Below are 51,417 nucleotides of genomic sequence, written 5' to 3'. Positions count from 1 at the left end.
CAAAATTTTTAGGTGCGCCTTACTTTGATTGTTTTTGGTTGCAACCTTATGCAAACTAAACCCATATAATTTAGGTAGAGTATATTAATTTAGATAATATATGTCCATGATAAGATTAACTATCGTCCATCCAAACATGCCCTAATAGTATGTGTTTGATTGAATTCAAGTGCAGCTCCTATGATGATATCCTAAGTTTTGTATATTCCATTGAAGAGGTAGGGAGTAGTTTTCTTGTGATTTTGATTGTGACTCGGCCCGAGTTTTGGGCGAGTGGGTGCCCAAATCGTCCCCTACAAAAAGCCCCTAAAAATTAAAATAGAAATAATGACGAATTTATTGCTTAGATTTAGATGATTTTGATAGTTTTTAGGATGATATAGAATCTTTCATATATTTCTTCCTAACTTTTAAAAAACATTCAATATATAAATAAAAATTTTAATAGTCCATATTATATATTTTTTAATCTTTTTAAACCTTTTAATGGTTTCTATTAACACTAAACATTTTTCCTAATTTGTTACAAAAAAATTTATGGTAAAAAAAAGGTGTGCATAACTTGGCCGAATTCAGGAAGAGTGTCATTGCTCCTCCCCGTCTCTCTCTTTACATGTCAGTTGGCTGTCTCTCTATTTCCATGTAAGTCTCTCTCTCCATTCATTACCACTCCCTCTCTACATTTTTGTTGCCCTCTCTCACTCTCTCCACATGTTGGTGCCTATATAACTCTCTCATTTCCTGTTCTCTCTCCATTGCACTTTCTTCATTCTCTAATCTCTAATCTCTCATCTTTTCTCTCTATTTATTTTGCTTCCCCTCCGTTCTGTTCGCCTCTCTTCCCCTACTAACATGTACTCTCTCTCTCTCGTCTCAAGTAAAGAAATAAACCAGTGAGGTCTCTACTCTCTACTCTCTCTCTTTTGTGGAAAAATTTGTTGCGTGCTTCTTATTGAATTTAATAATAGAAGCTTGGAGACAGAAAGCAAATGTTTTGAAGCTATGTTCTCACCTGATTTCTCAGGCGATAATTACTGTTTTATAAATCTTTTGTTATTTTAATATGTAAGATATACATGTGCTTCTATTTTTCTATCATCGTTATGTTACTGATTGGAAGACTAATTTTTAATGAGAGAAGATGATCTTAACGATGTTGTATTATAATATACCAATTGAATAATAAATTTTGTAATGAGACAAATTTATATTGAATTGTAAATATCATACCGATTGGAAAGGCATATTTGTATTGTGCAACTTAGGGACTCAGATTTGTATTTCAATATGACTGTATGCTTGGAGTGCACTTGTCGGGGGCCGCTTTCTCCTCGAAACATTATCGAGATGGGGCGTTTAAAACTTCAAAGAAAGCGAGAGCATCTCGTTCTTCCAAATCCCTTGTTTTAGTCATAATAAAAAAAGGAGTTCATATCCACCGTGATGTTTAGTTAATCGCAGTGAGACTCCAAACAACCTGTGAATAACAAGCTTGATGATATATTTTTATAATTTTGCCCATATTTCTTGTCCTTTTCTTGCTCTTTTGCTTAGTTTACCTCTTTTCTCTCTACAAAATTTAGGTCTCTCTCTCTCTCTTGATTGAAGTCTATGGATCTGAATTCCATGATTGGGTCATATATCAATTGTTTTTTAACTTCTTTGAGGTCTATTTTTATTCCTATTTGCGATATGCAATTAAGTTTCTCATGTTTTGGATTCTATGATTTTGTAGAGGTAGTCACATCGTGCCAAGTGTTCTTTTTCTATTCACCAATTTTATATATAGGTTAATAGCAAAATCACCTCTTTTTTTCTTTTTCTTTTCTTATGGAGGAAGTTACATATTACAATCTCAATCTGTTTATTGTTGCTTTTTATTATTTCTGATTTACTTGCTTATATCCTTATGTGAGTATCTCATGAAACATCTCACTACCATTTTGTTGTGTTTATTACTTGTAAAGTACAAAAAGTTGGGGTAAAAAATATGCAATTTTAATTATTTAAAAGAAAAATCCATTAAAAATTGCATAAACCAGCAAACTGTAGGCCCCTTTAATGATGCGTTGGGTTTTGTAAGCTCAGCTTAATGATTTCTCTTTGATTGTTAGTGATCTTCGTTTTTTACCGACTTCGCATACAAATTTCGTGTCTCTTTATTATGATCTATACTGGATATTTATGACCGTTGTGCTTAATTTTACATAGCAAATTTTATTCCTTTTTTATAGTTTTTAAAATTGAATTTTCCGATATTCTTTAAATTGATTCATGTTACAAATTTGGCTGAACACAATGGTGATAGAACGATAAATTTGTGCCCTCGAAAACCTTGGTCTAATTGCCGAATTCCTATCTTGTATATCAAAAACAATGGCCTTTAGTTGATTGAAACATGCACATAAAGCTGTTGGTGTTTAAACAAAGTGAAGCCCATGCTAAATTTAGATAGATGTTCAGCAAAAAATGGGCATGTATCAGCCATTTACTTTTACTGCACATTGTCTATTGGTTCATCCATGATCCTTACTAATATTTTATTTTGGATGTCTACAAAATGATCCATAACTTTTTGAGAAAGTATATGAAGATACTATTTACTTTTGGTACAAGGTAGTCATAATTAATCTAGACCATTGAATGTGAAATTGAGTGGCTGCATTTGTTTCATTGACCAAGCTCAAAGTTCAAAATAAATTTTTTCGAACTTTACGATATACTCAAGTTATCATATTTCACATCAAATAGTTGTAAGTAATTGTGACCTCCTTGTACAAAAGGTAAATGATCTCATTGTATACAAGCCCTAACTTTTTTACCAGATCCAAAAGTCAACTCAATTTTTTTAAATAGTAAATATTTATTTTATATATAATTCTTTTTAAATAGCATATGTAATCAGGATCCAGATCCAAATCTGATGTATACTATTGAGATCCAGATATATATCCGATGCATACTATTCGGATTCATAAAAATACATAAAATTTTTTAAACTTTACGACACACTCGAACTATCATATTTCACATCAAATATAATATGAGAGATATCTTGGTTTAGGAGGGAAGAAAAAAGCTAAAGCTTCTGTTAGTACGAACATGCGTTTGATAGAGAAGAGACTTGTCGGCGTGGTCCCACGAGCGCATGTGAGAGGAAGAGAGGGAGCAACGGTTTAAGTGTTTTTCTAGATATATTTATTACATTCTTTTTTAAAGAGATGATAAGAAAGTATACAGAAAAGGAGGACCCTATTTACAGGGTCAGGTGAGAACAAGTAAGATAATTATTTGAGGTAAATTTATAAGCAGTTTTACATGTAAGTTAATTTTTTTAAAAAAAACTTGTGTTTTTATTTTATTTAAAATAATTTGCTAAAAATCACAAGTTTTTATCCAAAAATAAATAAAAATAACTGACAAAAATTAAAAAATCAATAATTAAACAATATTACATAATACTATGTAGTTTTTGAAATAATCTAGTGATTTTGACTGTAACCTAGAATAATTTTATGATGTAACAGGGAAGAGAGATTTTGTTTCCGAACTTGACTCAATGTGTTTAGAATCACAAGTAATGGACGTTTATGCTTGTGAGATAGAAACGAGTAGATGGTCATATGATGCAATGGCATTGGCGGTGTCGGAAACAAGTAATTTGGTTCTTTATATTCATTAACATTATAAATTATATTGTGTTATGTATGATGGCCTATAATTAAAAATTATATAAACTGGTTAACTGTTGCTTCGATAAATCGTCGTCATTAGTTATATTTTATTAAAGGAAAATTGTTTCATGCGGACTGGACTGCATGACTATATATACGGTCCAAAAAGTGTAAAGCATCTATTTTTAAGATGGATGCAAGTAGTCGTTCCATCTAAAAATAATGGAAACTAACGGTTCAAATGTTTTTTTATTAGAACTATTATTTCTAACTTTTAAAATTTACTTATTTTTTGATATTCATGTCTCCATGTTAGAGATTACAAATCCTTAAAAATTAAATGTAAAAATTCATCTCAAAAATAGATTTATTAATAGGTCCGCATTTCTACATATGCGGGCTTAGCCGCATAAAAACCGGGTTCTTTAATAAATTATGTTATTAGTAATATACTCGTGGATTCACGTGAAGACGAACCGTTCTCCGTACAGGCCCAGGCTCAGCTCGGGGCTGAGATGACGTGGCCCATAAGCCGAAATCTGGCTCACCTCAGCCCTTTGGGCTGGACATGTATATATATACATATGTGGCGTTACAATACAAAATGGAATTCTAAACCCAAGTGCCTTGCAAATTTTACATATGGGTTTCTAAAACCACATTACCTAGTGAAATAATTGCCAATTTTATTTATTGCCCAATTATGTTTTGCAACAATGCTTAATTGATTAAAATATTAATTTATCATATAAGGTGGAGCTTAGTGGAGGTTAAGAAACAAAAAATATTGCCTGGTGGTAATATATTATTTTATGGAGGAATTATTCCACATGGAATTACATATATTACACTATCCATATAAAAGTTGTGGTGCTATCCATAAAATGATTATGAAAATTGAAGCCAAAAAAGGTACAAATTTGACATATCTATGAATGGAAATGGTTCAGATAATACATTATTAGATACACTATTTTTAGGACTTGAAATCTTTTTTTGTAGATTTATAATTGTCTTTAATCTATCAAGGTTTTTTTCATGCCGAAACAACTTTTTCCGGTGAGATTTGAGATACAACCCCAAAAACGACAGCTTGAGGATGTACATTAATCCTTTTTTAAGTTCCTCTACGAGTGCAACGAAAGCAAACTTTAAACCATATGAATTCCTATATAAGTGTGACCTAAACAAACTTTACTCCATTTAAATATCCTATTTAAGTGCAAACAAAACAAACTTTTGTAATTGAAGCATGCAATTCTCTTTCACAAATCTCCCTCACCACTCTCTCTCAACCCTCTGCATCCTCTCTTACAGACTTATAAGCAGATCCATTTGCAAGCCTCGTAAGAGATACCTCATTTTTTTCAAATGAGGATCCATTTGCTTCATCTTCCTTAACAAGAACATGGCTATTTCACTATTCTTGCAGAGCTAGAGAAAGTTAGAGAGAGGATGAACATGAAGTATGTGTGAGTGGACCTTTACGCTTTATTGCTCGATGGCTCGTCAAGGTCCTTTTACTGAGGGGTTACACCGTTCAAGCCACTGCTCGTGATATCAGCCAAAATCGACAACCAAATGTATAGCCCAAGCTTGCCCTCTACCCCTTCTACTGTCAGTTTATTAATCTTGTTTGCCCCCTCCCCATCTCTGGCTCCAACAAGCTTGCCTCGGAAGTCTCTAACTCCAAAAAATATTCTATAGATATTGTGGTAATTAATATTGCCCAATCTTCATCCTCTTCTCCAAGCATCACCACCCATCTTGCATCCTCTTCTATAGCCAACATCCCTGCATGTTCAATTAAGGTTCACATCTCCCCCTTCACCCTAATTTCTTTATCCAATGGGGTGCCTCATATTTGGCTCCCCAAAACCAGCAAGACTTTGTTGCATATTTTTTCCTTAAAAAACTTCTTAATAGATTCTTTCTTAGCTCAGAGAAACGATATCAGAGGAATCATTGAATGGTTCCAGTCTATCTTCAAAAAACGACCACATTTTCTACAGGCCTTTACACAATGAAACTTATCTCTTTGCCGAACGGAGCTCTCATCCCTTCCAACATTCGCCTTAGTCGTCATTTTTTCAGAGACTCTCAGAAAATGGAATGAGTCCATTGACGTCGAATGAAAAACTAAGGTATGACTTCTTTTCTGGGGTATTCCAATCCATCTTTGGTCTGATTTCGTCTTTAAAGCCATTGGGGACTCCTACGGTGGCTTCATTTCAATTCACTGGAAATCCTTAAGTTCTCACCCCTTAAGCCGCCTTATAATCCTTGTTGAATCCCTTAACCCCGACTCCATTCCCTACTCTTGTCCCCTGAATTTTAATGGTTTTGCATACCACAAAATCTTTATCCAGGGGCTACAAACCCTGGTCCCAATGAAAGGGCCTCTACGAACCATGAAAGTTGTATGAAAGGAAAGTATATATTGCGTATCAAGTTAATATGGAAAGCATATATTTGCAAATAGTAGAGTATATGTACATTATGATAAGTCTAGGTATAGTTTAGGTATCTGTGATTTAGTTTCTATTATTGTCATCTGTCTATAAAAGGCAAGTCTGTAGATTGATATGATTAATGGACATTGAGTCTCTTCAGAGAAACCTGAGGCTATTCACATGGTATCCGAGCAAGGTTCATCTTAGTTGTGTCAATTCCTCATCCTTGAAGCATTATCGCCAATTTTCAGGATGAGTTTGTTGCTCACCCAGTCGGTGCAACTTATGTCGAGTCATGTTTCGACTCTCTGTTGAGTCGTGTTTCAACTCTCTGATCTGTCCTCTCTGTCGAGTCGTGTTTCGACTCTCTGTCGAGTTGTGTTTTGACTCTCTGATATGTCTCTTTTGCCGAGTCGTTTTCGACTCTCTGATCTGTTTTATTTTTGGGATTTTTTCTTAGTAATTTCTCCGATCCACTATCTCTCTAGGATTGTCCGACTGATTTGTAAGAGATAAGTGGTGTATGTTCTTTTGTCTCCAACTCAAAGCTCGGCGTACTATTGAAGATCCACTGCATGTTTCCGCAACTTAGTGTTCAAACGTGGCATCTTGAGTTTGAGGGGGAGTGTGAAAGGAAAGTATATAATGTGTATCAGGTTAATGTGGAAAGTATATATTGTGGGAAGGATTAGTAGAGTATATGTACATTATGGTAAGTCTGGGTATAGTTTAGGTATCTGTGATTTAGTTTCTATTAGTGTCATCAATAATTGTCTATAAATAATAAGTCTGTATATTCATATGATTAATAGCCATTGAGTCTCTTTAAAGAAACCTGAGACTCTTCACAAGCTGGACACAAGAATCGTTCCCAACCGAGTATATCCCTCCTCGAGATCATTATAATCCAGAGCAACCTCAGCCCCAATAGACTGTGTATGGTCCCTCCTCGAGACCCTTCTCTTTTTTTATGTTCCCTCTCCCCCTTTTTCAATCCCGTCTTCCTACTCTATTCTCTCCCCTATTCTCTAACCTCCGACTGACTCTCTAGCTTCCCTCATTCTGCTTGTACTGGCTCCTCCACTTCCCACCTCACCATCCCCTCTCATGTCTAGAAGATATAAACAACATCCAGTCTTCCCGTGAGGGGACTGCCAAAGGTAATGGTCCCTCTTATCTTAAACCATCCTCTGTTTCCAAGACTCATGTGAAAGCCATCGGTAGTTTTAAGAAGATGAAGGCTACTATTAAAGCTTTTGTGAAGGGTTCTCGCTCTTCGGCAAGGCTCCAAGCTAGGGATGTCTTCAAAGGTGGTTCGTTGGCTGCGATTGTGTTTCGTGATAACTCGGTGGTGGAGGTGGACTCGGCTTCAAGTTCATCTTTCAGTGATGAAGAACGGGATGCTGCTATGATGATGGAGGACATGTTCTTTGGCTTTGGTTCTGATGGACCGGGTTCTTCCTCAAACCCCCTCCTCTCTTATGAATTTCATTTCCTGGAATGTTAGGGGATGGATAACCCCTGTAGGAAAAGGGATGTTTTCTTTTTGTTATCTAAATTCAAACCTGTGATTTTGGTTTTGCAAGAAACAAAGCTCCCTAGCCCCAATGTCTCAGGGGTGCGGGAGATTTGGGGTTCTGGTGCCATTGGCTTTTTTTGTATTGATGCTTGTGGGGCTTCTGGTGGCCTGTGGGTCTTATGGGATCCCACGGTTATTCAGAATTTTGACACCATTATCAAGGATAATTTTTTGCTGCTGGGCTTCCATGGTCTGAAAGTGGGGTTGAATTGGGGTTTTGTGAATGTGTATGGACTCTCTATTTTGGCTTTGAAATAAGTTTTTCTCTCTGAATTGAGCTATATCAATCAATCCTTCGCAAATCATGTGGTAGTTGGTGGGGATTTTAATTTAATTCGTTGGCCGGATGAATGTCTAGTTGATAATCTTATTAACACCTCTGTGAGATTGTTTAATAGGTTTATTAAGAATAATTCCATCATGGATCCCCCTATTATTGGTTCTAAATTTACTCGGTTTAATAATAGTATTTCTAATCTAGTCATGACTAAGTTGGATAGATTTCTTATTTCGATGGAATGATTGGAAGAGTCTCCCTTATCTTGTGTTAGGGTTCTTCCAAGACTTTCGTCGGACCGCTGTCCTATATTGCTTAACACAGGAATGTTAAAAGGGGGCCCAAAATCATTCAGGCTAGATTTCGGATGGCTGGAGGAGAAATAGGTCGTTGACCTAATTAGAGGTACATAGGTGAATACTGTGGTGGAAGGCACTTTGGACTTTCAACTGCACAGTAAGTTGCTAAACATCAAACATAAATTGATTGCCTAGAAACGAGATAACAAATTTGACATTAAAGCCAAAATTGATAGAGTGCTATTTGATATTGAAACATTAGATCTGACCACCCAAGAAGCTGGTGTTCTATCCGAATAGTGTGTCTTGGAGCGTAACTTCAAATGTATGGAAGAGTTGCGAATATCAGAAGAGATTTATTGGAGGCAAAGGTTCATAACTAAATAGCTAAAAGAATGAGATCTTAATACAAAATTTTTTCACGCAATTGCCAGTACGAGAAGAAGACAAAATGACCTATCTGGATTATCGATTCCTGGTATTAACTCTGAGAATGATGTTGATTATTAATCATTTCAAAAAGGCATTTACGAAAGAAGTAAATGTCCCTTCTTTAAATAGAGTCCCTTTCAAAATTCTGTCATTGGAGATGAAAAATCAGTTGGAAAGTGAGGTTACTAGTGAGGAGTTACAAAAGGTAGTCTTTGCATTACTTGGAGATAAGGTGTCAGGACCTGATGATTTCCCTCTTGCCCTTTTTCATAAATTTTGGAACGTGGTTAAAGGGGAATTATTAGAGTTCGCGAAAAGTTTTATGACTAGGGGGGCATATTTTTAAATGAGTGAATTCCACTTTCCTGACTCTTATATCTAAGAAGTCTATGATTTTTAGCCTCTCAAACATCAGACCGATTAGCCTATTGACTAATCTATACAAGATTATCGCAAACGTTTTGGCATAAATGCTGAAAATTGTCGTCCCTTTTCTCATTTCTAATACTCAGTCAGCCTTTATCCAGAATTACCAAATTACCGACCGTATACTTGTTGCTCAAGAATGTATTCACTCTAAAGTTTTGAGTAAGAAGTCGGGCATTCTAATTAAGTTGGATATGGAGAAAGCTTATGACCTGGTGGAATGGGGTATTCTACTACAAATTCTAAAGGCTATGGGCTTTGGTGAAAAATGAAGTTGGAGTTTTGGGTGTCTCTTCTCTACGCATTTTCAGTTTTATTTAAGGGTAGTCCCATTGGCTTCTTCAATGCCTCTAGAGGATTGCGTCAAGGTGATCCTCTCTCCATTTTTATTTACAATCTATGCTGAATGTTTCAATTTGATGTTAAGTAGGGTGGAAATTTTGGGTCATTTTACATGGTTTGAAATTCCTAACTCTTATATTCTTATCTCCCATTTACAATATGCTGATGACACCCTAATTTTTTTGTAAGGCGGGGCCTGTCCAAGTGTCAAATATTGCAAAATTCTTGGAAATTTGTAAAGTTACTTTTGGCCTTAAAGTTAGTTTTCATAAATCTTCCATGGTTGGTATTAACTGCTCTGAGGAAGTGATAGTGGAGTTGCCAAACTTGATGGGCTGTAAGGTAGGTTCATTCCCTCTTTACTTATCTTGGTCTTCCCATTTCTGATTCGAAACTTTCTATTGCAGTTTGGGATATTGTGCTTGAAAAAGTTCAAGTCAAATTGGATCTTTGGAAGCACAAATATTTGTCGCTGGGTGGGAGGGTGACTATTGAGATCGTGCTTAACTAATCTCCCGGTTTATCAAATGTCTCTAATTAATATGCCTGCTTCGGTTGCAAATAAATTAGAAAACATGATGCGGGATTTTCTTTGGGGTTTCCAGTATCGATAAGAGAAAATTTCAGTTGCTAAGATAGGATAGAGTTTGTACTCCAACGAAATAAGGGGGTTTGGGTATAAGAAGGATAAGAATGTTTAACCATGCGCTTATGTGCAAATGGTGGTGGCACAGTTTGCATTTGAAAAATAACATTTGGTTCAAAATTCTTTTGGCAAAGTACGGGATTGACAGATTTAATGTTTGGCTTCGAACTAGACGAGGAAAAGAGGTGTCTCAGGTTTGGAAGGCAATTTATAGTTGTATGTCGATTATATTGGACTACTTTAGATGGAATATAGGCTGTGATAGCCAAGTTTCTTTTTGGCATCATAAATGGTTGGGGGATTACCCATTGAAATTGGTTTTTCTTGAGTTATATAGGATAGTAACCCAACCTAATATAAAAGTTAGTGAAGCTTTAGAATGAATGGGCCATCTTAAGTCATGGAACATTTCTCTGGCACATGGTCGTTTTAAGCAATATCCTTTTATCCCAATGGTGTGCTTTAATGGAGCTATTGGATAGATCCTATATCTTAGTAAATGCAGAGGACGAAATTATTTGGGAGATCTAGAGCGATGGGGTATTCTCTGTTAAATCGTGTTACAAGCTCCTCTTTCAATATCGGTGGAGACGGCCATGTCCTCAGAATGCCCAAATTTGGAGATAGCCCATTCCGCATAAAGTTCAAGCCTTTATTTGGTTGGCATCATTGAATAAAATATTGACCATTGATAACCTGATCAAAATGGGGAAATTTTTACCGAATGTTTGTTTACTATGTAAAGCTGATGAGGAATCTGGTGCGCACCTTCTCATTCATTGCTCTTTCACTATAAGAATTTGGTACTGACTTTTTGAGATTCTTGGGATTAATTTGGTGCTTCCTCAATCTATTGAAGGGCTACTCTCACAATTCCCGCGATTGGCAAAACTATTTGGAAAATATCAAAAGGTGTCATTCTATGGGAAATTTGGAAGGAAGGAAATAAAAAGGCTTTTGAGGGTAGTTCATTGCCTTTCGAGGGACTATTAGTTATCATCAAACATTCGATCTGGTCTTGGTTGTCCTTGACAAAAAAGAGATGGGGTATCTCCAAGGTTGATGTTATGGCAAATCTCAACAGTCTTTTTTTTCTCAGGTGTGTTGAAAGTAGACCACGAAGTTTTTTAACTACTCTTTTTAATGGATGCGTGAAGATTAACTTTGATGGTAGTTCCTTAAGTAACTTGGGTATTTGTTGAGATTGGTGGTGTGTTAAGAGATTGTTTAGGTAACATTATCTTTTCCTATGCCGATCTTATAGGGGTTAAAACTGCAAATTTTGCTTAATTAAGTGCTCTTCAGAGTGGGATGAAAATTATGATTGATAGGAATCTTGCTAGAACTTGCTAAATTGAAGGGGACTCTTTAAATATTATTAAATGATGCAAAAAAGAACAACGAGTCATGGATTTGGTAAAACCTCTGACAATTTTTTTCTCTCATGTTTATCGTGAATCTAATTCTTTATCGTGAAACTAATTCTTTGGCTAACTCTTTAGCTAAAAAGGGTGTTTCCCTGCCTTTTGTTATCTCCTCTAATATAATTTCTTTTCTTTAGACATTAATAAAAAAACTTGGAATATTTGACAAAAACAAAAAAGGCGTCGGCTTAGCTCTTTCTTTATGCCCTATTTTCATTCTTTTGTGGGCATTTTATTTTTGTTTTCGTTGTATTTGTATTTGTACTTGTAATTCCTCATTATCTCAATGAAATTCTCGTAATAATTCAAAAAAAAAAATAGAGAGCGAGCCTGATTCCGTAGGCAAGGCATATAGGGCTTGCTTGCCTGGGCGTCATGCCAAGTGCTGCAAACAAAAATGACAAAAAAAACAAAAGAAAAAAAGTTCAAAAAAAGTTTAGATAAAGTGCATCTCAAAAATTCATTCGAAGTTGTTTCAATGATCAAAAATCCTCAAATAGATCATCTCGACCTCAAGATGCATAGACATGAAAAAAAACAGATTTCAAGTCTGAAAATAGTACATATTGTTATATATTTTCTAGACTGTCAATTTTCAAGATTTTTAAGTGGTGTACTCGATTTATACTATTTTTAAGCTTTTTATAATTAGATATGAAAATAAATTTTCAGGCTACCACTAGTGCCGGAACAAATTTCAACCCCATTTGAAAGTGTGCTTTACTTTATTTATTTAGAGCCTAAGCCTTGTACAAACCACACCCAAAACAGAGAGAAAGAGAGAAAACAATAGAGAGAGAGAGAGAGAGAGAGAGATTTGTTGGGGTTGGTGGGGCTTAAATGTGTGTGAGAGAGCAAGAGAGAGAGACAGAGAGACAAAGAGAGAGAGATTTGTAGGGGTTGGTGGGGCTTACATGTGTGTGAGAGCAAGAGAGAGAGATTTGCCCCGATATACATTCACTCGCACATTTAAGCCCACCTTAACCCACCCACTATACATTCACTCGCACATTTAAGCCCACCTCAACCCACCCACTATACATTCACTCGCACATTTGGTAGATTTCGATTTCCACCATACCTTACAAGGAAGATGTCAGATCAATAAACCAGGGTAGAACATTATAGCTACTACATCCTTTCCTAGTGGGTACATGAGCATATTTATGGTTCAATATCAAAGAATCCAACCTGTGATAAACTAAGGTTCCTTAAAAGTTGATCAGAGATTACTAAATTCTTGAGAGAGAAACACAGGAGTTAGGAAACTACACAGTTGAGGTATCTATCATCCTCCCATAGCTCCACATAAAAAGGCGCAATTAGACCTAGAACCTGATCACAAAGTGAACTCTATACAATTATATATTTTTCTGATCACAAAGTGAAATCTATAGAAGTATATATTTTTCAATAAGGAAGTATCATTTACTCAATATGAAAGTATGCAAATATAATGCTCATAGAAGACAATTTTGAAAAACAGGAACTGTGCCTCTCACTCTCCTGATATCAGCTCAAGTTCTCGACTTCAAGAACTAACTTCTATAGCATTATTCCAACAGTGAATACAAGTCACTTGAGGCTCAAGAGATGGAAAATCACCAAATAAAGTCCCAAAAGCAATACTTGGCTAGAGAACAATTATCACATCCAAGGATATGTGGGGCAGTATGCAAGTATGAGTACATTAAATAACTCAGTTTGCAGAATCAAAACATTTCCTACAATTGTGTTGCTTTCTTTTGTAAAAATAATGCATTAGTGCAAAATATGGAATACGAAAAATCCACAACTTTGCATACCAGAAGGAAAACAGCAAACAGCAGGAAAGACCACTTGTTTAAAAACAATGTGATGCATTATGCCAAGAGTACTCACTCCAAGATATCATATACTATCAACTCAATAAAGTTGAGCCGACCCACAAGACACTATGCTCGAGTCCTCCTAGAGCTGCCAATTTCTTTGTAAATTGTAGCTGGAAAATGGAATTAGCTCCAAAGCAGCTATGCACCATACTGTCAACATTTGGACATTGAGGAAGGATGAACCTGTAACATACAGAACAAATGGATAAAGATAAGCAGTCTAATGAAGAAAATGGCTAAGTTGTTTCATATCCTACAATTCCTAATACACTTTTGACCTTTCCAAAGAATCATAAATGTGTCTAACTACAAGCTTATCCTCACAATGAGAAGAAAAAATATCATTCAACAAATCAAGAACCTTGAATACTTCTCCCTGGCAAGCTGCATAACACATAGTTCTATAGGAACGTCCGAATTGTGTACAAGCTTCTAAATGGACCACCCCCAGATGCTAACCAAAATTTCAAATTTTGTTTTTTATGATTGGATCCTTATAATTTCAATTATCCTTTTTTTTTTTGGGGAGGTATATTAGAATTTCAATACCACACCTACATCTCTTCGTTGTGTTCCTATACTCCAAGGAATCAGAATCCAATGCAATGAGACTGCAAAGAGGGCCCACCACAAATACTCCCCCCCCAATCAACATTTTAGAAGCCACAACACAGTTTTCTCAGTAAAGGCACCTATGGTATTTAACTTCCCAATATCACCTGTCACATAAAAAATAAAAACACACAATTGTATTTGCAACCTGATAAGATGCATAAACAAATCTGACAGAGGATTATTAACCGAGAATAAAAAATCCATCGAAAATACCAGGGAACAACTTACATTAATCCTAGGAAGCTTTATATTTAAAACACATCATCAAAAACTTGTGTCACAAAAATTATACAGATCTCATAAAGCATTCAAGCCTGAGTCAAGCCCATCATATCCAAGCCTAAATCTTGAATACCATTAAAACAGGGAAATTACGAGGTAGTTTAAAAATATTATGTAGGAATTTCGAAACTCAAAATCATACTATATACATGTCTAGTACAGGTTCCTTGCTTTGTTTTCAAATATCGTTCAGTCTATCAAAGTTTTAAGAACAGCAATCACCTGATAGAGCCCCTGATTCTACCTGTTTGTCTAGCCTCCAACCCAAGAGTAAATCTGCTCAACTTTTCTGGCTTTTTCCCTTTTTACACTTCTCAAAACCGTCATTTCATCTTCTTTCAGAAGCCATTTTACCTTGCATTAGTCTAACTTCATTCCTTGTCAAGCATCTCAAAGGCTGCCATGTGAGGGCAACATCCTAGAACATTTATACCTGACTTGAAAGTCAAAAAAAAACATTTGTACCTGACAATGTTCACTGCCATTTCTCACCCAATAGACTAAATTTCCAGTTTATAATTTACTTGATTAAGAAACCATAGTTCCCCCTGATAATTTGCTTTTTTCAAGTTGATCATCTCAAACAAAACAATCTATAGCTAGGACAAAAAAACTTTTATAGAAATACATCTCTGTCACCAATATAAATATTAACAGACCAAACTTGACAAAAACATTGGGGCTGAACCATTCTTGTGCAAGAGAAGTACTAGGATGGGAAACTTCATGGAAAGTCTTTGTCATAACACCTACTCCATAGAAAAATAGATCCAATATATAAAAGCAAAAAGAAAAGTTAGAGCCCAAAAGGACAGAAAAAAGTAATTAGCCGGCGTGTTGTGCTCCAACTCCAGCACTGCTCCTGAAGATCAACAAAGTCAACACAGGTACCAAGACATGGAAAATGGATCTCTAAGACTGCATATCCCAAAGACTCGGAACATGATTGTAACAAAAACCAGACTAGTAAAAGAAAAGGAGAATTCACCAAATCCGTTTCTCGCAATTAGATTGGCCAAGACAAAATTATATATACATATGTGTGTGCGTGTGGCCCTTTCTTAATCTTATTTCTGTAAAAAGAATAAGGGTATTCTTGTCATTCAAAAGGGCAATGATGATATTTGTACTAAATGACAAATGGTATGTTTGTCATCTCGAGAAGGGCATATTTGAAATATTAACTAAAAGACTAGGGCATTTGTATAATAAAGTACTTGGAACTTCATTCTTGTCTTTTAGTGAAAATATCAACAATACCCTCTATAATGACAAAACTGCCCTTATTCATTTTAAAGACATTGAATAATTAAAAAAAAACGACTATAATAATTTTTACGGTTCACACCCCTTTCTAAGTGTAACCTATAGGATTTAATAGGGTGTTATCATTAGAAAAACCCTATATATAACTTCAGGGAAACACAAGAGAAACAAAAAGTGGTAAGGAATAAGAATAAACAAGAAAAATAGAAAACACCTCCAAAAACACAAATTTAGGATACAATCCCAGAAAAGGGGATTAGCTTTTTTTTCGTTTTTCCTTTTTCCTTTTTGATCATGAGTTTAGAGCTATTAATCACAAACAATAAGTGAATCTGTCATAGACAAAGAACTTTAATGCTATGCATATCCTTGAGTCCAATTTGAAGATGAGGTAACATCTAGGAGAAAAATATCTAGGCTCCTCTAATATTGATAGAAAAAGAATGAGGGAGGATTCAAAACATGTGTTTAAGGAAAACAAAATTTGCCAAATTGGCGGAAAAAGTCAAAAAGGAAGAAACGAGTTTTCTACTGGATCTGAACTACCAGACAGCACTCATAGACTATAAAGTAATGAAACAGTGCAGAACACCAGCCATACAAATGCACTTGGCTATTCATCAGTTTTCTCCACTATATTTTCTTTTTTGGGTTACACCACTTCCAATAGAACTTACCAATTGGTATTCTGCAATATTTTCTTTTGAATGGACCACTTCCAACGAAACTCAATCTGATTCCCACCAGCCGCTCCAATATATAACTATCAAAGAATAGGTCCCTATAATGAAAGAAAACGTGCATCCACAAGATAGACTTGATCAACAAGAAGTTACAAAAGATTGTAAGAGTAAATAGACAACATTGGAATACCAAAGGGACTTTTTTATTGTTCATGAAACTATTTGTACTTTTTAAATGAAAATAATTACCTTATTATGGCTATAAATTAAAACTTATTATCGACTTTTTATACACAGCTTTTATCCATTCTCAAATTAAAAAATGCAAATTGTGTAATAAAAAAATTCAAGTTTTGTATTGGTGAACAAATCCACTAATGGCACATATCAAAGAAGTAAAAAGGACGTTCTAATAGAAAAATCTAATTTGGGGACCTCATCCTTGGCCAAGGAAATCTAATTTGGTGAGCCCATCGTTGGCCAAGGCACAATGCCATCGGTTTGGTACCCATAGGAAGATGGAAGAAGGAAGTATTAACAACTCTTGTATCTCAACAATTTATCATAAAACAGAGGCTAATCTCCATAACATCACCAAGCTCATCTTAGCTCATCCAACCAATACTCTTCAGCAAGTTGTCCACCAATTCAGGGCCCCAAAATTGCTAACGAGACTCATAACGCCAGTTAGAATATTTTACCAGCACTATATGGTGCATTGGTGTCTAAGATGTGCCTAAGGTGTCTAGTACTTTATCCTATATTGCTGAATGGAAAAGGCATGTCCATAAAATTATTATTTAAAAAAATAAATGCAAATCATAATAGGAAAAATAAAATTCTTTAACGTCTATAGTGACTTAACCGACCCCAAATAGTTGGGAAAACTTTAACGCCTAGAGTGACTTAGCCGACCCCAAATCGTTGGGAAAGGGCTCTAATGATGATCGACGTCTATAGTGACTATTGCATGATTACATGACTACTGCAGGATTACACACAACCGTCCAGCAAATGACCTACTTAGAAAGATTTTTCATCTTAACACTTGGGATCCACTTAATAATCACCAAATAGGAACAAAAAGGGATTTTGGATTCCTATAAAGGTCTCTATTCAACCTATTATATTGTTTCTTATCAGGCAGATATAAAGTGAATACCCAATCCGCTTGTTTGGTTGATTGTTAGGTTTAGTAAGTTCATCATCATCATCATAGCCTTTTTCCAATTAATTGGGGTCAGCTACATGAATCTTGGTCCGCCATTCTACTCTATTTAAGGCCATAAGCTCAGTGAGTCCATAAGTCAACATATCTTTCGGACTACTTCCAACCACGTCCTTTTGGGCCTTACCCCTTGCCCTTTTCAATCCTTCTACTTGAACTACCTAACAAGTATTGTACTTGGTCAACGTAAGACATGGCCAGCCCATCAAAGTCTATCATCTCTCATCTTATCGCCTATTGGTGCCTTTCCTGAATGGATTCATTCGGATTCTATCCCTTCTTGTCTTGCCACTCATCCATCTCACCATCCTCATCTCCGTTACACTCATTTGGTAAGTTACATCCCAAAAAATTGGTGTCCTAAAATACTCCTAGCTAGGGTTTTTATTGTGGAAGAAAATATACATTTTGCTCCGACAAATGCATGTAATATCTTCACAAATGTCCCTTATCATTACAGATGAGAATGCTTGGCAAGGTGATAGACCACACAACTTTCTATAGTTCAAACCTCAAGGCAACTTTATTATTTTACTATTTTATATCATAACTCGTGTGTAAGGGTGTCGATGCGTCAAAGCATCAACATGAGACACCATCCCTAGGTTGTTGTGGCCGAGTACCAATGCTTGTCTTAATGAAATCACAGTAACCAAGCCCAACAAACTCTTTGAAAGGTCTAACCCAGTATCTCCACAGGCTAACTGGTACTTCAAAGATTAGACAGACGCTCAAACTGGATGATATTGCCCACTAGCTTCCACTTCTAGGCATTTCAACTACAACTTGCTTAAAAATACAGTGCTTATGTAACCACATTAGATCCTATAATTTATCTTTTAACTTCGTAATGTATAATTCTTAACTCCTGCTTTTTATAAATTTCTTACATACAAAGTTACAATAAAAATTCTAAATACATTTCAATGGAAAATTTTATTCTAAATGATGTTCATGATGTATAACATGAATTGTATACATCATTTATTTTTTAGAAAATATACAATTAGCCACAAATCCCGCTATAATAGGAGGACTAACTTTGCTTGAGAATCTCATATTCTTCCTTGATACTTCAAAGAAACCTATGCTACCTACTAATTGCCTTAAGTGGGTGTAATTGGATCGCCATAGGCAATCCGAACCCCTCATCTGCATTCTAAACCTCCTAAAAACACTACGTCGATGCCCATTGCCATGATACTTAAAATACTTTTATTTTAGTAGTGGGGATTGCATACTATAGGGCCATTCACTTTTTGGTCAAAATCACTCTTAGCCATTGGATATGAAATCCAATAGATTGAAGTGTGTCACACCATTCGAGAAATCCCTATTTTGGACTTTAAGCCCACTCAGTGACAAATCCCCAATCACTTGATTTCCCATCTTATGGCCAGTAGTAATTGTTTACTCCTTACACCAAACGCAAATGGTCTTATTATATACATTTCCCTAATGATAAATCTCAACTAGCATTTTACATCAGTGTTCGCACTAGGGCAAGTTGAATTAGATTTTCGGGGGGCGAACACCTCCCCCTCCCCTGGTATCTAGGAGCCAAGAGGCTTTTTCCTTCCATCTTTCACACCTAGAGAGACTGAGTTGGAGTTAATTTTGGACATAAACTCATTTTTTAATGATCTATCCACTAGATAGATGTGAACTAAGAAAGATCATCAAATTTGACAGATTTGATAGATCAAAGATTTCAAACTAGGTTTTGCTTGATCATAAAAGGTTGTGATTTCTTTGCTATGGTTGGTCTACTTTCGACTAATTTGTTCCCTAGGCCCATTTTGAGTTCTTCATCTTCACACACACATGCGCATGCAAAACAATAAAAGAAAAAAAAAGGATTTGTGAAATTTGAATTTTGGATTTAGTATTCATCCTTTTTTTTCTTTTATCTTTTTTTTTTTTTGAGGAAAACGTTAACTATTCATCCAAATTTTTCAAGAACTCGTATCACCGAGAGCCTAACTAAAAGTCAAATCTGATTTGGGGTTTTGATTGAGGTTGTCTAAGGAAGCTTTGCCGAGGATTGAAGGCATTGATCCAACATTGAGAATGAAATTTGGGGGATTGGTCTCAAAATTTTAGTGTCAATTTCATTTCTTCTAAGTTCAAAGTCATTACAACGATTTATTTTTTACTAATCAACTATGATTTTTTTCTTTTTTACCAAATCAACTTCAACTGTGATTTATAATTAATTTTTATATATTTTTTTGTTTCTACGGTTTTCTATTTTTCCAATTTTTTGGGATTTCTATATTTTCAAGCTAATACCATTAATTTCTCATATTCCATGCAGTATATGTTTTGTTATATTTTCTATATCTTTGGGATTTTTCTATTTCTCTACAACTTTTACAATTTTTTCAGGTTTTTTGGCTCATTAGGTATCTCGTCCAAGTCACTTGGATTACCCATGGCCCGAGTCCACAACCAAGCCGCATTTGCAAACACTATTTTATACAATGGCACGTCCTATAATTTATGTGTGCATTGGCTCTTTCCTATATTGTCTTCATGTATTACCTATACTACCTGGAACCTACTAATTGCTTTGAGTGTGTGTGCATGACACGATGATAGAGGCAATCCCAACCATTCATCTACTTCCAACAATATATACTCTTTTAAGTAGGGATCTCTTCCTTTAGAGGCAACTAGCAATGCAGCTATATGAGAAAACTAGTTGTGCTGCTAACTAGCTAGAAAAGAAAGAAAATCATCTCTTGGTCTTTAAAGAGGGGATCAAGATCCCTAAGGGCGCATTTGAATTTTGGAAGGCGTGGTTTTGGAGACTGCATCTTCCAAGGAAGTGGATACTGCAGGCTCCATCGTCATCCATGGAACCCGTGGTTTCCACTTCTCAACATTAAAAATAACGTTAGTGGATACCACGGTATCCACTTTTCACATAGCACTTCCCATTATATAATAGAGAAGTGCTACAATATTTGCTAACATAAAGTGCTACATGAAAAGTGGATGCCGCAGTATCTACTTGTACTATTTTTAACGTTGAGAAATGGATACTACAGGTTCCATGGGTGACCATGGAACCCACAATATCCACTTCCATGGAATACGCGATTTCCAAAACTTCAATTTCCAAAATTCAAATGCCCTTCAAAATCAATTTCCAGGAGCGACATTCATATGCAGGATTGCCACGCAGGTCGAGAGATCCTAGCACCAATGTGGGAGATTCTCTCCATCTTGGCCATGCAAAGCATGGGCGATGGACTGGTAGAGTTATAATTACCCCATTGATTCAAGAGAGGAAGATGTAGTTTTTTTTTTTTTGAAATTGTTAACTGAAGAGAGGAAGATGTAGTTCCCCTTTGTAACACTTACCATAGAGACACTTAGGCACATGTAAACCCCATGGACCCCCACTAATTTTTTAAAAACTAAACATCTAGATTGCATTTTTATATCCATATTGTTTAACTTAATACCACCACAGTCGAAAACAATTTTCTCTCACTCTAACCCCAAACATCAGGAAATTCGCCAGGTTATGTCTGGGGGCCCAGAAATGCTGGAAAATGGATATAAGGTGTTCCCCAAACACCCCTTCCTGGTTCGTCCCCCGGTGCTTGGAAAAGGGTGAGAAAAAAACATCTTGGACCATGGTGCTATTAAGTAGAAGAGTATGTGTATATATAATGGATAGGGAGGGGGGTTTAGTGTCCAATGTTCAAAATTTGGAAGGATCCCATGGGGTTTCATAGACCCCATGGTCAACGTGGACCACAAGTTCCAAAGAGGGGGCACTAAGTCTTTTACACATGATTCAAACAGAAAATCAAAACTTACTTCACCAAGCTAAACCCAAACTAACTTCACCAAGCTATCCACCACCAGACTTACTTTCCTTTTTGCATTGGATACAGTATAAGTTTCCCAAGAATGATACAGCTCTCTAGAACCTTCTAAAGACATTGCACAGTACTACTAAATTCTAACTCTATTAAGAAATAATAAATCCATGTAAAATCAATCGTACCTGGCACGCACCTATTCTCTATCTATGATACAAATTGACTAATAAAACCCATCCTTATGGCACCAAAATGCCTGAATAACATTCTTGTCCAAGAGCCACAAAAAAACTAGCCAAAATTGTGAAACCGTCCCACCTCTCATGAGGAATAGCACAGAAGCTTATAGAATCAAACTCAACATTTTTTGGTTGCATTCGCGTAATTAAGACACTCATTGTCACTTGGTTAACACATATGTTTGAGAGAGTTCATAACAGTCATCCCATCTATACTTCCCAACCGTCCACAAGTCTCAAAATCCAAACAAGTGCCTGATGTTATAATATAACATTACTTTCCACTGTATAATTTTATTCTTTGGTTTTATATCATTGCTTGACCTTCCACAAAGACCTCTAGTTGAGTTCTCAATCGCACTTATGGTCAGTTTTTGGACATCCAAATGTTCAAGAGCCCCCTGCTTCTGAATCTCATCTCTTCAAGTCCCAAGTGTCGTAAATGGTAAATTTCCTGGGATTTCATCTTTCTCTAGTAAGTTGAGTAGCTGAAACAGCGCAATGTTCAACCTCCTCAAGATGACCACATTTGCTAAAAGAAATGTTCAAGAATGCGGTGGCAGCCGCCTAGGCGGCCAAGGTCAGATACCTACAGCATGTTTTTCTGGGGGGACCAAAAGGAGACAGGAGGTTTCTTTATGTGACGCATATATATATATATATATATATATATATATATATATATATATATACACATGTGTGTGTGTGAGAAAGAGAGGGTATATTAGACATGAAGTGAGTTTTTTAACACGAGAGAGAGAAAGAGAGAGAGAGAGAGAGTTATGACATGGGAAAGGAACGACATAATCTTGACAAAACAAAGGGAGACCAAAATGAAGCATTGATTGATGAGTAGATTAGGTGGCAATGCAGGAGTGCTCCATGTGTAAAGTGAAGGCATTGTAAAAGTCAAACATTTAAAAATGGTGAGAGAAAAATGATAGTGATTATAGATTATAACCCACGAAGGACAACATTCCACATGTAGGTTGCTTGAAAGCAATGCCATAAATGCCTTGGCTTGTTGGAAGTAAACCATTGGTGGGTAGTCCCACATGAACCCACGCATTAATAAAAGCAGTGACACATGCTTGTCAAAAAAATAAATAGCAGCAACACATTTAAAACCATAAGGCCATGAGAGAGTACTTGATTTGGTACATGGGCTACAAGACAACGGAAGTTAGGGAAAACCAGCCATGATAAGTCAAATGTCAAAAAAATGCCCCACTCTCCTAGCCTTTGTGACCAACATAAATGCTCCCTAACATGGTCTTTAGGAGAGCTTCCCAAGTGGCATCTAGGAAGAGAAGGATTCAAGCATTATGACCAAAAAACAAACATTCCTCAACATGATTGGGGGTATCAGTTGATGACTCAAGAGAAACATAGGTCCCACAAAGAAAGATCCATCACACTGTCCCTCTTATCAATGTTGAAGTTTTCTTCATAAAGTAGGGAAATCCACTCCCACCCTTCTTCATGGCTGAATCAGGTAACATGGAAAACACCATGAATATATCAGACTCCACTCAAAAAAAGAGGATCTTCACCAAGTCCTTCTCAAAATTTGCCTCCAACCATCAAAAGGATCCATGAAAGGATTTCATTGATAAAATTCATTTCCACTAAGAATAAAAATAAAAATATGAATAAAAATAAAAACTACCATAACATCTTACAACAGCCTGATTGGACTAATCCAATTGCACCAACAATGCCCGAAGTGTTGAAGACCTCACGATCAAAATCACAATGCACTGACCCAACTACATTAAGACAGCATCTTCCAATTTTAGTTGCTCAGACCAACAAAATGTCCTGATAAAACCATTTCTATCCACATAATTCAGGAATCTCATCATCCCTTGGATGCCAACCTCCGTGTCCTATTCAACTTTCTCTTTTGAGTTATCTGGATCATGGCTAATATGCCACAAAGCTTCTCGCACTTTTCTTTCTTTTCTTTCCCGTGTTCAATTCCATCCGCATTTCAGATGCTCAAATCATTTTGGGAGCTATACTCATAGCTTCCAAAAAATGCAATCCTATCTACCAGAAGGAGCAAAGGATACCGCCAAGAAAGCACCAGCTATCATCTATGTTACCTTCAGAATTTTCTTATCACTTGCCCATAACTTCCTCTTTCACAGGATTTCTTCTTCTTGAAGGACCAAAATAATTTGTCCATACTCCATAGCAAATTTAACATGTCAACATCTATATAAACTCATTTTAAATGTGTTGAAGAACCACATAACTTATTTAAAGTTAAGGCACACAACAGACTAATATTTTCTTCTCTAATTTTTTATGACTAAGATTCTCATATATAAGAAACAGCAATCCACAGCACATAAGTCAACAACGAGAAGAAAATTATTAACTATCCTCAAGTGTTCCCATGATGTTGATTCATCCTATTAGCATCTGATTTTTGGAAACATAAGCATCACAATTGAGTTGATGACCAAAAAACACATGAACCTTGCCATGACTCTCACAAGCCACTAGTTCAATGAAAATTAAAGACGAAATGAAGTAGATAGAAAAGTCTTTAAGGCGACTCCTATTTGGCATACATTAAGATGATTTTGTTGTGGAGTACAAAACGGCATCAATATGATGAGAATTGCTCATCAGTTATGATATGACAGAAAGAGTGGAAGCAATGTCAATAGTCACCATACCCACAGTCAAGAAAACTGGAGGTGGGCGTAGGAAGTTAAAGACTAATGAACTTCAAGAAAGAATGCTTTTTCATTTATATCTGAGAGAAAAAACAATTAACCAATATATAAGCCAAATACAATCAATGGAGAGAAAGGGGAGAGAAAAAGAAATGAATAATAACAAGAGATGTCATTGGCAATGAGAGTAGACAAAGTGAATGAGGGGAGAAAGAGATGAAAGTGTGAGAAAAAGATAGGTGGAGATTAGGCGAAACAATTTGAACTGCAAAGAGTGTAAGACCACACTAGATTTCTAGAAAGAACAACTGAGAAAATGACTAACCATGGATGCCAAGGATGATCATTGGTTGCAGGTGAGGATAGGAAGCTGGCGAAGCAACAACTAAAAGATATATGTGACCTCATGAAAGACAAATCCAGAAGCAAAAACTCATTTTCGGAGCAATTGCACAGAATAAATTGTAGGTCACATGGGTGGAATATGCTTGGATTGTCAATGAAAAAAGAATGAAATAAGAGTGGTTCCAATCAAAATCCCTCAAAATCTAAAACACCCAATCACCAAATTGGGGCTTTTCTCCCAGGAATTTCTTTCAAATCACCCAGTCTCCCAAATTTCACCAAACTCACCACCTACTGAAAAATATACCAAAAGAAATAAAAAACAAACAAAATGACAATATCTTCACACAAGTAACATGAAAGTAATACCTCATAATTTGCCCTCAGTCAAGATCTTCCTGCCTCAACCGGCTATCACCAGCCCCATCCCCTCTATTGTCCCCTCCACTCCCACTCCCACTCCCACCCACAACCCCACCTCTTTCGCCCTGGCCCCCGCTATTCTCACCACCCCCCTCACCCGCCCTACCACTCTCACCACCACTATTTTCGCTCCCACCTCCAGCCACCAAAGCATTCAAACGCCAAGGGATCGAGATCCTAAACCTCCTCCCCTGGCCCTGCTGGCCGCCACTACCACCATCGCCGGCTGACCCTTCTCCAGAATCTCCGCCTGATTCTGGCTGCCCTGCCGGATTCCGGCGCCCCTCACCCTGATTCGGACGCCCCTCACCCTGATTTCGGCGTTCATAGTCCTGGTCATCTGTTGGCAGCTCGTACCTGCAAACCGGGCAAGAGTTATGAAGCTCGAGCCATGGCAAAATACAATCGCCGTGGTATATGTGTTTGCAAGGCAACTGCTTGGCAAACGAACCCTCCTCAAATGCATCCTTGCATACCGCACACTGGGACGTATCAGAATTCAAGAGCTCAGAGGAAACCCTAACTTCTGGGAGCGAATCGATGGCTGATTCTGATGCTGGGGGCGTCCCGTAGCGGTTGGGATCGTTCTCAGCGAGGTGCTGGATCAGCTGCTCTAGGCCGGGGCCAACAAAATAGTCATTTAGCCGAAAACCGGCAGGGGCCGCATTATCCGAGGTCTCAAAGACAACTTGGAAGTTCGGCCTCCCCTGCACAAGGGTTTGGAGGTAATCTTGAAGGAAGATTAGAGGGTTGAAGACCATGGGATCGCTCTGGTCGTGGACGGCAAAGACGTCATCCGGGTTGCTGATGGGCCGAGAAGGGGGGGCAAAAATGCGCTCGCGACCGGAAAAGTGACCAGAAAATGGCTCAAAGAAGTTGAGGAAGGGGTTAGGGATAGAAGGAGGAGGGGATTCGAGCTCTTCCAAGAAGCCGCCATGACAGTTAGGGCAAACAAGATCGGCAGAGCCAGAAGGGGGAGGAGAGAGATAGACCGTGCGGGAGCATTGGTGGCACCAGAAGGATAGGGAGGGGGGGGCCGCCGCGTTGGCGGTCGTCGACATGGCTGGGACTTTCGGAGCTTGGAAATACGAGGAGGGTTAGAGATTTATGGCTTTCTCTCTCTACTTTTATCTCTCTTCTTTCTCTCTATTACTTGGGGGGTGTATTGTCGAACAAGTTGGACCCCCCTCTCTTTCTCTCTCTTCCGCTCTCTCCTTTTTTTCCCGGCTTCTCTCTCCTATTTCTTTCCCGTCATTTGTGCCGTCAATTCTCTTTTTCTCTCTCTCTCTCTCTTCCTCTGCATTTCTTTCGTGTCTATTGTTTGCCTTTCTCTCTCTAGCTTCTCACACTTGCTATGCGGCCCCAGTGTGCACACCTTAATTTTTTTTTAAAACAAAAAAATTCCCAGAAAATGTTAATATTACGCACGTACTCTTTTCACGCACCTTCCCCAAAAATGCGCTGATTTGCTACTTTGATATTTTCAAGCTTCTCACAAGTGTATACTGTTACGAAAACTTCTATAAAAAGTTGTGCCCTCAATATTTAGAATCAAATATCCACCTCAAAAAATCCATCGGGGTTCTGATTTGTTATAAGGGTGTGGTTTTTATAAGGTTGAGGCCCTCAACAATCAAAGTAAGGTGCACCTTCATTCATTCCGTGTCTTTAGCATTGAAAATCTTTACGATGGCCTAAAAATTTATTTTTATCTCTAATTATAAAACTTAAAGCTTCAAAAATAGTGTACATCGAGTAGATCTATGAACACCGAAAAATATTGAAAATCGATGATTCAAAAAATGTGTTACTAAATGCACTATTTTCAAAACTAGGTTTCTATTTTTTCTCATATCTACACATCTTGAGTTCAAGATGATTGATTTTAGGAAAATTGATGATATTTGGACATCAAAACAATCTCTTCTAGTTAATTTTTTGAGGTAGGCTCGAATTTTATAGCTTAGAGCCTCAACTCTATATAAACTTTTCTCTTTAAAAAATATCAGTGGGGTGGTATTAGCAGTGAGAATAAAAACCACAACATGTTGACTAGGGTGCAGTAGGGGTATTACCACCACCACCTCGGCCCCTTTCCCAAATGCCAATTGTAGATTGATGTTTGTGGCGATTGTGTAGGGTCTAGTCGATGTACCTTGGACTTGAGTACATGATTCGGACCTCCCCATGGGTTGGACTCGAGTTTGCCACCTGAACTTTAGTACTTGTTAGGCTAGGCTTGGGTCCTAGTTCCCGAATTTGTATGGTTATCCAAAGTTTAAAACATAATTTATAATTAGTATAATCAATTTATTCAAGCGTGTGGTTTCCATAAGGTTGCAACTTTAAACAATCCAATTAACGCGCACTTTCAAATTTGATCATAACATATAATTTTGATGTAAAATATTCTTAGGATTATCTCAAAATCTATTATCATATCTAATTATAAATTTGTAAACTCCAAAAATGGTTAAAATCAAGTAGATCTATAAAATTATGAAAAGTTTTAAAATAAATAGTCTAGATAATGTATTGTAAGATGCATTATTTATAGGACTCAAAATCCCTTTTTCTTTCATAATCATACATCTCGATGTCGAGATGCTCAATTAGAGGGTTTTTCAACGTTAAAATAATATTTTCCGATGGATTTTTGAGGTGCATCCACAGTTCTACATTTTAAGGTTGCAACCTTATATAAACTCTTTCCTTTATTAAATAATATCTATCTTCTTAATAAACACCTTGTTTATCAGGGTAAATCACATGGTACATCCTCTTTATCTCCAAAAAAATTTAATCAAATGACTATTTTTCTCTCTATTTTTTAGTCAAGGTTACCTAAAGCTAGTTGGATAAAAGCTTCTCTAAAAACATTTCATATTTTAGACTATATATTTTATGAGTAATGATCCTATGAGATCCTCCCACATCCATGTGTATAGGACCCCAAATGATCACCATTGAATTTGGCATAGACCTCTAAAAAAGTCAAGTCCCACACCCATGTGATACCTCTTTTAAAGATACGTGCCAAATTTAATGGTAATCGTTTGAGGTCCTACACACATGGGTGCGGGAGGGTCTCATAGGATCATTACTCATATTTTATTAGGGAAGTTTAAGTAAAATTCCATATTTTGCAAAACTGAAAAATAGTTCATATTTTTTTTTGGATACAGTTTAAACAAGGTTGAAACATTACTTCTAGAAGTAAAGTTTTGGTGTTCTACACTATCTATTTAAGTTAGATGATGTAGATTTGATTTTTCTTTTAAGACAATATTAAAAAGCAACACGTCTTTTAGAATACTATCAAATCTACACCCTCCAAATCAAATGGACGGTGTAGATTATCGCAATTTTATTTCAACCATGTATATTTTTTATTTTCCTTTCCTATTTCCTTTGCTAAAGTTCCTTTCTTGTTAGATTTTTTTTTTCTTTTTTCTTCTAAAATACGTCCAAGTTTGGACCAATAATGAATTCGACAATTGAAGTTCTGATTCGATTATTTTTTAAGTAAAAACATGAGTGTGTAACCTGCTATTTTTATGTAAAAACATGTGTTTCGAGCAATGCTATCAAAATTTATACTCTTACCCTATACCCTAGATAGCCGAAATATTTGGTTCAGGCAAAGTGAAGCTAATCATTTTCCACTAAAATGAATATAAAAACAAGGAAAGCACTTCGTAATGCTTATGGGAAAAATTGGATAGTGATTTCACCTAAAGACCCGTTGTCATCCATTTTTGCGGACAGTGGGGTGTGGCACCGTATCGGCTCTAATAAAACCTGTGCAATGACATCACAAACATAACAGGTCCGTAACGGTTAAAGGGTCTTCGCCTTGAATTATAGCAACTCTATAAAAGCTTTGTAGGGCGAAATTACTGTAGACTTTCACCTATGGACAAAGAAATTTCCTACAAGTAAAGTTTTCAAAAGTACATGCTACATATATAAAAGAGACTATAAAACATGCAAAATTTAAAAAACATAACTCATAATATTCGTATTCTCATCAGCCATGCCCTTGTATTAAAAATTTAAAACATTTTACAAAAGTGCCAAAGTCTTTGTGGCTTTAAAACTTCACCTAAAGACTTATACTGAATAATTCGAAGAACCAACTTTCCTGTCCAAAACAAAAAGCTCCCCGAAGCTAATATGACAACATTAATTCCATGTTCTAACCCATTTTCCAGGCAAAGTGAGCATATATTATACTATTGCAATATCATTATTGCGCCCTCTCATCGGGCAAAAGAGCTACTTGGTATGATTATTTGGATCTTAAATTTTGGTATTCACCTAAAAAAACATTTGGATGATTATTAAAAAAATAGAATGGATTTTGAGTTATTAAACAATCAGTTTTGATTATCCATATATTGGACGGTCTTTGTTCAATCTAACGACATTATCATTTTAGGCACAAATGAAATATAGTCATAATTTTTTCTTTTTTCTTTCATTGAGGTTGGTTGCCGGGCTGAAGATGTTACATCCCAAAATTAGACTTGAAAATGCTCCGGGATTTGATTTTAGTTGAGGAATCAACTCCGGAATATGCTTCCCTTGAAGCATAGTATTCATGTAATTTAATTTAGAAAAAGGTGGGCTCAACATTTTAAATGTTAAAACCAGTGGTGCCTTGCAAGAAATAAAAATATGACAAAATAGAAATTAAATATAATAAAGTTTGGAAAAAATATATAATGAGATCATTTACCTTTGATACAAGGTGGTCACAATTAATCTTGGTCGCTAGATGTAAATTTGGTGACTGCATTTATTTCATTGACCGAACTCAAAGGTTTAAAAAATGTTAATGAACTTTGTGACACACCTAAGCTATTAGATTTCATATCACATAGTTGTAAGTAATTATGACCTTCATGTACCAAAAGTAAATTGTCTCATTGTATATAATCCCTAAATTTTAAGCATGAAAATATATATTTATATAATTTTTACTTAAAACTTCTTATTTTGAAATATGATCCAATCAATTCCACCAACCACCCATGATTTTTAATAACCAGATTCCTCATTGACTCGATTGCATGTCCATTGTGATAACAATAGCTATGGAAGGTACTAAATTGGATCTCAATATTTGCTAAAATGCTTGCACAAAAATATGGGCAGCATATCTCCTTTAATCTAAGCCCCAACTTTATATTTTTTAATTAAATCCCTTAGACGTTTTTTCAAATAAATTACGAGTTAGCTTTTTGAAAGAATGTGTAGGGTGGCATTAGTGGTGGGAATGAAAACCACAATATAGTGACTAAACTAGAGTGTAGAGGTGCTACTTTTAACTGGAGTATCTAGTTCATTTTGTTTAACATTTTAATAATTTCGGAACATACCATCATAATTTTAAATTAATTAAAAATTTATCAAAAAAATAAAAAATAATTCCAATATTGGTAATCGTATCTCCTTAAGACTAACTAAAGGGTGTGGTTTGCATAAGGTTGCAGACCTTATACAATTCAATCAAGGCACACCGCTAAATTTTATCATAAATGTAATTTGATATAAAAAATTATTAGGATAGTTCAATAATCTATTTTTATTTTTAATTATAAAATTTTAAACTCTATAAATGATTCAAATCAACTAAATCTATAAAAATATTGAAAATGGACCGTTCAGATAATTGCTTGATACTATTTCGTACACACAAAATCTTTTATTTTTTTTATATTCATACATGTGGATGTCTTAGATAATCAAACAGAGGGTTTTTTAACACCCAAACGATTGGATTTTGAGGCTACATTTTAAGGTTGCAACCTTATTTAAGCTTTTTCCTTAACTAAATAATATTTGATAAAAGGAAGAGGCAAAGGAGAGTCAATACATGCGAAAATCTTGACCACACATATGGGAGCAGCCTTCTGTACTCTCTCTCTCTCTAGAGATAACGGCGACCAAGGGCCAATAGTACCACTCTGTCAACAATCGTAGCATTGCCACACTGATTCCTCGCCGGATTTTCAGTTCCCAACAAAAGTTCGCCGGAAAATGGTGACAGCCAGCTGCAATCCAACGAACCCAATTCAGTTTTCTCTCGCTTCTCCACTTCAACCTCGCCGGAGAGTCCAGACCTGCTGTGTTCTCCACTACCACTCTTTTCCAACTCCATGGAAGAGATTCAATTTTCCTGCAAAAAATGGGTTGAGGATCCGAAAAGTGAGTGGAATTAGGCGTGGGTTTTCGAGAGGAGAATCGACTGTGGTTTGTAAGGTTTCGACAATCGATCAGAGCGAGTTTGAAGATGTGGTGTTGAAATCTGAGGTCCCTGTTCTTGTTGATTTTGTTGCAGAGTGGTGTGGGCCTTGCAAGCTTGTCGCGCCTGCCGTGGATTGGGCTTCTCAGGCATGTTTCTCTCTCTTTTGCGGCGCCCTACTTCTCTCTCTATCACTGTCTGTGGCTTTCTATTAGTGATAAAAGCTTTGGTTTATTATATCTTATGAGAGTTCCTATAGTTGTCGAGAATCCTTAGTTGGGGTTGTTTGAATGGTTTCGAGTAACATTCTTTGACAGAAAAAAAAAAGCGAGTTTTTTGTGAAAGTCAAAGGTAATTTGCAGTAGAATTTCAAGTTTCAATAGTTTGTCATGAGAGAGTGTAATATCCAGTCCACTTTCAAGTTTCAAGAGATTGGTAAGAGAGAGAGAGAGAGAGAGAGAGAGCGAGAGAGAGAGAGAGAGAGAGGGAGAGAGAGAGATTGTTGGTTTCTTCATGGATTAGCAACCTTTTTAATGGTTGGATTGATTTTACTATTTAGACATTTGTTTGAAACTATGGGTTGTGCAAAAGCTCGTGCTGGGTACTTGGGAACGATGTGAAATTTTGTTTTACTAGTGATGGAGTAAGCCAAAATTGTAGTGCGTAATTTTCCAGCGATCTCCATGTGGATTCCATTTCTGCAACAATACCGAACATATTTTCTTACAAATGAAAGATTCAAAAGAAAATTGAAGCCAAATTGCACTGTGTAAATTTTCATAATCACCATATGAATTCCATTTCTGCAACAATACCAATATTTTGTTGTACAAATGAAAGAAAATTGAACCAAATTGTAGTTTATAATTTTTTTAAGTAATCTCCCTATGAAATCCATGACAGCAACAGAACCCAAATTTTTATTTTACAAATAAAAGAAAACTGAAGTCTTGGTTACAAGTCTTTGTTATTTATTTTAATTCATTACATGTTATAGGACGCTAAGTGGACATGGGGAATTCCTTTACCTCCTTCCCATAATCCTTAACTTCTGCTACATCTAATTTCCAGAGTGTTGTTTATTGTTATTACTATATCCGCCACGCTCCCATGTAATATAGTACTAATAAATTTTGAATAGTGGTGGGTTGAATGGGGTTTGAACTTCAGCTTTCGTGACTAGCATTCATGTACACTAATCATTAAAGCCCGAACCAGCTAGTTTATTATTACCAATATGTTAATTAAAAATAATCTCCAAAGTGTTATTAGCAGTATGAGGGCAGAACTCTGAGAGTGATCCACATATGCTAAATTACATATGATTGAGGTTCATGGCTTAAGACCTTCTCTGGGGTGTAACACTTATTTTTCCATCATTCTTTGCTTATTTGTTGATTCCTAATTTCTTATCTCCCGCTCCAAAATCCTCTCGTGAATACCTATGCTCCGTGTATGTGTGTGTGTGTAGCGTCCACAGACATGAACGCACAATGTGACATCATCTCCCTATTTTCCAACCGCAATCATTAATTGCTCATCTTTCAGTCTCATCTGAGCCATGATTTCTTTTTCTTTCTGCAGAACGTCTCTTATTTTCTATTTGACACTATTTCTCCTGGTTTTTCTCTCATTTTATATTTAACTGTCTTGTGTGCTTCTGATCTGCATTAATAACTGATCAACAAACTAGACCATCAAATCAAGTGGAAAAGGAAAATATACCCATTACTGAAATTGATCACTAGACGACCGTTCCTTGTATTCTAGATTCAGCAAACTTTTAATGGACATTCATACGTGTAATTGTTCAGCTGCTAAAGAAAATGGGTGGAATAGGAATAGATCCTCCAAGTGACCAAAAAGGTGACGGATACAAAGGTAGGTGTATTTGTTAATCAAAACTGAAAATGGCACCAACTTACTTGATTGTTCTGAACTGCAGAAGTGGATAAAAATGTTGGAGTCAATTGAAGAGAAAAAGGAATAGGTGCTACCTAACTTGATTATCACAGTGAATGCAAATGAGAGTATGGGCTTGCTCACCCAAAGCAAGACATTGGTGCTATTTAAATTGATTGTCAGCAATGGCACAACTAGATCAATAATGCTAGAAGCCATCTAACTTGATTATGTCCAACCACAAAACTTGATCAGAGAAAGAGGGGAGGAATATTAAAGAGAGTGAAAGAGTTAGTGAAAACAAGAGACGGATCGTGTGAAAATTAAGAAACGAGGGTTTCTGCTAAAGGAGTACCGAGTACTAATGTGTGGCTGAGAGGATAAACATGGAAAAGAACTCAATACTTGCCAACACATATATATAGATATACAAACAGTAAAACATAGAGAGAAAAGGAGGAGGAGTGGTGGTGGTGGGGGCTGTTTATATTTAACAGAATTATGTGCTTTAACCCTTAACTTGCAGCCTTTTGTAAGAGAGAAGGTTTCATGGATCTAATTTACTGCTGTACAATGACACATTTTGAAAACTGGCCAATCTGAGGGCTTTCGGGGATCCCTCAATAGAAACCAATTCATTTGAAATAAGGTGATTACTTCATAGCCAACCATGTGTCTTGACTGCAGCAACTAGCCGTTATAATTCAGTGTCTAAAAGATCACCGGCTCAGCTAGGGACTTGCCTGAGTCTGCTCGGATCAGAGGCATAGTGAGTCCGGAGGAGAAACCCTGGGACTTGCCCCAAGTTGGTGATTTTTTAAACTAATTTCTAATTTGTTGAAGTATTACCGGTCTGGATTGGGACTCACCCAAACCAGATTGGATGACATGGGCTCAGGACTCTAGCAAGTCCCAGACCAAAACCATGTTTTTAATCACTGGTTATATTCACTACACATACATTCAGACTTTCAATCTTATGCCTCTATCCCAGCTCGAGGGGCACTGTAACATGCGTTGCATAACATAAGGAGCAATATATTTATCATCAGACACATGCACACACTAGCTAATTGGATATGTGCCCCATTGTAGGTGTTCTCATGCTGTTACTATTGTTAATTTTATTCATACATTGTGTTCATTTTAGAGACAGAGAAATTGGGTTAAAGCTTTTCTGAGATATTCCTCATAAGTTTGCGGGAAATTTTGCAGGAGTATGAGGGAAGGCTGAAGGTTGTCAAGATTGATCATGACTCGAATCCCCAATTGATTGAACAGTACAAGGTTTATGGCCTGCCCACTTTAATCATTTTCAAGAATGGGCAGGAAGTCCCTGGAAGCCGAAGGGAAGGTGCAATTACAAAGATTAAACTGAAAGAATACCTTGACTCCTTGTTAGTGTCTATAACAGTCACATAATTTGTAGAAAACAAATGCCATGATTTTTTGTTACATACCACTGAGTGAGGTATTCAAGTGATGTTGATGATGTCCTATGGTTTTTAACATCCATTGAATTGTATTATGAGTTCTCGGACTTTTATTCTCAACACGGTCATTCATGCTTCTGAGTATACACACATACGCACATGCATACATGTACAAAGACTTGACATAAGATGTGGAATAGGCTGCACTGTGTAGATGGACTCCAACCAGGACCTCAATATACCTGGGTCAAGTATCCTGCTATACAGGAATCACCATATTCAGATATTGTTTATGCACTGATAAGCTAGTGTTATAGAAATTGAATCAGTGGGTCAAACTGGTCAGCCATCGGTTCTCAGCCAGCTTGGAACTGCTTGAACAGCTCGCTGGCTCTCTGGGGTGTTTCTTTATTAAAAATTAAGAAAGAAATAAAAACTACCCCTGAAAACTGGTGGGAATTGGGTAAAACCGGGAAGTAGTAGACCTGAACGGTACCATGCTGGTTCCCAGCCAGCTCAGTGATGTGATTTTTAAAATACTGGATGTGGTGCTGCATGAACAAAAAGTCATATAACCTGAATGCACTTGGTTTCATGTGCTTCTTTCTTCAAAGCCGTCTGTTTACTTGGCCAAAAGTTAAAATCAAAACATGGTATGTGATATTTAATTATTGAGACTTCTCAAGCTACTATAATACTACTATTATTGTTATTGTTATTATTGTTGTTGTTCTTGTTCTAACTGGCTTCCGCACCTTCTCCACTTTCTCCGGTCTTCCATTAGTAAGCACTATGCTCCTTCCCACCTTTTCCATGTAAAATCATTCAACTTGCAACTTTCCAAAATAAAGACAATTTGGTTTCCTATTAACTCACTGGGAAAATGATCATTATGAGAAAAAGGAAAAAAAAAAACTCGCTTTGCTAGTATCTATGTTAATCAGGTTGAGGCTTAGCTCAATTGATAACAGGGCATATTCTTTTAGAGGTAGATGTTCTCTGGCACCATATGACCATTGACAACACGAAAAAGAATTTTGTTTGGGGACTCAACTTTGGATAGAACGTATGTACTGTAGAAGAATGCAGATCTATTGCAAAATTTTACCAATTTTATTCAAATAAGAATGTGGCATTTCTCAGTTTACAGAAAGTAATATGTTATCATCAGCATACAAAAAGTACAGTGGTTGTTCTTTTTTGTGTGGGTAAGCCATAATTTGAACCTTAAATGCTGGTGCTTCTGTTAAAATTCCTTTGAGAACTACTCTTTTTTTGCTATATTGAACTGGGTTTGAACCCAAAACCTCAAGGTTGCCGCAACAAGCTCTTCCCCTGTTGGGGGTTGAACCCCTCTTTCACCTTTTGACCACACCCCAATTGTAAAAACAAATTTTAAAGGCATCCACCATGGTGTGCTAGAAATGAATGAGTTCCACCGTTCACCTGTATCCAACTACACCCAGGCTTCTTCTGCACTTCCCTTTCATCCATAATTTTCCTCACTTTATCCACATCATCCCAACTATTCACATTTGCAAACATATTCGATAATAAAACATATGTTGAAGGGTCTTGTGTATCCAAAGCAAGGGCGCTCTTAGCCGCCCATTTCCCCGTCTCGAGATCACCATGTATTCTACATGCTCCAAGCAAAGTTTGCCATACCATAACACTAGGTTGGCATGGCATGCTCTCGATCAAGGCTTTGGCCTCCTTTATCCTCCCTGCTCGACCTAGCATGTCGACCATGCATGCATAGTGGTCATCTCCAGGCTCAATTCCATAGTCATCTCTCATGGACAAGAAGTATCTCCACCCTTCATCGACCAACCCTCCCTGACTGCAAGCATAGAGCACACATATGAAGGTGATATGGTTTGGATCCACACACTGATCCCGCATTCTATTAAAGAGCTCGATGGCTTCCAGTGTCCACCCATTTTGCGCATACCCCATGATCATGGTGGTCCATGTAACCACAGACTTGTGGCTTATGCTCCTGAACACAAGCCCCGCATCCTCTGTGCTCCCACACTTTGCATACATATCAATCAAGGCATTATCAACGTAGAGGTCAGCTTCTTCCCCTAACTTCACCCTGAGCCCATGAGCCCGTTGGCCTTCTCTTAAGCTTACTAGACTGGCACATGCATTAATGGCCATGGCTAAGGTGAACCGATTTGGGCCCACACCTTCTAATCTCATCTGCTCATAGAGGTTGAGAGCCTCACCTGGGTGACCTAAGTGCAGGCAACCATTAGCCATCTCGGTCCAGGAAACAACATCCCTCTCCGGCATCTCTTTGAAAGCTTCCATTCCATCCATTAGAGCTCCACACTTCAAATACATATCAACCAATGCGTTGCCAACACATTTATCATCTCCATGACCCAACTTCACTAGCTGGCCATGAACCTGAAGACCTGGTTCTAGAGAAGAGCATACACCCAAACCAGTCAAAATGCTGGCAAAAGTGAACTCATCGGGTTTGATTCCCTCACCAATCAACTTTTGCCAAAATACCCAAGTACCATTTGGCGAAAGCTTGACATAACCATCAATCATCGCATTCCAAGAAACAATGTCTCTTCCTTGGGTTTTCTCAAAAAACTCCATGGCTTCATTTAATTCCCCAAGCCTTATCAGGGCAGTGAGATAGGAATTGGAAAGGAAGACATTGAGCTCGAAGCCTAGACGCACAACTTGCGCATAGATTTGCTTAACAAGCTCTAGAGTTTTCATGAAGGAGCAGGCATTGAGGGTACTCACTAGAGTGAAGTGGTTGGGTCGAGTGCCAATTCTATGCATTTCTCTGAAGAGCAAGACGGCCTCAATGTAGTGGCCTTGTTGCACCAAGCCTGCAACCATGGCAGACCATGAAACCACATTTCTTTGAGGCATCTCATCAAACACATTGAAACCATCTTCTGTATTGCCACACTTTGAGTACATGTTCAAAAGATGGTTCCAAATGAAGGTGGTTTGGAGATGGGGTGATTTTATAATCTGTCCATGAAGAATTTGGCCCTGTTTTTCTGATGTCCTTTGCAGTATTTCGCCGTATAATTCTTCATTGGAAGTGTTTCCGTGGTAAAATTTGCTCCCTGCTTTAACCGCCAGAGGAACACTGTGAAGTTGCCGGAATTTGAATTTCCGGATTGGTATCATGCCAAGCTCTTCAAAATGAGTTAAAAACATTATCAAATATTCTACTCAATACATTCAAATGAAACTCAGAGAGAGAGAGAGAGCTGAGCAATCTCTCTCCTATCTTTTCGCAATTTAGTTATGACCTTAAAACAATCAATTTCAGGTCTATTCTCGTAAAATAATAAAATGAGTAAATGCTTTTCTTTTGAGAGAGAGAGCGCGTAGTTCTTTGGCTTAAGTAACTTTTAAGTGCAAGGAGAAAATAAATTACTTACCCAAGAAAAAGGAGAAAAAGAAATTTAAAAAAGCTCAATGTTCCTGATATTCTATTTTCTATGCTTTTATCCTATTTTTTTGGAGCATTTTTAATGGAGTTTTGCTTATCAATGGGACAAGAACCTAAAATATAAAATGTTAAGAAAAATTAAAATACAAAGTAAAGTTGACAATGCAAAAAAGTTAATATTATTGATCTTCCTCTCTGTATAAAAGAATACACATATCTATACTTTTTTCTAAACATGTTAATCAGTTCCAAACCAATAGCATCTTTTTACCCGACATGTTTTTGGTGCTTTTTTTTTTATTGCCTTTTTTCGCAAAGAACTATTGACTGTTCCATGCTAGGACATCAGGCATAGCTTTTCACTCAATAGTACTAGCTTTCGATGTCAAGTGTGGACGGTGGAAATTTGGTGCATCTTTTAAAATATTTTCAAATTTTGATGCATCTTTTAAGATGATGTCATATCTATAGTGTCCAACTACAATAAATAGTGGACAATACTCTAATCTTATTTTTATAAATAAATTTTAAAAAAATTATAGATTCCTTTTTACCTACTTTCTAGACATGCCACTCTTAATCACACTCTTAACCCCAAAATTCTTTATTTTTAGATTACATTTTCGACTTTCTCTATCTAAGCCCATCCACACAAAATGCGCCGCTCTATATTCAAGTTGTGCCAAGGCGACAAAACTTGAATATGGAACTGATCTATGTCGGACTGATTCTATATTCAAGTTGTCGAAGTCTGGCACATTTTTTTGTCAAACCGATACATGTTGGGTGTCACGCTTTGGAATCATGGGTTAAAATAAGGAAGCATTTTGGTCTATTTTTTTTTTTTGTTTATTTTTTTATTTTGAGGAGTTGTTAAAAAAATAAAAATAAATAAAATGTGAGAGTTACTAGTGTGGTATCAAAAATGTTGAAAGAATAAAAAATGTTGAAAGAAACTGCCTAGAGGGTACAAATTGGGGAGTTTTATAATTTTCTCTAAATTAAAATAAAAATAAAAGGGCATGAAATGTGTGGGCAAAGTTTGACCCGCTTCTCTAAATGTTTGAGCGCTCCAAAGATGTAGTGAGGAGGATTTTTTAATTTAAAATTCTGTAGGTGATGTTTAGCCACACCTAATGTTATTTGTATTAAAAAATAATTTAGAGCTAAAGAAAATCTTTGAAATTATGTAGATGATCACACCAAACATTATTTTTATTAAAAAATGATTTAGAGCTAAATAAAATACTCAAAATCCATTTAAAAATTGACCTTCAACCATCCTTGTGAGGTTTTTTTTTTTTGGCTGAAATTCTCAACCTTGAAGTGACAAAGGCTTTTACATTAGTTGGCTTGAGCCGGTTAAATTACCAAAATACGTAAGCTTATTAATCATCTTGAATGTGGCATAATCTACTTAATTAGGGATAAATTATCGAAATCCTCGTGTTGGTCAATTATCTCAAGAGAATAACTTTGACATTTTTATACAAAAATCTTTGAGCATAAGAAATCTTAACCTCCCTTAACTCCAATTGGATTACATTTGCTCGAATCCGATCAGGAAATGATTGGGCCACTCTAATTCGTACAAGAATAGGTTAGTTCCTGTTATAAACAGACCAATTCCGACATTTTTTAATTATTTCTTAATTTTTTATCTGGTTCTGTACTCTTTTTTTTATTGGCCGATTCACTCGGCTTGATTGCCACTCTGTCGATGCGACCCGATTTTCGAGGAGCCGACCCCTCAAACCAGTGTTTGAAAACTCGCAGAGTCGAGCCGGACTCGTCCGGTTCGACTCGAGAATCGCCTGCGACCGAGCCGGTTCCACGAAAAAACCGGTAATCGCCCGTGTCCAGAGAGAACCAGGCGATTTCGAATAGTGAATCGCGAGTCTCACAGAAAAAACCGGTATTTTTTTGGGCTTACAGGTGGCAGCCTCGCGAGTGACACGTGGCCACCGCACGAGAGTGACATGTGGCCACACGTGGTAACTCATCTCACGTTTGCCTCCCTCACTTTTCTACACGCGCAACAGAAAGTCTAATACACATGACTTTATAGAGAACCAAGCAACACTCACCCTTCGATGTGAGATAATTCTCACAAAAAGTCATTAAAGCAATATCATTGAATATATATTATTATGGAAGCTAGAAAAATCACATGTGGTGAAGCGGCCTTGTTGGTTGACAACACTGAATTTTGGGTATACGTCTTGAGTTCGAACCCATAGCAAACACCAAAAAAAATTTTGAGTTCAAACCCCTTAGTGCACAACAATTTTTTTTTTTTTTGAGTGCGAACCCTTTATAAAAAATACTATTGTAAAAAAAATAGAAAAAAATATTAAATAAAATACTATTGTAAAAAAATAGAAAAAAATGCTATTGTAAAAAAATAGAAAAAATATAAAATAAAAGGCTCTTCAAGATAAAGATAAAAAAGATAATACAACATTATTTTATTTTTGTTGTCAAAAAAATAAATAAAGGCAAAAAATACTGTGGTAAAAAAATAAAAAAAAAATAAAATGAAAGGCATTTCAAGATAAAGATAAAAAAAATAATACAACATTTTTTTTATTTTTCTTGTAAAAAAAATACAAGGTAATATAACAAGTATTTCTTACAAAAAAATAAAACAAAAGGCATAAAAAATTAAAATGTACTTTGGCAGCATCATTATTTTTCTTGTAAAAAAAATAAAAAGTAATACAACAAGCAAAAAAAAATACAGTACAACATTTTTTTCTTTTGTCAAAAAAAAAAAAAAACAAAGATAATCAACAAGTATCATATTTTTATTGTAAAAAAATATAAAAGATAACACAATAAGTATTTCATGTCAAAAAAATAAAAGGTATTTATTCATACAACCTAGGAATAAATAGTCTAATTATATTTTTTATTTTTATAACAAGATGGTCTTTAACATAAATTTAGTAATATTAATTTAAAGATAGGATTCATATAATGAGGCCATTTGAAATCTCTCTCTTTCTACTAACAATCTCTTCCACTAATTTATTCTATAAACCTAAAAAATTAAAGAAAATTGGTACGCATTCTAATAATTTATACATTGATAACCAAATCTTTTATTTTATTTATTAATTTTTGTATTGTAAATCATGTAGTGTACTATTTTTCTTACAGTTGTCAATAATACATTTTAAATTAAATGATATTATAAAATATTTTGGATTTGTTATTATTTATATAATAAAATAATTATAAAATATTGTTGGTATATAATATTATAGTTAGTTAGGTTGTAATAATTTGGGTTTTTTTAGCGGATTAGGGTTTTCCGTCAATTCGAGCTTTTAGTGGCCAAATTTTCATCGATTTAGTCAACTCTTTATTGTAGTCTATATATGATTATATAATTAATCCATGATAATTTTATGATTTCTTTTGTGTGATGTAAATTTTATGGTCAACATAAGTTCATACAGGGAAAAAACATCTCAATATTTATAAATTGATGAAAAAAAATGAAAGTTAATAATGTAGTACCCTTATTTTTTATTGGATTTCTGAAAAACAACATTTATAACGAATTTTAATAATTTTTTTGGATTTTTTTGAAGCTTTAATCGGACCGATTCGTCGATTCTCTATCCGAATTACCGATTCACCGATCCGAATCGATTTTTGATGTGCCCGATCCGAGTCACCCATCCGTTTTTTAAACCATTGCTTCATACACAATATTTTCATTGATATTTTTTTAAAAGGCCATTATACTAGAGGGTATTTTTGTCAAAAAGCCAAAGGGTGTCTCTGTCATTAGGCAAAATGTCAAGGTTGTGTAATTGTTAAATGATTTAAATCAATCTACTTTATGAGGACGCGGCCACGGCGGTAACACAAGCAGCGAAAGAACGCCAGGCCATGAAAAATCATGAGGAAAAATCATCTACCATTCAACGCGAGTTTGGTTAGTTTTTATTTTCTCTCTCTTTGCTTTTCATTTTCTCTCTCTTCTGTCCTTTTTTTTTTTTTTTAATTACGTTTTATCAATTCTTGTTTCAGAGGGAGAGTGAGAATTCGAACGTTTTATTAACAAGTTAGAACTATACTTCTTTTTTAGCCAAGCGTTAATCAAACGAGTTACAGTTTCTCCTCTACTCTGAACTATTCATGTGCGACGGCTTTAAGAAATAAGAGTATCAACTATCTGTTATTGAATGGTTCATATCTCAACTTTATGGAATTAGGGTTTTTGGTTGGATTTAAGTGATGTGTTGGAGATGAACCTAATTACTAAATTCATGAGTTCTCTGTACGCAAAGACCCTTAATTAGGTTGGAAATTGATTAGTAGTCTGCAATCATTCTGCAATCTATTTTTTGTACTCTCTTCATTTGAATTAATATTTCAGTAGAAAGTTCTAAGTTGAATGAGGAGAAGAAATTGCATGGATATGAAACTGGACCTTTGCTGAAATTTGGTGTATTCGGAGATACTAGCGCTATCTTTTAGTATTATGTGCTTTTTCAGTTTGTCTGGTTTGATTTAGAAGTACCCAAATTGCACTCATCAAAAGAAGAGTACTCAAGAATGAAGATGCTTCCCATTTGTCTTATGAATCAGTACTATCTCAGTCCCTATTATATATTAGTTTCATTTGTTTGGTTTGATTTATTTTTTTAGTTTTTTTGTTTGCTTTGATCTAGATGTCCCCAATTTGTAATTGAACCCAAATCGCTTCCTTTGTTTGTCTTTTGGATCAGGACTATGTTACTCACTACTATATGCTAGTTTCAGTTGCTTTGGTTTGATTAATTTGTTTATGTTTATGTTTGGTTTGACTTAGAAGTACCCACAGTGTACTTGTAAAAAAAAAAGTACCCAAATCTCCTCCTATTTGACTTATGAATGTAATGCTCCACTTTGAATCACTTTTAGAGTGCGCAACATCAGACTACTCATATATCTTTTCATTATAAGTTTTACGTAATTGTCGTTACAAATTAGTTATGATTTCCTATTTTAATCATATGAAGATGATTTAAGCTGTAGACCTTTCTTACAATTTCGATACCACACTAACCATATTTCTTTTCAGTGGAAATTAGAGATACAATATTGAATGTGTTTCCATCCTTGAAGCTATGTTGTGGTAGTGAAATCGGATTTTGGTGTAAAAAATACTAGCTTCCTACTATTTGGCTCATTCTACAAACTTTCTTATGATACTGACATTGGACACGATGCCGATTAAGTGGGGGAAAAAAGGACGTGCTATCTGTTTCCTGCTCTTCTTTGCCTTAGCAGAGGAGAACATAGTGTTCATCTGATGTAAGTTTTTATCGAAATAACTGTCATGTTATACAATGTACTTATGGGAAAAACTATATTCTATAATGTGATGAGTTCTTGCTGAGTCATTTTGGGTTATTTTGTTCTCTCTTGTGCCAAGCATACAAGGTATTATTGAAATAATTGAATGCTTTATTTCTTATGATGAAGTTCAGAATTTGGGGTGGTTCTCCTCATATTCTTAATGTATATTTGTACTTATTTGATGGTTTTGCAGCACTATCTTAAGTAATGTCATTATTACAAATGGAATTTTCCCTTCATCTTAAAGGAGTACGACCATGATATTTTTTACTGCAGCAGTATCTCAAGTCAATTTGCCTGCATAATCGGTGTTGTTTTGGTTCCATTTCACTTAATTCCACAATTTTCTTATGTTCTTTTTTAATGTTAAATATTAGATGATGTGATCCGTCATTGCCAGTTGTCATGCCAAATAGAGTGTATCTGAATTCAAATATCTAATATCTGTATCAGAGCTGATTGGTTGGGTTGTTTATACATCTCTGTAACAATGTGAATATTAAAATTTATGAGAAAATAATCCATCTTGCAAATTGTGTTAGGGCGCTATTATAATTTTTTGACAAAAGCCCCTCCTATCCCTTTCTGATGATTGACTAAAGGTTCTGTCCTCTTATTGTTATTTTTGCTTGTCACTTCTACACGATTTTTTTTTCTTGGGAATGCAATTTTGTACTAATGTTATCCAAAAATATTGACCCACTAACACACATATTTTGATGGGTGGTGTCAAATTCGGACCTGTATCCCGAGATCAAGATTGAGAGCAAGAGCTTAGTGTGACTGGGCTACAGGGTAGAAGCCCGATTGTTTTATTTTTGAACAATTGTTTCATGCGGGCTGGACCGCATTTGTACAATATGCGGTCCAGAGGTATAAGGCATCCATATTAAAGATGTATGCAAATGGGTGGTCTAACGGTCCAAATAGTTTCTTAATATAATTATTATTTCTAATTTTTAAAATTTACTTATTTTTTTATATTCATGATCTCCATGTTAAAGATTATATATTTTCTAAAAATTAGGATCAAATTATATTTAAAAACTATATTTGTTTCCAAGCCCGTATTTCTACATGTGCGTGGCCGCATGCTAACCGCGCCCTTTATTTTTTCTGTTGTCTTTTTATTCATGTATATTATCTCTTTGCCTTTGTTTTCATTCTTTTACATTTCTGTCAAGTTCTTACGTAATCATGTTCTTCATGTGGGTTGACTCAGTCTTCTTTTTCTTGTTTTTCAACAGATAGTAGTGATGATGAAATAGACTTCTCGGTCAAACCCGAATTTTATGACTCTGATATTGATGAGAAGGATACATTGTGGGTTGAGAAGACAAGGAAAGGTCGTGTCTCCGATGCAGTACTCAGCTGTCCGGCCTGTTTCACCACTCTTTGCTTGGATTGCCAGAGGTATGTTCCTATGATAGTATACTGTAATTTCTAGCGAAAGGTGAAAACGGTCAACATTCTCCAAATTTGTGTTCATAAGTGAGAGAGAGAGAGAGAGAGAGAGAGAGAGATTTCTTATGCTCTATGATTATGTCAAACCATGATCCCTTGAATTTTCCACTTAATATATGTTGTAATTTTTGTTTGCCATGCATCTGAGTTTAAAACCAAATGTATGGGACAGTTTTGTGTGTGTGCACCTGCATGCCTCTGTGCGTGTATGTATATCTTTTTCTACTAGGCCTGAATCTAGAGGTTGGTGTGAAGCGTTCAGACCACTAGGTTGCAAAGGAGAAACATTGTCCTCTAGTTTGCACACTAACCATAACAATAAGAATTTAGTGAGAAAGGATATGGGGACTTATGGCGTTTATAGCCCTTAATAGAGCAGCATGGCGGAACATGATTCGTGTTAGCCAAACTTTGACAATGATGACCAAAATAGTAAGAATTTGTAAAGCCGATATTAATCAGTGATGGGGTTTATAAATGTAGAGAGACTTTTTGGACTACGACTAAGGTCCAGCAAGATATTTATTAGGCTTGTAGTTAATTTGATAATATTTCCTTGTATCAAGAAAGGAATGTTGATACTTTTCCATGCCCACGAACACCCAATCCACTCTATGAATTTCTCTCAAATTGCAGTTCTCAGCTCAACCAGCTACCAATGAAACTGAAATTTGCCTTAAAATAAATATACGTAAATGTGCAATTACTCTCTTTTTCTCTGTGTGTGCAGCACGCGTTCACACTGAAAGTGATTGCAATCTTCATTTTCCATCTGATTAGTCATGGGATTTCTGTGTTGTAGGCATGAGAGATATTTGACCCAATATCGAGCCATGTTTGTCCGCAATTGCACTATCAAAACCAATCAGATACTACACTCTCCTTCAGTCAGTAAAAGGAAGCAGGCTAAGGCTAAAGAGAAGATCAAAGATGGCAAGAATTCAGGTGAACCTTCCGAAAATGATGAAGAGGATGAAATATTTAGGCCGGTTTGTTGCTCTATATGCAAGACTGAGGTTGCTGTAATGGACAAGGATGAAGTCTATCACTTCTTCAATATCTTGGCAAGCAATCCCTGAACTTTAAATCATGCCTTTGTATTAACGAAATATTTAGGGCAACGTATATTGTGATCCATATGGCCATGAAAAGTAGTGTTTTGAAACCCAGAACCAGGTATCCCTGGTCTAACTCGGTTCAACAAGTTTTGGGTTAGGTTAGTCGAGACCAGTGTTTTAAAAATTGTCGAGTCGGTATTGAATCGGCCGATTCAAACCAGGAATCGATCATCCAATGTCGATTCTTTTGTAAAATCAGGAATCACCCTGTTCTAGAGAGGAACCGACGATTTCGTTCGTAAATCGGTTGGTGATGTCATGAATCTACCGATTCTTTGCTTCATGACGTCATAACCTGCGCGATTCTTCTACAATGTGCATGACCTTCCCGATTATTCTACAGTGTGAAATATTTAGGGCAACGTATATTGTGATCCATATGGCCATGAAATGTAGTGTTTTGAAACCCAGAATCAGGTATCCCTGGTTCGACTCGGTTTAGCAAGTTTTGGGTATATGGCCATGAAATGTAGTGTTTTGAAACCCAGAACTAAATATCCCTGGTCCGTCTCGATTTAGCAAGTTTTGGGTTAGGTCAGTCGTTCGACTCGGTTCAACAAGTTTTTGGTTAGGTCAGTCGAGACCAGTGTTTTAAAAATCGTCGAGTCGGCACGGAATCGGCCAATTCGAATCAAGAATCAGTCATCCTGTGTCGATTCTTTTGTAAAATTGGGAATCGTCTGGTTCTACTCTAGAACCGGCGATTCCGTGATCGGCTGGTGACGTTATGAATCTCTCGATTCTTCGCCCGCCCAATTCTTCCAAGTCATGGGCATTTTTGTAAATTTTAGGGTAAAATAGGTTAAGAACTAGGGAGAACCTACCATCCGCACACCTCGCCACGTGGCCTCATTGCTTTGCACGCATTATTCTTGGTGCGTACAAAGAAGTATTTATTCACTAACATTTCTTTTTTACCTTTTCGATGTGGGATAATGTGAAAAGGTATTAATTTAAAACATTGATATATTATAGTATTTTGTTTGCGTTTCTAATATCACTATATTTTGTTTGCGCTTCTAATATCACTAAGTTGCATGTGGCATACCGGTTATCGCATACCTTCATTGTGTGGAGGATGTTGGTTCGAATCCGCTCATGGAAGAAACGTTGTTTTTTTTTTTACAATTTTTTTTCTTATCAAAAAAATAGAAGGTTTTTTTTTTTATCAATTTCACCTTTTGTCAAATTTTTTTTTTATCAATAAAATAAAAAGTTTATGATATATAAAAAAGAAAGGTTCTTATCAATTCTTTTTCTTGTCAAGATTCTTTTTTTGGTCAAAAAAATAAAAGGTTTTGTAAAAAAAATAAAAAGTTAGTAAAAAAAAAAAGTTCTTATAAAAATAAAGTAATACAACAAGTATTTTTTGTCAAAAAAAAAAAGTTCTCGCTAAAAACAAAAAAAAATGTAATACGACAAACATTTATTGTAAAAATTAAAAGGTTTTTGTCAAAAAAAAACTAAAAAGTTCTTATAAAAAAACTATTCTTATTGTAGTCCACGTATGATTACATACTTCATTCATGAAAGTTTCATGATTTTTATTTTGTGTGATGTAATTTAATGGTTAAAATAAATTTATACAGAGAAAAAATATCTCAATATTCACATATTGATGAAAAAAATGAAAATTAATAATGTAGTACTTCGATTTCTAATTGAATTTCTAAAAAACAACATTTATAATGAATTTTAATAAATTTTTTAAATCTTTTTTAAATTTTATCCGACCGATCTCCGATTCGGATCGTCGATTCATCGATCCGGATGGATTTTTAAAGTGTCCGATCCAAGCCACCGATCCGTTTTTTAAACCATTGATCGAGACACAATTTACACTTACTTGGATGCGAGATCGTTGTTTTTCCCAAACCAAGACAGACTCGGGCAGACTTGGGTGGAATTGGGCAGTCTTAGTCAAGGGTCGAAACTCACTTTACCCCTAGTCTCTGTTATTTTTGAATTGGCTGGGTGCTAGTTCGGAGAGACCCAGGCAAATTTGAGACGGATTCCTTGAGTTCTGGGTCACTGGTCACAAGTCTCATCACCGTTCAATCCAATCAATGTTGAACAGTACTAGACAAATAATAGGATCCACCAAAATGACATGACCCAAGTGGTGGGTCCAACTCTTTTCCTTGGGTAAGGCATGTGTTGCTTGTCTATTAACAATTGTACGTAAGTAGAGGTCCCATTCTTTCACTCACTGTCCATCAATTAATTTTGATATTAATTTTAATATTGAAATATAGTTGTGACAGGTGTTTCATAGCCATATATCAGGTTATTGAAGATAAAAAATTATTATAAAATAGAATAGGTGATCAAGAAAATATTATAAAATAAATAAAATTTAATAAATTTAAATAAAAATGAACACAGGTTTATAAAGTCAGGATTTAGAGGGGTAAAAAAAAAAAAAAATTTAATTAAAAAAAAAGAAAAATATTATATATAACGAGTTTTAAAGGAAAATTGGGTTGAGATCTATACCATTTTAGAACTGATCCATCCTTATTATTATCTATTGAGATTGGCGATTTGGATCGAAAACTTCCGGTTTTAAAACACGACCATCAAGTTTCAATATGCCCGTATAGTTTAATCTTGCGGGAGCACACTGTATAGTGGCTCCCTCAGCAAAACATCGATTCGGGAGGATAAGTTTGATATGGAATTTCGGAATTAATTTTTTAAAAAAAAACTGGTCGAGCATTTTAACACCTAGAGATTTGACTGTACATGGATGGGCGATTTGTGTTAATTTGTAGAGAGTGAAATTTTCCAAAGCATTAGTGTCATGTTCACATGATAGAGTGAAATCCTTTGATCATTTAAAAATGCGCATGTATACTGTACTCCTGTGGGAACATATTGTATACTTACTCCATCGGGAGAAATAGATACTTGGGAGTGTTTTTCTTATTTGAAAAACTTTTGGACGCACTTGAGAATCCCGTGGTTATTAAAAATAAAAAAAATTGTGTTCTTTGCTACATTTAGATCTCACCTCCAAAATATTGAGATGTTACTCAATGATAATTTATTTATTTTCTTCTTTTTCTTTTTGAGGTTAATCGCTGGGATGAAGAGATACGCATCCCGAAATTAGGGTCCTGATAGTGTTTGTAGTAAATAGATAATATGCTTCAGCGGGAGCATAGAATATTTTGACTTTAGGAAATACTCCTCGGTTTTGCCTGAGGGAGCAAATGTACATTTTGCTCTCCCAGGGACCATACTCTTATTTCAGTTTCTGTTGTCGTATTGATCACCCCTAGAAGGTAGAGATCTCATTTACCTGAGGAAGAGTACAATACACCACTATGGTCTGGAATATAGTACACCATGGCCCATTTTGTATGTTATTGTGCTGTTTACGGTGTACATATCATTGACTTCGTGGTTGTGAATCTTATAATGGAGTAATTAGTGCAATCATGTTTCACGTTGGATTTTTAGTGCTAGTGTCATCTCTCTCTCTAAAATGGATTTGGAGCACTATTGTCATCTTTCTCTCTCTAAAATTGGATTGGGAGCATTATTGTCATCGATCTCTCTCTCTCTAAAAATGGATTTGGAGCGTTAGTGTCGTCCCCCTCCCCACTACATTTTCCCTATCAGTGTAGTTTTATCCATTTATTTTCCTAAATCAACTTTTTTTGAGAGAGAGAGAGAGAGCATGTTGCCGTTGCGTGTTGAAACTGGTTGCTTACTTTTTTCCATCCTAAAACAACAGATATTGGACTTGTATTTGGATGTGATGGGAATGAAACCTATAGGCATTCTTAGACCGAGAGAGCGAAGTATTTTATGGAAGATTGGTCTTGAAAAAACAGATGATAAGGTGGAATGGAAAATCTTTTTACAAGTCATGAAAGTAAATTGAAAGAGTGGGGTATTTTATATATAATTGATCTTGAAAAAGCATATGACAAGGTGAAATGGAAAATCCTTTTTACATACCATGAAAGCCATGGGTTTTGATAAAAAATGGCTTTTGTCGATAAATGTCTGCCTCGGATCCACTCATTTTTTTCATTCTTATTAATGGAAAGCTTAAAGGTTTTTTCAAAGCTTCGAGAGGCATATGACAAGGGGATCCTCTCTCCTTTTTCCCTTTCACCATTATGGCTGAGATATTTAGCGTCATGATGAATTCAGTGGCAGAAATGGAACTGTTGAAGCGTTTTTCAATAAAGCCGAATGGAACAAGGGTATCACATATGCAATATGTAGATGATACTTCAATTTTTTGTGGTACATCTGATCAAGAGGTTAGTTTGAAGAGATTCTTTAAGTGCTTTGAGGTTGTGATTGGGCAAAAAGTTAATCTAAAAAAAACTCAAGTCATTGGTGTAGCTTGTGGAGATAATGAATTGCGTTGAAATGGATATGGTGTAGAAAATCTCCCAATAAAATATTTGGGGTTGCCCTTAACATCAAATGTGAGACTTATTGCTTCGTGGGATCCTTTAATACAAATAAAGCAATACGAATTGGATTCCTAGAAATTTCAGTTATTATCTTTGGGGGGGGGGGGAAATGAAGATAAGAAAGTTTTCAATTTGATAAGATGAGTGATAAAATGAGACAAAGTATGCACAACCACTTGTGATGCGGCTATGGGAGTAAAAAAACTTAAAAGGATGAATAGTGCCGTTTTGACAAAAATAGCGGTGGAGATGAGCAATAGAGAAAGATCAATTATCGACATGCATTATGTCAGATAAATATGGTGAGGATATAGAAATGCATTATGTGGAAGGTGACTCACTAAATGTCATACAGTGGAAGAAGAAAGAGAAATACTGCCCATTGATTTTACAGGAGCTAATTAAAGAAACAAGATTTATATGTAGAGATATGGAAGTATCTTTTATGAATGTTTAAAAAGAAGGGAATATGGAGGCTGATCGATTAATTAAAGAAACAAGATTTAAATGTTTCTTGATTGTTTGAGTTAGTACTTCGTTATGTTTTGCATTAATTTTGTCCGGTCTATAGTTGTGTTTGGATTTGTTGCCTTTAAGTCCGGTTTTCCTTTTTTGTCTTTGTGTATAGTTGTTATTTTTTTTTTGAGTTTATCAGGATAACTGTCATGTAATTCCAATAAGATTGGAACGAGAAAAAGAACAAGGCTATTGAGAGAGAGAGAAGCCTTATCTCCCTAGAGAGATAAGGCCTCTTTAAGGAGAAGTTATGACTTCATTCATCACTTGAAAGAAAAAGAGAGAGAGAGAGAGAGTGTGTTTTTTTGGTTTATTTCTTTAGAGATGAGAGTTATGAGAGAGAGAATCGGGTCAAATAAAAAGTGTCGTCGTCAAAGGGGGCAGACTTATCTGCTCAATTCAGTGACTCAAGCCCTTTTTTTTCAGTGTATTGGTTACATCACATTTGCGAAATCTTTATGCTGT

General features: G+C 35.9%; 4 protein-coding genes and 1 long non-coding RNA gene across 15 annotated transcripts; 3 read left to right on the top strand and 2 right to left on the bottom strand.

The window, feature by feature from the left end:
- The first annotated feature begins 753 nt into the window (after window positions 1-753).
- LOC110007602 (uncharacterized) lies at window positions 754-7,890 on the top strand. Its single transcript, XR_002281593.2, has 2 exons — window positions 754-898; window positions 5,107-7,890. It is a non-coding gene; the product is annotated as an uncharacterized LOC110007602 (long non-coding RNA).
- Window positions 7,891-12,606: 4,716 nt separating this feature from the next.
- On the bottom strand, window positions 12,607-26,113 carry LOC105420918 (E3 ubiquitin-protein ligase RING1-like). 10 transcript variants are annotated; one of them, XR_016040918.1, is made up of 5 exons: window positions 24,980-26,113; window positions 16,264-16,367; window positions 13,978-14,142; window positions 13,434-13,606; window positions 12,607-12,887 (listed from the first exon to the last, which is right to left on the bottom strand). XR_016040918.1 is itself a non-coding variant. In XM_006847757.4 (2 exons), exon 1 carries the CDS (start codon window positions 26,092-26,094, stop codon window positions 24,994-24,996), a length of 1,101 nt encoding a protein of 366 aa, XP_006847820.3. In that variant the 5' UTR covers window positions 26,095-26,113; the 3' UTR covers window positions 13,215-13,606; window positions 24,980-24,993. The 10 variants fall into 10 exon arrangements, 1 of the variants encoding a protein (XP_006847820.3); XR_016040917.1 differs by having other exon boundaries at window positions 13,982-14,142; XR_002281554.2 differs by lacking the exon at window positions 12,607-12,887 and having other exon boundaries at window positions 13,215-13,606.
- Window positions 26,114-30,881: 4,768 nt separating this feature from the next.
- Window positions 30,882-34,738, top strand: LOC18437549 (thioredoxin X, chloroplastic). Its single transcript, XM_011626321.3, has 2 exons — window positions 30,882-31,432; window positions 34,401-34,738. Exons 1-2 carry the CDS (start codon window positions 31,079-31,081, stop codon window positions 34,605-34,607), a joined length of 561 nt encoding a protein of 186 aa, XP_011624623.2. The 5' UTR covers window positions 30,882-31,078; the 3' UTR covers window positions 34,608-34,738.
- Window positions 34,739-35,712: 974 nt separating this feature from the next.
- Window positions 35,713-38,442, bottom strand: LOC18437548 (pentatricopeptide repeat-containing protein At2g13600). The gene has a single exon (XM_011626480.3). The coding sequence runs from the start codon at window positions 37,817-37,819 to the stop codon at window positions 36,014-36,016; it is 1,806 nt and encodes a 601-aa protein (XP_011624782.2). The 5' UTR covers window positions 37,820-38,442; the 3' UTR covers window positions 35,713-36,013.
- A 3,474-nt stretch (window positions 38,443-41,916) lies between these two features.
- LOC18437547 (E2F-associated phosphoprotein) lies at window positions 41,917-46,030 on the top strand. 2 transcript variants are annotated; one of them, XM_020669701.2, is made up of 3 exons: window positions 41,917-42,006; window positions 44,663-44,828; window positions 45,682-46,030. In XM_020669701.2, exons 1-3 carry the CDS (start codon window positions 41,961-41,963, stop codon window positions 45,956-45,958), a joined length of 489 nt encoding a protein of 162 aa, XP_020525360.1. In that variant the 5' UTR covers window positions 41,917-41,960; the 3' UTR covers window positions 45,959-46,030. The 2 variants fall into 2 exon arrangements, with proteins under 2 accessions (XP_020525360.1, XP_020525361.2); XM_020669702.2 differs by lacking the exon at window positions 41,917-42,006 and adding an exon at window positions 43,542-44,288.
- The last annotated feature ends 5,387 nt before the right edge of the window (window positions 46,031-51,417 follow it).

This window comes from Amborella trichopoda, chromosome 9 (assembly GCF_054954075.1).
Source record: "Amborella trichopoda isolate Santa Cruz 75 chromosome 9, AtrichopodaSantaCruz75HAP2 v2.0, whole genome shotgun sequence".
Classification (NCBI taxonomy): Eukaryota; Viridiplantae; Streptophyta; class Magnoliopsida; order Amborellales; family Amborellaceae; genus Amborella; species Amborella trichopoda.
Note: the sequence above shows the minus strand (reverse complement) of the source record. Positions and strands in the feature narration are given on the sequence as shown.

What these genes read in the sequence shown, in the direction of transcription:
- LOC105420918 (XM_006847757.4), bottom strand. Translation starts at nt 26,094, where the DNA reads ATGTCGACGACCGCCAACGCGGCGGCCCCCCCCTCCCTATCCTTCTGG.
- LOC18437549 (XM_011626321.3), top strand. Translation starts at nt 31,079, where the DNA reads ATGGTGACAGCCAGCTGCAATCCAACGAACCCAATTCAGTTTTCTCTC. An exon ending in CCGTGGATTGGGCTTCTCAG is followed by an intron (nt 31,433 to 34,400) that starts GCATGTTTCTCT and finishes GAAATTTTGCAG; the next exon opens with GAGTATGAGGGAAGGCTGAA.
- LOC18437548 (XM_011626480.3), bottom strand. Translation starts at nt 37,819, where the DNA reads ATGTTTTTAACTCATTTTGAAGAGCTTGGCATGATACCAATCCGGAAA.
- LOC18437547 (XM_020669701.2), top strand. Translation starts at nt 41,961, where the DNA reads ATGAAAAATCATGAGGAAAAATCATCTACCATTCAACGCGAGTTTG. An exon ending in TACCATTCAACGCGAGTTTG is followed by an intron (nt 42,007 to 44,662) that starts GTTAGTTTTTAT and finishes GTTTTTCAACAG; the next exon opens with ATAGTAGTGATGATGAAATA. An exon ending in CTTTGCTTGGATTGCCAGAG is followed by an intron (nt 44,829 to 45,681) that starts GTATGTTCCTAT and finishes TCTGTGTTGTAG; the next exon opens with GCATGAGAGATATTTGACCC.